At 38.6% G+C, this 72,089-nt stretch overlaps 6 protein-coding genes across 6 annotated transcripts in view; 2 read left to right on the forward strand and 4 right to left on the reverse strand.

Moving 5' to 3' along the window:
- LOC104224909 (uncharacterized) overlaps nucleotides 1-5,532 on the reverse strand; it is a 7,201-nt gene extending 1,669 nt beyond the window's left edge. The window contains exons 1-2 of the mRNA XM_070159669.1: nucleotides 5,508-5,532; nucleotides 4,924-5,396 (exon numbers count right to left, since the gene is read on the reverse strand). Coding sequence (XP_070015770.1) covers nucleotides 4,924-5,396; nucleotides 5,508-5,532 — 498 coding nt within the window. The remainder of the gene's footprint in view (nucleotides 1-4,923; nucleotides 5,397-5,507) is intronic.
- Nucleotides 5,532-7,268, reverse strand: LOC104224908 (uncharacterized). Its single transcript, XM_009776632.1, has one exon. The coding sequence runs from the start codon at nucleotides 7,266-7,268 to the stop codon at nucleotides 5,532-5,534; it is 1,737 nt and encodes a 578-aa protein (XP_009774934.1).
- Nucleotides 7,269-32,972: 25,704 nt separating this feature from the next.
- On the forward strand, nucleotides 32,973-33,937 carry LOC104249874 (uncharacterized). The gene is made up of 2 exons (XM_009806385.2): nucleotides 32,973-33,020; nucleotides 33,137-33,937. Exons 1-2 carry the CDS (start codon nucleotides 32,973-32,975, stop codon nucleotides 33,935-33,937), a joined length of 849 nt encoding a protein of 282 aa, XP_009804687.2.
- A 219-nt stretch (nucleotides 33,938-34,156) lies between these two features.
- On the forward strand, nucleotides 34,157-35,664 carry LOC104249873 (uncharacterized). Its single transcript, XM_009806384.2, has 3 exons — nucleotides 34,157-34,897; nucleotides 35,389-35,543; nucleotides 35,655-35,664. Exons 1-3 carry the CDS (start codon nucleotides 34,157-34,159, stop codon nucleotides 35,662-35,664), a joined length of 906 nt encoding a protein of 301 aa, XP_009804686.2.
- A 1,078-nt stretch (nucleotides 35,665-36,742) lies between these two features.
- Nucleotides 36,743-37,615, reverse strand: LOC138880018 (uncharacterized mitochondrial protein AtMg00810-like). The gene has a single exon (XM_070159670.1). The coding sequence runs from the start codon at nucleotides 37,613-37,615 to the stop codon at nucleotides 36,743-36,745; it is 873 nt and encodes a 290-aa protein (XP_070015771.1).
- A 3,844-nt stretch (nucleotides 37,616-41,459) lies between these two features.
- LOC138880019 (secreted RxLR effector protein 161-like) lies at nucleotides 41,460-42,209 on the reverse strand. The gene has a single exon (XM_070159671.1). It carries the CDS (start codon nucleotides 42,207-42,209, stop codon nucleotides 41,460-41,462), a length of 750 nt encoding a protein of 249 aa, XP_070015772.1.
- Nucleotides 42,210-72,089: the final 29,880 nt, after the last annotated feature.

Genomic DNA, 72,089 nt, shown 5'->3' on the forward strand with positions numbered 1-72,089 from the left:
GACTTTGTTGAAAAGAATTGAAGCACACATGTCGAAACTGTTGCTCTTCTAATATATAGAAACTTACTATTACCACAAGAATAAGAAATAAATGAGCCTTGCATTTTCATATACTTACTTCTATGTTGACAAGAAAAATGGAAATAATGGCTCTTCCTGGGGTGGCAAAGGGGCGGGTCGGATATAAAACGGGTCGAAAACGGGTATTGAAAAAACGGATAAATTGTGCGACCTGACCCATATTTAATACAGATACAAAATGGGTTAATCGGTGGATAATATGGTTATATATCCATATTATTCATGGCTTCTTGAATATGATTACTTTTGGGAGAATTCCTAGTTCTCAAACTTGAGGAAATCCCCAATTTGAAACTTTACAAATGTAAAAATTAAACCCATTAGTTATCCATTTTTTAGGGGGAATAATATGGTTCTTATCCATATTTAACCCGTTTTTAAAAAGTTCATTATCCAACCCATTTTTAATGGGTAATATGGGTGGATAATTGTTCTTTTTTATTTAATAATAATGAAGTGTGAGATTGAGATAAAAAAGATAAGGTAACGACGCGACCACACCAAATCGGTCGTTACATAAAGTGGCACATTTCATCGTTACGTAACGACGAATTTAACGATACGATACAATAAAATCTTAGTAACAATTAAAACTAACATCGTACTTCAAGTAACACTAAGATACAATACAATAGGTAACAACCATCCAAACAAGCTGTTAGTGCTATGCATTGCTTTCTTTTTATTATTTCTTTCTTTACTTTTTATTTCATATTTCTTTTATTTGAATAGAAGAAATTTCAGAAAAATGAAAGTTTTACTATCTAATAGAAAAAGTTGGCTAAAAATGCAATTCATCTGAACTCAAATTCAAACTAAAATACTACAGTAAGTTTTAATTTCACCAAATATGTAGAATTATTTTTCATATGTGTGTATATATATTATATAAGAAATTTTATCTTTTATACATATCTACTAAATTTTGCTAAAGATCATTTTTGAATTCAATGATAATTTTATAACCGTGCTTCGCACGGAAAATTTCTCGAGGGGCTAGTCCTATTTATAGAAGCGCTTAAGTTTTAGGAAAAGAAGTTAAACTACTGTAGAATTCTATGACACTTTTCATTACTAAACATAACATACATTTACATTTTAATACTTTCTTATATGAAGTAAAATTAAAAATTTCACGGAATTCAATTTCTTCCTAACCCTACAAAATGAAAACTTACAGACTTTGACATACGCACGAATTCATGGCCTCCATTGCTTCTGATTCCCTATCCGCATTACCAGATGAAAATCTCCACAAAATCCTTCATTCTCTCAATCTCAAACAGAGAGCAATAGCATCCCTTGTTTCCACAAGTTGTCGTAACATAATAGCATCATTCGATGACCGCAAATTTGTAATAATAGATACATACTGTCGGTACTACACTCGGAATCCCTGTAATATTGGATGTGATGAGAAGAGCTACCGTGTGATCAAACATGCTGCTGCGGACATCAACAATTTATTAGGTAGTGTTCCTATTTTCAAATTGTCCTCGTCAATTTTTGAGTCAAGATTATTAACCGTTCTGCACTTAAAACGTTGCAATATTAAGGAGGAATACATTGTTGAAATTAAGGAGTTGCCTCTATTGAAAGAGATATATTTTGATCACAGTAGTATATATCCCATAACTTTCTCCAAGTTTATTCACAAGTGCCCTTCAATTGTTGAGTTAACTTTGATATATTGTGAAAACCTTTTTTCAATCGTACTGCCTGATCTGAATGAACTTAAAAAGGTTCATGTGAGGGGCGCCATAATTAGGACAATTGAAATAAAAGCTCGAAATTTGCTGGAGTTTCACTTGTTGACTTCAAATCTAGTAGAAGTACAAAATTTTGATTTATGCACTTGCACTAAGCTACAAGTCCTTAAAATAGATTGTGCAGTCATTCCCATCGGATTTCCTCCAGAGATTTTCACAGCATTCTCGTGTCTTAAATCATTGTTTATTTGTTTACGTGAAAGATTGAATAAAATCAATCTTTTGAGTCATGAATTGGAGAATTTGACCTTATGTGGCATGGTTAACCTGGATGATGTTATCATTGTTACTCCCAATTTACGTTTCCTCAAGCTAATACATACACACGAAAAACTCCCAAGCTCGTTTTCAGTGGTTGGTTCAAGGCTAATGGAAGTTGAGATTGAATTTATGCGTGCTTTTACAATTTGCTTGTTTCAGTGCTTAAGAAGTTTTGCTGAAAATTTGGGTGAAAATATCACCCTGTCCATGACAACTGATGCAACCGAATCAAAGGTATGTACATAGCTAAATGATCAATTGAAACATACAATCTCCTTTCAGGTTTGATAACTCGTGTTGACTATGATTTTGCATTGTCTATGGAAGGAGGTAAGATTTCATTCAGGCAGAGGCGGATTTACTGTGAAAAATGTGGTTCACGTGAACCCATGGTCCCTCGGCTAAAATATGTATATGATGTACATAATTTGCAAAAATGTAGTTATATATATTTGCTACACCTATGGTCAAAAAGGGTGAAGTGGTGCATTGGTTTTGCCTTCTTATTCCTAAAAGCCTAAGGGCAAGGGATCGAATCCCTACTTGGCTTTTGGTTATTTTATTTGTTTTTCTTAAATCTTTTTTTTTCTCTTTCTATTTATTTATTCTAACGCAGCCTTTCATATATCCTATTAGATATATCAGTGCCCAACTTCTACACAGAGATGACAATCCACACGGTTCCCCACTTCCCAAATATCAAAATTATTCCCTAATTCCTAATCTCAATTTATCCCAAAAGCCAAAAGGTCACACGTTAAAAAGAAGAAGCAAAACCCTAGTTCCTATTTTGATTTGTTCTTGTTTCTTGTTCTAAAAGCTAAAGCTAATATTCAGAGGCGGATTTACTGTGAAAAATGTGGTTCACGTGAACCCATGGTCCCTCGGCTAAAATACGTATATAATGTACATAATTTGCAAAAAAGTAGTTATATATATTTGCTGGCACCCATGGTCAAAAAGGGTGAAGTGGTGCATTGGTTTGCCTTCTTATTTCTAAAAGCCTAAGGGCAAGGGATCGAATCCCTGCTTGACTTTTGGTTATTTTATTTGTTTTTCTTAAATCTTTTTTTTCTCTTTATATTTATTTATTCTAACGCAGCCTTTCATATATCCTATTAGATATATCAGTGCCCAACTTCTACACAGAGATGACAATCCACACGGTTCCCCACTTCCCAAATATCAAAACTATTCCCTAATTCCTAATCTCAATTTATCCCAAAAGCCAAAAGGTCACACGTTAAAAAGAAGAAGCAAAACCCTAGTTCCTATTTTGATTTGTTCTTGTTTCTTGTTCTAAAAGCTAAAGCTAATATTTAGAGGCGGATTTACTGTGAAAAATGTGGTTCACGTGAACTCATGGTCCCTCGGCTAAAATACGTATATGATGTACATAATTTGCAAAAAAGTAGTTATATATATTTGCTGGCACCCATGGTCAAAAAGGGTGAAGTGGTGCATTGGTTTTTCCTTCTTATTCCTAAAAGCCTAAGGGCAAGGGATCGAATCCCTGCTTGCTTTTGGTTATTTTATTTGTTTTTCTTAAATATTTTTTTTGCTCTTTATATTTATTTATTCTAACGCAGCCTTTCATATATCCTATTAGATATATCAGTGCCCAACTTCTACACAGAGATGACAATCCACACGGTTCCCCACTTCCCAAATATCAAAACTATTCCCTAATTCCTAATCTCAATTTATCCCAAAAGCCAAAAGGTCACACGTTAAAAAGAAGAAGCAAAACCCTAGTTCCTATTTTGATTTGTTCTTGTTTCTTGTTCTAAAAGCTAAAGCTAATATTCAGAGGCGGATTTACTGTGAAAAATGTGGTTCACGTGAACCCATGGTCCCTCGGCTAAAATACGTATATGATGTACATAATTTGCAAAAAAGTAGTTATATATATTTGTTGGCACCCATGGTCAAAAAGGGTGAAGTGGTGCATTGGTTTTGCCTTCTTATTCCTAAAAGCCTAAGGGCAAGGGATCGAATCCCTGCTTGGCTTTTGGTTATTTTATTTGTTTTTCTTAAATCTTTTTTTTTCTCTTTCTATTTATTTATTCTAACGCAGTCTTTCATATATCCTATTAGATATATCAGTGCCCAACTTCTACACAGAGATGACAATCCACACGGTTCCCCAATTCCCAAATATCAAAATTATTCCCTAATTCCTAATCTCAATTTATCCCAAAAGCCAAAAGGTAATACGTTAAAAAGAAGAAGCAAAACCCTAGTTCCTATTTTGATTTGTTCTTGTTTCTTGTTCAAAAAGCTAAAGCTAATATTGATATCTTGTCTCCATTTACTCTCTAACTGCTTGTGCAATGCTATTTTCCAATTCCTCCAAGGTAAGGTCCAATCTTTGTCTAAACTAGTTAATAGGTTTTCTTGTAGGTTTTTCCGATTTTGGGATTTTTTTTCCTGTAACTACTGAATGAAGGAGATTTTTTCTGATTTAGATTTATTTTGATAACTTTTCTTGAGCTAATCCTTTTTGATTGATAATTTGATATTGAATTACCAGCCCACTTCGATTGTAGTAACCGGAAATCAGACAGTTTAGCATTTGTCAAGGTGTTAGTTAACATATTCAGAGGCGAATCTAGAAATTCGGGATGATGGGTGCACCATTACTTTCAAGATTAACATTTAGTTTGATAATATAAAATTTTACAATCTCAACAACTTACCGAGCAAAAAAATAATTAGTTACATTATCACAAAAACAAATATTATCAATTTGCAATTGTACGCGACGAGTTTTCATACTTTGAAAATGATCAATAATAGCATTATTACTTACAGTTGCAAATACCTTACGCTTTATATTGCAAACTAAACAACCATTCAAAAACTCTTCACTAATGCTATTACGTAGATCACTTTTTATGAGCTTCATTGAGGAGAATGCCCTTTCCACGCTTGCAGTAGCAACAAGTAGAATCAAAGTCAACTTCACAAGTAAATAAATATGACACCAAGTTTGATCCAATTTCGTCTCTGCCATCACTATAGCAAGATCCTTCATTCCCTTCAAGTTGATAAATTTGCTATGAGGCATTCGAGCATAGACAATGAAACTATCAAGTTGAAAGCTGAGATCTCGAAGCTTGTTGTCATCAAACTCATTTGGATAATACTCGGCCAACTTCATTATTCTGTCTTTGTCATAATTAGCAAATAAATCAATCGGATTCAAACAAGCCATACCAAGGAGTAAGTCACTAGTCACTACATCAAAATGACTATTTAACTCATGAAGCTGCAAATCAATAGCTGCTTAAAATATTTCCACACTAAAGTAATGTGAATATGAAACTCCCGACCTCTTTCGTTTCGATCTTGGATAGTCTTCATCCATTTTGGGGATCATAATATCATGTTTACCACAGAACGAGTAAACTTCATTCATTAAGAACTCGAATTCACTTTCTCCATAGTCTGCAATCTTATCTTTGCAAGGTCAAGCAACCTCATAACATTGACTATGTCTTGATCTTTCTTTTGTAAAGCTTTGTTCAATTCATTTGTAAAAAGCAACATCTTGAACATCAAGTGCAATAAAAACACAAACTCAAATTCTTGAATATTACCCAAAAGATTTTTTGCTGCAAATCTATCAAGAGAAAGAAGACTATCTTGTTGCATATCATTAAGCATGTTAACAATCGAAGAAAATATAATCAAGAAATTTTCCAAGGTCTTAAAATGCGAACCCCAACGGGTATCACCCGGTCGTTGGAGCCCACGTTCTTGATTCAATCCTTGGCCGGTAAGTATTTCTCCAGACTTAAGTAATTCTTCCAACTTCTCTACTTGGTGTTGTCGAAGTATTTCCCTGCGTTTAAAAGATGCTCCAATAGTATTCAATGTGTTAGTGACAACATCAAAAAAATTAGTCACATCCGGATGCTTTTTAGAAAGAGCTGCAAGTGTTAATTGCAACTGAGGGGCAAAACAATGAACACAATAGGCAGATGGAACATCTTGTAAAATCAAAGACTTTAGACCATTTATTCTTCCTTGCATATTACTAGCTCCATCGTAACCTTGTCCACGTAGCTTGGATGAGCTTAAGGAGTGATCCAAAAGCAAATCATAAATTGTTTTCCGTAATAATAGTGCAGATGTATCATTCACATGGACAATACCCAAAAAGCGCTCAATCACCTCCCCTCTTTTGTTAACATATCGTATAACAAGGGACATTTGCTCTTTATGTGAGATGTCCTTTGATTCATCAACCAATATCCCAAAAAAGTCATCATCCAAATCTTGGATAATAGCTTTAATTGTTTCTTTAGCACAAGCATCCACAATATCCTTTTGAATTGCTGAACAAATCATCATATCATTTTTTGGAGCTTTATGTAATATTACATTTCCCACATCTAAATGCTTATCCCCATGAAATTCCAAAAGTTGAAGAAAAAGACCTTTGTATTCGGAATCTTCACTTTCATTATGACCACGAAATGACAATCCATTTCTCAAGAGAAATCTTACCACATCAACCGAGGCATTTAAACGTATCCGATGATCACTTTTTACTTTCTCACTTTGCTTGTGAAAAGAAGATTGAATCGATTGTTCTTGATTTATCAAATCTTGCATCCTATTAAAACATTTGTGATGGATACTACTTACTTCCCCGACATGTGTTCTAAGTCTTTCCGTACCCTTGTTCCAACCCTTAAAACCATCTTTTGTAAATGCATCTCCCGCATTACCGCGACTTTCAAGTTCATTCTTAAATAAATAACAACACAAACAAAATGCAGCATCACTTTTTATGTTATATTCCAACCATTGAGAATATGGATCCTTAAACCAATCAGGATTAAATTGACGCATTTTGTTCCCAAATTTAGTTTTAGGGAAAGCATGGCCACTCGGTTGACAAACCCCTTTTTGAATATAATGTCTCCTCACTTCATCTCGGATATTAGGGGCATACTGAAGAATCGACATTCTTTCTTTGGGATTAGGATTGGGAGATCCTAGCTCAAGAACACTATCAACATTTGAAGGAGGGGATAAGATTGTCCCTCTTTGGATTTCAGGAGCTATATTCGAACTAATAGAAGGCCGACTACTACTATTGGAACTTGATTGGCCAATGTTTGACCTGATCACAAATTTATCCATTTTGATGTTCCTACAAATTCAAATATCTCCCATCATCAAAATTCAAATTCATAATGTGAGCACGTGATTTTTGTTTTCGCGCGACAATCGCTCCAAAAAGAAATAAAAAAAAATATAATTGGCCCTGCTGTACAATTTTTGGATTTCTGTGCGGCACCTTGTTGATTTATTTGTGACTTTGACCCATTTTTATTTATTTACTTCATTAAAATAAAATTCAAAAATATATGTGTCATGCATAATTCAAACGGTAATCCGGTCGTTAAATAGAAAATCATGAATAGGCATTTTCGTCCGTGATTTTATTTGGTTTGACTTTACCTGTTTTGAAATATTTTAGTATGTGTGCAAATAATTGTATTTCAGTGTGTATTTAATTTTAATTTGATTTTTTGGCTTAGTTTTGTTTTAAAATAAATAAGAAAAAAGGAAATAAAAATAAAATAAAGAAAAGACCCCTTCCCTTCCGGACTTGGGCCAATTTTGTGTTAAAATTGGCCCAAACAAACAGCCCAAGACCCAGGCCTGCCCGGTCCAGGCCACCTGATGCCCAGGACGTCCAAACGACGTCGTTTGAGTCGTGCCTGATCTGGGCCGTTGATCTCAGAGTGATCAACGGCCAAGATCAATTCCCCATAACCCATCAATAAACCCGACCCATCTTACCCGGACCGACCCCAACCCTCAACCCTCAAAACGACACCGTTCCATTTAAGCCTTCAGATCCAGACCGTAGATCTAGATTGATCTAACGGTCGAGGTTCACCCACCCACTAACTATATAAACCATTCACCATACCCTGCCCCCTAGCCAACACCCCCGCCTTCGTCTTCACCAAACCCATCCCCTTCAAACCCTAGCCGCCCCTGCACACCTTCACCAAAAACCCGGCGGCCTGAACGCCGGTGACCTCCACTTGAACACCGTAGAACCCCCTCACCACCCTGAACATAGACCTGTTAACCGTTTGGTTCGAATCACCCTCCAGGTCCTCGAATCTTCATTTGAAGATTCGAGTCAAACTCGATCTAACCCAACCAACCCCAGCTTCATACCAGACACTCCCCGGACCCTCCTCGTGACCAAACCATACTTGGTTTGGTCCGAATCTAACCAGGGAAGCACGAATATTAGATCTGAGTTTTGAAACCACAAGGTCCCTCTTCACTGGTTCAAACCGGTTCAAACCAAAGGGTTTAAGGTCTGATGGACTTTAATCGAAGTGTTTCTCGATTAAAGTCCGTTCAGCCTTAAGAAAAGTTTGTCCGAGTCCGAGTTTGAGGTTTTGATTTTTCAAGATTTAAGGTGAGTTTCTTTCCCTTCTTTATTTGTTTTGGCCCATTTGATTGTGTTAAAGTCTGTTCATGCTTTGATTTTGTGTTTTTGAATTTTGTCAACTGTGCCCCGTCCATTTGCCTGAACTTCTGTTTGTTTGAATGAGTCTTTCCATTTGCTCTGATAATGTGTATATAAATGTTATGCAAGTAGCTGATTTCCAAGTTTGGACTGACTAGTTGACTCCTCGAGTGTATTTCTGTTTAGCCAGTACAATTCAAGTCATGTGCCCTATACTTTGAATGTCTGATTTTTGGCTACGATTGTGTATGTTAATGCTAATATAGTCGAGTCGACATGAGTCGTCAATTAGTTTCAACTGCCTGAACAAAATAAATCGATTTGCTTCTGTTGAACATTTGCCTGAATCAATTAAGAACCAAGTTCAGTTACTTATAGTTGTTAATATGATTTCAGAAACCTAAGGCTTGATCTGTAATTGAAATCTGAGTTGATAGCATGTGCACTTGTGCACAGCATGTGCATTGTGCACAGCCTGTTTTTTCCTGCATAAAAGGGCTTTCAATTTTAAAATGGTTTGACAGCATATGCTGTCAGATATATTCTACTGCCCATGCTTGCTTTTAGTTAATAAAATAGGAAAGGAAAGCCTGCCAGGGAATGTTGATGGGGGTTAATACTTAAATAACTAATTGGAATCTGAAAAATAAAAAGGGCACATGGGAGGGGTACTGCGATATTAAAAAGAGGCTGTTAAAAGGAATAGGAGGGAGGCTTATAAAAGACACAGACACAGAGATATAGGGGGGGGGGAGATTTAGGAGATAGACATAGACAGAATTGGAGGAAGAAAAAGAGGAAAAATAGACAGACTGTGAGGAATTTTTGAAAGAGAGAGCTGAAATACACACTGAGAAGTATACACACACAGACATACATAGAGAGACACAGGGGGAGCCTAAACTGAAATTTTGAGAATTGAAGTTCTGGGGGAAAACAGTAAAAAAAAACTGGAAAAGGTCTCTTTCTGATAACTTAAGTATAAGTTCAAGACTGCAGACTGATATTGGATTCTTGAAAAGAAAGAAGATAGGGAAAGGGATAAACAGAAAATCAGCAATTACTTCTGTCTTGTTTGTCTGATTCCCAGTTTTGTTCAACCTGTTCAATCAACTCTGTTTTCTTCCAAGTATCAGCTGAGTTCATTAGTTGATTCATATTGTTCGTTTCCCCTGGATTGGTCTGTCTTGGAGTATTATTCCTACTGCATTGTTTGCTGCTACCTGTCTACCATTTCTTGTCGGTTCTAACTGTATCTTGCACTGGGAGTTGTTCTATTGGTACCTGCTGTTACTGCTGCTGCTTGGTATCGCTTCTATTGTCCTACTGACCCCTTGCTCCTTCTGTTGTATCCAATATCCAGGTACATACTAAGACTCGCATTTGATGTAACAATGAAAGCATGAATCAAAAGATTTGAAGGAGTTAGAAGCACCTGTTGTATTGCTTATGAATTGCCTTTTAATGTTGTTAAGATATGTAGTTTCTTGGTCTGTTAGCCTAATAGAGACACATTAGTAAGGTTGTACTTAATTAAAGTTTATGCCAATCTGAAACTGTGACATTTTATTCGTTTAGTAGTACATAAGATGTAAATACAATCCATGAAATGTGCAGCCATTTTAATACAATTGTTAACTCATACTCGCTATTTAAGCATGTTTCGAATATGTAAGGGCAAATGATTGTTTAGATCTAGCTAAAGACAATACAGTTTCAAACTCTTGAGTTTCAGTTTGCGTGAAGCAGTTTACAGGATGAGTTTCAAATACCACTAGTCGCATTTCCCAAACAAGCAATTTTAATTAATCTTGTCCGAATAAGTTAAAGTTAGGGAGCTCTTGTAACAGTCGTAGCATTTCATCAATCCCATATACATTTCTTTTATCAAGTTCAAAGCATGTTTTCATGAGGTACAATGTTTCTTCAGTCCGTAAATAATTAATCGGACGATTAGCTAAAATCCGGATTTGGGCCAAACACATAGTTAAAAATAGCACGCATCTTTTCTTCTATTTTTAAGAGATAAACACATCAGAAATGTAACCGTTTTAGGATGTTCCTTCTAAAATAATGAGACGAGCCTCGCCAAATGAGATGTAAATCGCGGGGCCCTCAATAAATAACCTTGATAATTATCTAGAATTCAGGATGGGCCATTTAATAAATTTCATGGCCTTCTACAAATAATAACGCGCTAGACCCCTTAGGCATCCTTAATGAATTACACTCTTAAACTTGGGTGCGCATTGATGTGACCCGAATCCAAATCTCAACGGAGTCGAAATGTGTTAACAACTACGGGTGCATTGATTGTGACGTGGTTCAAGATGCATTTTCACGACGTTGCAATTCTATAAAAATAAATGATAATAATAAAAGCGGTTTAAACTTAATAAAAGCACATAAGTCACAACCTGTATTTAAATCAGATATTTAGCCATTATAACAATTTAAGCGACCGTGCTAGAACCACGGGATTCGAGGGTGCCTAACACCTTCCCTCGGGTCAACAGAATTCCTTACTTAGAATTTCTGGTTCGCAGACTTCATTTGAAAAGTCGAATATTTTCCTCGATTTGGGATTCAAGATAAACCGGTGGCTTGGGACACCAAAAGCCAAACCTTTCCCAAGTGGCGACTCTGAATTAAATAAATAATCCCATTTCGAATATTGTCACTTAAATTGGAAAAACTCCCACCCGCGCATCTTACCCCTCGGGGCGGGGCGCGCAAAAAGGAGGTGTGACAGCTCTGGCGACTCTGCTGGGGATTGTGACCCAGAACCACTGGTTCAGGGTCCAAGAATTCGAGCTTAGAATAATTGTTATATCTGGCTTATTATCTGATCTTTATTACATGTTTTGCATAAAAGTGCTAAATGTTGTCTTTTACCGCTTTTGATATTATCTGAACTGTATATAAACTGTGCCGAAACCCTTCTTTTCTTACCTCCGGGGAGAAGCTCGCTGGTCGAGACTCCCTATTCTGTTAGTGTCAATACTTGAAATAAGAAAGAGGTCGGACAAGTTACAAAGCCGGACGATCTCGCGGGTCCCCGGTACGTAGCCCCCTCCTCGACTCGAGTTGTCCGCTCGGGTACACAGTCTAGGGCAAATACCAAGGTTTAAACCTAGTATAACGAAACTTCATGCCGGATCCCTAGTAGGAACGCTTATTTGCATCATATGGCATTTGACTTAGGGGACTCAACACAGGGGTTGGGTCCGTCTAGGACAGGCAACCTGAAATGGAAAGACCATCATGCTGCATTCCTATCTGTGTTATGCATTTATTTGCTTCGGTTCCGCATGTCGACCGGTTCTTAAAAAAAAAAAGAAGGGAAAATAGCGGCGCAGGGGAGATAATTACTTATTTTTGGAAAATAAAACCAATGTCCAAGTAGTGTCAAAACCTCGCCGGAATTTTTCTAAAAAAAAACTGTTTTGTTTATTGAGAGTTGTTAAAAAAAAATATATACAAAAATTTTTCTTTTATCACTTTCAAAGATCAAAAAAAAAAGAAAAGGTATTTATTTTAAAAGTAAAAAAAAAAATCGAAAATTCATAATTCAAAAAAAAATGAGTTGTTTCTTTCGTAGTACCCCTTTTATGAATTCAGACTAATAGTCCAAATTTTTCTTAAAAAAAATAATAATAATATATAAAAAAAAATATAGTTTCTTTAATCTTTATCTCTTTTCAAAAAAAAAAATGTAAAAAAAATAAGCATTCCTGATTTCTAGGTTTATTCGATTTTTTTTTCCTATGTTACGATACCCCGAACTACGCCGGTTTGATTCTCACCGGATGTGAGATACGTAGGCAACCCTCGTCGGGTTCAACCCCCATTTTGCTAAAATAGCCAAAATCAAAAAAAAAATATGTTTCAAATTTTTAAAGAGTCATAAATAAGTCAGGTGATGCTGTTTTGACATGAATAGCCGAATGTTCCCGAAAGGGACGCCGGAAGGCTGACTTTGCATAAATAGCCACTTTTGGGTTTTGCTTAGCATTTTTAGACCCACACAGCCTTAAAATCTTCTTCCCCGAAGTGCTTAAAGGCCGTGTTCAAAGCTTGGTCCCCTCTGTAAAATATTTTGAGTCAGTCATTTTTGTTAAAATCACCTTAATAAATGTGCAGGATGAGCACGATGCAAAATGAACATTTTTCAATAATGACCAAAATCCCTATCAAGTTACGGCTATGGTGGAATGATCTAGGTGTTGAAGGGCAAAATGAGGTTAAGAAAAATCTGAAAGGTCTTGTGGGTCTGTTGGAAATCCAGCCTCGGGGAGATATCATAAGAGCTTTGGTTACCTATTGGGACCCGGCGCACAATGTTTTCCATTTCTCTGATTTTGAGCTCACCCCAACTTTGGAAGAAATGGCCGGATACATCGGGAATACTGAACTTCCGTTGAGGGAAAAATACTTGGTCGCCCCAAGAGTCGTCACGGTACATCGGTTCCTGGATTCATTGAAAATACCTAGAACAGTCCACAACCCGGATCTAGCAGCCGGATTCTGTACTCCATGCTTCATATATGATAGATACGGTCACGAGGGGGGATTCAATAATCCAATCAACAAACTGTGCAGCAAAGGAGTTCGTCAGAAGTGGGACGAGCACAGACGGGTGGCGTTCATGATAACGTTTCTGGGTCTTCTGGTATTTCCCAGGAAAGATGGAAACATTGATTTGAAGATATCTGGGGTCGTCAGCACTTTACTCACGCAAAGTGACAGTACTCTCGCGCCTATGGTGGTATCCGACATCTTTCGAGCTCTCACAGCTTGTAAAGCTGGGGGAAATTTCTTCGAAGGTTGTAACTTGCTCCTGCAGATATGGATGACCGAGCACCTTTGCCATCATTCCGAGATTTTGAGCCATGGTTCCCCGGAAAAGACCCGCATAGAAGAATCTTACGCGAGAGCCAAAGAGATCAGTTTGCCCGAAGGAGTCCTGGCTTGGACCTCGTTCTTTCAAGCTCTTACTGCCAGCCAAATACAATGGAAGTTGGGATGGTTGCCCGTTGATGAGGTCTTATATATGTCAGCGGCTAAAACTCATTTCTTGCTGATGGGGCTTAAGAGCATTCAACCTTACGCACCCTGCCGAGTTTTAAGACAGTTCGGAAGATGCCAGACAGTACCTCATGAGGAAGATCTAAGCACTCAAGCAATTGAGATAAGTCCTAACGGACAGTTCCCAGAAGCAAAGATTCGCCAAATCTGGAATGAGGGTCAATATTTGAAATCAGATACTTGCGTGCGGGATCAAGCCAAAGGAGAAACGGCGCCAGGTTACCTTGCATGGTACAGAAGGGAACTCGAGCATGAAAGGCCAGCTAAGAGACCCCACATCCGGAATTTTACCGAATCATCACAAAAGCAGTGGGATTGGTTAGCAAAAGAAAGAGGCTATTGCACCGAAATCAGCAGGTTAAAGCAACAAGTGGAAAAATTGAAATATGAACACAACGTGCAAGTTGCTACCGATCTGGGAGAGCGGAACAGGTTGATTCAAGAAAATGAAATGCTCAGAGCCCAGATCAAACAGATAAGGTTGGATGCAGATAGACAACCAAGGCGTCGATCGGACGAGCAGCTGATAAAAGGGCTAAAAGGTGAAATCAGGGAATGGCGAGATGGTTTGGAGAAATCTGAAAACATCATAGCAGAGCTCAAAGCACAGTGGGATACAAGAACGGATAAGCATCGCAGGTACCTGAATCGATTGGAAAGCGACCATGAGAAGACTGTTGCTAAGATAAAGAGAGAGATGGCTGCACTTGAGATCAAAGCAGCTAATCAGGCCAAGGATTTCCAAATTGAGAGCAGATACTGGTATGACTCAATAGCCCAGATGAAGTTGGAAGTACGACGACTGAAGCATCAGCATGTACAAGATGCTCAAGTTTTCAAGATATGCAGCGATCAGACAAAACGCCTGCTCGTAGAGAAGAAGCAAACCAGAGATAGGATCAAGGCCATTGCCCATGCCATCACCAGACGATGCCTACGATGTGAGAACATGTCCAGCGCTACCGTCCTCTCGGCAGTAATGGGTTATGTCAAGCAGACTATGCACGAGCTGGAGCAACTTGAGAGGGATCTCACGCCTAGGACCGCGGCGAGGCCGAACGATGCCCCGCGGAAACCGATTTTTAAAACCATAATGCATTCATAGGTCAAATCTGTATTTTAGCATCTTCTGCCTATTATTTTTTTTTTCATCAAGGTGATTTTCAGTCTATTTTGAGTCTAGGTTCATTTTCCAAGTTTGCTTTTTCTTTTGCAGAATGTAGCTTGTAATAGAACATTTCAACAATGAAGAGGTTGTTTCTTTTACGTCCATTTGTGTTTTTCGAACTACGTAATGATCTGATTCACGTAGGCATCGTGATACGTAGGCAATCCTCATCGGATCCGGTCGCATTTCTTTTACTACAAAAATAAAAAATATATATATATATATAATAAATAAAATAAAAGGGAAAACAAAAGAGAAAAGGAAAGAAAAAAAAAAGGGAAAAACTAATAAGAGAAAAAAAATGCCGGAATGACGCATGCTCTTGTAGCAAACATATAGTAATCCACTTAACTGTATAGGTGCATCATGCCCAACGTGAGATTAACTATCTATTATTTGCTGCAGAATTAACCGTGCGTTTGTCATTGAGCATTTTTTTCCAGGGTTTTTTGAAAAGACGGTTGGTTTGGTGAAAGTCTGGCCTCGCATTCATACTTCACGAGATCAAGGAGAGGTGTTCAACTACCTGCTGTTAGGACCAGAAGCAGTACTCACACTTACTTCACCAGGTCAAAAGGAAGTGTGGAAATGTCTTCGGAAATTCCATTGCAAACAGTCCCCGTCTCTGAGGAGAGCTCAATCTCAGCCGTCCTCACGCCTGAATCCGCAACTGCGGAAGAAAATAGAATCCTACGGCTCCGCATGTTGGAAATGCTGGATGACTGGAACAATGGGAAAGAGCCGCCAAGTGTCGTCCCCGGATTCCCTGAATTATTCTCCAGGTCAGGTGGGACTTCTAATGTCCCCATAAATTACCCTGCTACCCCATTCGGGTACCCAGCCACCTCCGCCTTCTCCGCAGGATCACCTTCTGAGCCTCATCCCCGAATGTCGGCCACTGATGCAAGCATGAACATCTTTACTGCATCGCCTTGCCCAGCTACGGCACAGCCTGCCACATACAAGCCAAGCTTTGACTCATCCTCTTTTACATTCCAAGCACCATCGTTCTCAATGGAACCAACCAGGTTCGCTACCAACAATAATCCTCTACCGCCTCAGTGCGAACTCGCACCGGGACAGGATCAGAACCCCAGGATTGCGGAACAAAATGAGATTGCTAAGAGAATGAGAAGCCTTGAACAAAGTTTGAAGAATATGCAAGGGTTGAGCGGACAAAAGAGCGTCTCTTACGCCGACCTGTGCATGTTCCCTCACGTGCACCTGCCAACGGGTTTCAAGACCCCCAAATTCGAGAAATACGATGGGCACGGTGACCCCATTGCACATCTTAAGAAATACTGCAACCAATTGCGGGGAGCCGGCGGAAAAGAAGAACTGCTCATGGCATATTTTGGGGAAAGCTTAGTAGGGATAGCTTCAGAATGGTATATGGATCAGGAAATGTCCCGATGGCATATATGGGATGATCTCGCCAGAGATTTTGTAAAGCAATTCCAGTATAACATCGACATTGCGCCAGACCGAAACTCTCTGTCGAATTTGAAGAAGAAGCCTTCGGAAAGCTTTAGAGAGTACGCTATTAAGTGGCGTGAACAGGCGTCGAGGGTGAAGCCCCCCATGGATGAAGTGGAAATGGTCACCACCTTTCTCCAAGCTCAAGAGTCTGACTATTTCCAAAACATGATGTCGGCCATGGGTAAGCCATTCGCAGAAGCGATCAAGATAGGAGAGATGGTAGAGAATGGGTTGAAAACGGGAAGGATTTTGAGTCAAGCAGCCATAAGGGCAACCTCTCAGGCCGTCCAAAGCGGGTCGGGAGGAACGACAAGGGGGAAGAAGAAGGAAGAAACGGCTATGGCAGCCTCTGAAGCAAGGGAGTATCGTCATCCCAGGCCCCATTTTCCGGAAAGGGCCCCACAACACTACTACCCCCACTCAAATGTGGCATATGCTCATCAACCTTATATGGTCATGAATGCCCAACCTTATAACCATCCACCACAACAAGCCAACCGAGGCCTAGCTCCACCTCCCAGAAATCAGCCTCCTTACCGCAACCACTATAACCCACAACCCCCGCAGAATAACTACCGCCCCCAGGAGCCACCTCGACGGCGGACTTTCACGCCCATCGGTGAACAATACTCTACATTGTTCCCTAAGCTAGTCCAGTTGGGTTTCTTGCAACCAATTCCCCAAACGAGGCAAAACCCGACATCTCCTTCTTACAAAGCCGGAGTCAGATGCGCCTATCATTCAGGGGCCGAGGGACATGATACAAACGACTGCTGGTCATTGAAAAGAGTGGTCGAAAATTTGATAGAGCAGGGGAAAATAGTGCTAAGGGACGAAGAGATCCCGAATGTGACTAACAATCCATTGCCCGCTCACAATAATGGGCCGCTGATCGGCATGATTTGTGAAGACAAAGAGTTCGACCCTGCTTTGAAAGCCATAATTGCCATTGTCGACACAGGGAAGAGGCCTGAAATAGACCAGAAAATCAGAAAAAGAGGAGGAGGCCAAGATCGCAGAGAGCAAGTCTGAAAAGAAGGTGGAAAAGAAAGTGGTACCAGCAAAGGGCGGAGTTCTTTACGTACCACGAGGTCAAGCTGAGAAGACGCAGAAATCCGGGATCAAAAAGACAAAACCTATGTACGTGCCAAAAGGGGCCTATGTGGTCCGGGGGACGATTCAACCACCTCGGCTGAATGAGCCAGTGGTTATCGGACGCGTGCCACAAAAGCCAATGACCAACCCGACCACAGTGCCGTGGAATTATAAAAAGACTTTGGTGATGTACAAAGGAAAAGAGGTCGTGGGAGAACTTCCAGAAAATACTTTCATTAGAGGGTACTCAAATACCCAAGAACTGAACAACGCCACACAAAGGCGCTTTCCTCCAAAGAAGCCTGTGAGTGTTGAAGAGGCGGAAGTGTTCTTCCAACAAATGAAGATGCCGGATTACGAAGTGATAGATCAGTTGCGCAAGCACCCTGAGCAGGTGTCCATGCTATCATTATTGACAAGGTCGGCCGAGCATCAAAAGATCTTACTGAAGACCCTGAATGAGGCATATGTGCCGGTTGAAACCTCGGTGGAGCAACTAGAGCGGATGACAGAAAGATTCTTCGCCGTCAACCAAATCTCTTTCAGCAAGAATGATTTACCCCCGGAAGGAGCAGCACACAACAAGGCCTTGCACTTAACAGTTAAATGCGAGGACTACTACGTCAAGCGGGTAATGCTGGATGGGGGATCAGGTGTTGACATTTGCCCGCTCTCCACGCTACAAAGAATGGAAATTGGGGCAGGAAGAATCCGACCCAACAACGTCTGTGTAAGAGCTTTCGATGGTATCAAGAGAGACACCATGGGAGAAATAGACCTGCTGCTGGTCATAGGACCAGTCGAATTTCGAGTCACTTTCCAAGTGATCGACATGGACACATCTTACAATTTCCTCCTTGGCAGGCCTTGGATCCATGCGGCAGGAGCCGTGCCTTCTACTCTTCACCAGATGGTGAAGTTCGAGTATGAAGACCAAGAGATCGTGGTCCATGGAGAAGACGAACATGCCATTTATCGGGACCCATCTATCCCGTATCTTGAACCAAGAGAAGGGAGCGAGCATACGGTCTATCAAGCTTTCGAGGTGGTATTGGCAGAGCAGCACGAAGAGGGAGTACCTTGCCCCCAGCCTTTCTTGTCTAACGCTTCGGTTATGGTGGCCAAAGAGATGATCCGACACGGATTTAGGCCAGGGAAGGGGCTTGGACGAACCCTTCAGGGAATGACGGAACCCATTACTTTACCAGTCATCAAGAAACCTTTTGGACTAGGTTTCAAACCTACTCCAACAGACGAAAAATGGGCAAAGAAAAGGAGAAATGAGGGCTGGAAGCTGCCTCAACCGCTGCCGGATTTATATGCGACTTTCGTCAGGCCAAGGTACGCGGAAGAAGAAGATGATGAGGTCTTCACAGCTGAGGAAATCGAGGAAATATGTGGGGCGATGAGAGAAATGCTCTACGAGGTCCACATGGTTCAACCAGGTGAAGGCACAAGCACTGCTGAGATGCTGTACATGGGACCGAACGCCCAACTTCAAAACTGGAAGGCCACGCCATTCCCGACTAGACGGAAGTCCGGGTAGACCTGCCCTGCCACTTTTCCTGTATCACAAGTTATCCCCGGGACCTAACTTGAACGTTTTCTTCTTTTCGATTGTTGTTTTGAATTCCTAGTTGAAAACATTGTTGTATTCCAACTTTCCAAAAGAAATATACAAAAATACAAAAAAGAATCATCATTGCTTTCCTATTCTTTCTCTTGTTCTGATTTTTATTACTTTTCCTCTTATCTTCCTTTTCAGTCCTAATAATGCGGCTTTAAATATGACATGCTTGCGGACTTCACGCCCAGACCACAATGAGCTATTTAACTGCGAATTAATGAACCCAGAACCAGAATATGATGCGGAAGAGGCTTTTAGGGAGATAAACCGAGAGTTGGAATATTTCGAGAATAAACCTAAGCCAAATCTGAATGACACTGAACCGGTAAACTTAGGAACCCCGGAAGAAGTCCGGGAGACCAAGATAAGCATTCACACGGACGAGAAAACGCGAGAGGCGATAATTCAACTTCTTCTTGAATTCAAAGACGTGTTTGCCTGGTCATATGATGACATGCCAGGACTAGGTGTCGATCTAGTGGTTCACAAATTGCCAATTCATCCTGATTATCCTCCGGTTCAACAAAAGCAACGAAAGTTCAAAACCGAGGTCAGTGACAAAATTAAAGAGGAGATCACCAAGCAACTGAAAACAGGAGTGATCCGGGTAGTCCAATACACAACATGGTTGGCGAATGTGGTTCCAGTACCGAAAAAGGACGGGAAAACTCGGGTATGTGTAGATTACCGAGATCTGAACAGAGCAAGTCCTAAAGATAATTTCCCGCTGCCTAACATCCACATCCTCGTTGATAATTGCGCCAAACACGAGATACAGTCTTTCGTAGATTGTTACGCTGGATACCATCAGGTATTGATGGATGAAGAGGATGCCGAGAAAACTGCCTTCACCACGCCTTGGGGCACCTACTGTTATCGGGTCATGCCATTTGGTTTAAAGAATGCTGGGGCTACTTACATGAGGGCCATGACCGCCATTTTCCATGACATGATGCATCAGGAAATAGAGGTGTACGTGGACGATGTGATAGTCAAGTCCAGGACGCAGGATAACCACATCCAAGACTTGAGGAAATTCTTCGAGAGGCTAAGGAAGTATGACTTGAAGCTAAATCCAGCCAAATGCGCTTTCGGAGTTCCGTCGGGCAAACTTTTGGGTTTCATCGTAAGCAGGAGAGGTATCGAGCTGGATCCAACTAAGATAAAATCCATCAGAGATTTGCCTCCTCCAAGAACAAAGAAAGACGTGATGAGTCTGTTGGGCAGGTTGAACTACATCAGTCGGTTTATTGCCCAGCTGACAAGCACGTGTGAACCCATATTCAAGCTGTTAAGGAAAGATGCGGCGATTAAGTGGACAGTAGAGTGTCAAGAAGCCTTTGATAAAGTCAAAGAATACCTTTCGAATCCCCCAGTCTTGGTCCCTCCAGAACCGGGAAGGCCACTTTTCTTGTATCTGACAGTCTTAGAGAACTCTTTCGGCTGTGTCCTCGGGCAACACGACGTAACCGGAAAGAAGGAGCAAGCAATCTACTACCTGAGCAAGAAATTCACCGGTTACGAGGCCAAATACACACTGGTGGAAAGGACATGCTGCGCTCTCACATGGGTTGCACAAAAGCTGAGACATTATCTCCAAGCCCACACTACATTCCTCATCAGCAGGTTGGATCCTTTGAAGTATATATTTCAGAAGTCAATGCCTACTGGGAGACTGGCTAAATGGCAAATCCTGCTTACGGAATTCGACATAGTTTATGTCACCCGCACGGCAATGAAAGCCCAGGCGTTAGCAGATCATTTGGCCGAAAATCCGATCGATGAGGAATACCAGCCATTGGATACCTACTTCCCAGATGAAGAAGTAAACACCGTAGAAATGATCTCGGAGGAAGCTCATGTTTGGAAGATGTTCTTTGACGGAGCCGTGAACGCCAAGGGTGTAGGGATTGGGGCAATTTTGATCTCGCCTTCTGGTCAGCATTATCCCGCCACAGCTAGACTGCGTTTCTTTTGCACAAACAATACAGCTGAGTATGAAGCCTGCATTATGGGCATGCATATGGCAATCGATCAGGATGTCGAAGACTTACTGATTATGGGAGATTCTGACCTGATCATCCGACAAGTTCAAGGCGAATGGGAAACTCGGGATGTCAAACTTATCCCATACCGACAACATGTGGAGGACCTCAGCAAGCGCTTTACCTCAATAGAGTTCAGGTATATTCCAAGGTGTCACAATGAATTGGCAGATGCACTTGCTACTCTGGCTTCTATGCTACCCTACCCGGGCAACGCCCACGTCGATCCTTTGGAAATCCAAATCAAGGAAAGACACGGTTACTGCAGTGTAATCGAGGCGGGATCAAATACGCAGCCTTGGTACCATGACATCAAGAAATTCCTGAAGACACAAGAATACCCCGAGCACGCTACTGGAGATCAAAAGAGGACCATTAGGCGACATGCAAGTGGTTTCTTTTTGAGCGGTGATTTGTTATATAAGAGGACTCCGGACCTCAATCTCCTAAGATGTGTCGATATCGAGGAAGCGAAAAAGATCATGCACGAAGTACACGCAGGTGTGTGCGGACCTCACATGAACGGGTATGTCTTAGCAAAGAAGATCCTTAGAGCAGGTTATTACTGGATGACCATGGAGAAGGATTGCTTTAGCTTTGTTCGGAAGTGTCATCAGTGTCAGGTGCACGGTAATTTGATTCATGCACCTCCCACGGAACTGCATCCCATGTCCGCACCTTGGCCATTTGTCGCTTGGGGCATGGACGTCATTGGACCAATTGAACCAAAGGCTTCGAATGGACACAGGTTTATACTGGTTGCCATCGATTACTTCACAAAATGGGTAGAAGCCGTCACTCTCAAGTCGGTCACCAAGAAAGCTGTGGTGGATTTTGTACACTCAAATCTTATCTGTCGCTTCGGTATTCCTGCGACTATCATTACAGATAATGCAGCAAACTTGAACAGTCACTTGATGGGAGATGTGTGCGAGCAATTCAAGATAACACACAGGAATTCCACTCCTTATCGGCCAAAAGCCAATGGTGCTGTGGAAGCTGCAAATAAAAACATCAAGAAGATTTTGAGGAAAACAATACAAAGTTCCCGACAGTGGCATGAGCAGTTACCTTTTGCATTATTGGGGTACCGCACTACGGTGCGCACATCGGTGGGAGCAACTCCTTATCTTTTGGTTTATGGGACCGAAGCTGTAATACCGGCAGAGGTAGAGATTCCTTCGCTTCGAATCATTGTCGAAGCCGAAATCGAAGACAGCGAGTGGGTCAAGGCTCGACTGGAGCAATTGACGTTGATTGATGAAAAGCGGATGGCTGCAGTTTGTCACGGACAGTTATACCAACGAAGGATGGCCCGTGCTTACAACAAGAAAGTCCGACCCCGGAATTTCGAAGTAGGTCAGTTGGTACTAAGGCGTATTTTGCCGCATCATGAAGAAGCAAAAGGAAAGTTTGCCCCAAATTGGAGAGGCCCATACATCGTAAGGAAGATATTGCCGAGAGGAGCATTGTATTTGGGTGATATCGAAGGAAATGACCCCGACACAGCAGTAAATGCAGATGCAGTCAAGAGGTATTACGTCTAAAGCATACTCCAGTGGTCCTGACACGTTGAAAATGGCGAAGGCGTTTGTTCCCCACTACTCCTCAAACACTACCCAATCCTCTCCACCAACTTTTGAGCCGCTTACAAAACAAAACAAAACAAAAAAAAAGAAAAAAAAAGAAAACAAAAACAAAATTTGATTGAGGCCTGAACTACGTTTGACTTGATTCCGAAAGGATACGTAGGCAGCCTCTCCCTGAGGTTCAGTCACACCAACAATAAAATCCCATCCACCCTGAAATTGAAAACCGGGGCACATCGAGTAGTTGAGAAGTTAGTATCACTACCCCTCTTTACCAAGCACGAGCCTTCAAATCAATTACCAAATATGGTGGGGAATCAATAAGTGTCACAAACGAAGACCATCACACTCTGAATGGAGAGAGATAAAATGAGAGAGTCTCGGCGGTGAAAACCTTCGGGCACCACGAGGCGACGGGAGTAGAGAAACCAAAATGAGAGAGCTTGTTTAGTAAAAACTCGCAAAGAGTGCTATCAAGCGATGACAGGAAGAGAAATGAGAGAGGTCAGCCAGCGAAAACCCGCAAAGGGCGCTGTTGGCCGAAAAGGAATGACGCCACCCCAAGAAGGTCTCGGCAAAGTTCCACCGGTTTTGGAATCACAGATCTGTTCTGGTTCAGGAAAACGCAAGTTCATGGAAGGTCGGACGTCCAGTCCAAAGAGCATGTCATGTCATTTAAAGCCAGCGTTATCTTCCTCAGATAAGTCTTTCTCGTCCCGAAAAGGGTATTCCTTTTCTGATTTGTTTCCCCCTTCTTTGTTTCTTTTCGAATCCCTTTTGCATTTTAACCCCGAGTTCAGGACACACCGGAAAGAGCAGGTGGCAGGTTTGTTTGCACGGAATCCCGTCTCATGAAGGAAAGCACCTCATCTCGTTGATATGATTACCCAAGCATGATGAATCATGACGTCCCGGAGTAGAGGAAAAAGAGAGAAATCTTGAAATCTTCCCCAGCAAGTCCACCTTCGGACAAATCCCCACAGAGTCTCCTCCTGTACAAAACACCACAGAGTCTCTCTTTTTGCACAATCTCCCACAAAGTATCTCAAAAAAAAAAAAAAAAATCCCTGCTGGAATTTCATCAGCACATCCCCAGCGAGTTCTTTTGTAAATATTCCCCAACAAGCTTACCCCAACAAACCCTGGGAAACCCGTTTTGAAACCAAAACCCAGCATACCCCATTGTACAGAATCCGCACAAAGAATCCATTTTGTAAATATTTCCCCCGCATAGCTTCCTCTTGTACAAGTTCCCACAGAACACCTCCAATAAAATCCCCGTTGAGAACCTTCAATCAAAACAGGACCAAAAGAAAAAAAAAGGGGGGGCCTCACGAGGCAAATCATCACATAATCCGGAAATACAAGCCTGAGCAGTCTAAAGGTTTCGCCATTCGAATCAAATCAATGGTGGGATTTCGCAACAGAAGTGAAGACGCAACGGAGCAATTGGGAGCGATCAAGGTCACCGAACCAACCGTCATTTCCGAACTAACAATTGTTCTTTGTCTGAGAAATTGAAACAGGTGTTAATCCAAGACAACCGTGCTAGAAGCAGGTGTCGCCCAAAGAAGAAGGTACACGGGTACAAGAAACATTTTGGCAATAAGGAATTCACTCAAAAGGTAAGTTCCCGCAAAACTCACTTTTTCCTTCTATTAAAACGAGAAAACTCAAAAATAGATCGTGTAGTATTCTCAAGCTTTATCCCCGGCCAATCAGCATTAGGGTTTTTAAACCCTAAACTGAATTTTCCTTTAATCAGCATTAGGGTTTTAAACCCTAAACTGAATTTTCCTTTCAGCCAGCATTAGAGTTTTAAACTCTAAACTGAGCTTTTCCATGCAATCAGCATTAGGGTTTTAAACCCTAAACTGAATTTTCCTTTCAGCCAGCATTAGAGTTTTAAACTCTAAACTGAGCTTTTCCATGCAATCAGCATTAGGGTTTTAAACCCTAAACTGAATTTTCCTTTTAGTCAGCATTAGGGTTTTAAAACCCTAAACTGAACTTTTCCCTTTCAGCCAGCATTAGAGTTTTAAACTCTAAACTGAGCTTTTCCATGAAATCAGCATTAGGGTTTTAAACCCTAAACTGAATTTTCCTTCTAGTCAGCATTAGGGTTTTAAACCCTAAACTGAACTTTTCCCTTTCAGCCAGCATTAGAGTTTTAAACTCTAAACTGAGTTTTTCCATGCAATGAGTATTAGGGTTTTAAACCCTAAACTGAATTTTCCTTTTAGTCAGCATTAGGGTTTTAAACCCTAAACTGAACTTTTTCCTTTCAGCCAGCATTAGAGTTTTAAACTCTAAACTGAGCTTTTTCATGCAATCAACATTAGGGTTTTAAACCCTAAACTGAATTTTCCTTTTAGTCAGCATTAGGGTTTTAAACCCTAAACTGAATTTTCCTTTTAGTCAGCATTAGGGTTTTAAACCCTAAACTGAACTTTTCCCTTTCAGCCAGCATTAGAGTTTTAAACTCTAAACTGAGCTTTTCCATGAAATCAACATTAGGGTTTTAAACCCTAAACTGAATTTTCCTTTTAGTCAGCATTAGGGTTTTAAACCCTAAACTGAACTTTTCCCTTTCAGCCAGCATTAGAGTTTTAAACTCTAAACTGAGCTTTTCCATGAAATCAACATTAGGGTTTTAAACCCTAAACTGAATTTTCCTTCTAGTCAGCATTAGGGTTTTAAACCATAAACTGAACTTTTTCCTTTCAGCCAGCATTAGAGTTTTAAACTCTAAACTGAGCTTTTCCATGCAATCAGCATTAGGGTTTTAAACCCTAAACTGAATTTTCCTTTTAGTCAGCATCAGGGTTTTAAACCCTAAACTGAACTTTTTCCTTTCAGCCAGCATTAGAGTTTTAAACTCTAAACTGAGCTTTTTCATGCAATCAGCATTAGGGTTTTAAACCCTAAACTGAATTTTCCTTTTAGTCAGCATTAAGGTTTTAAACCCTAAACTGAATTTTCTTTTTAGTCAGCATTAGGGTTTTAAACCCTAAAGTGAACTTTTTCTTTTAGTCAACATTAGGGTTTTAAACCCTAAACTGAACTTTTTCTTCTAGCCAGCATTAGGGTTTTAAACCCTAAACTGAGTTTTTCCATGCAATCGACATTAGGGTTTTAAACCCTAAACTGAATTCTTCCTTTGTTCGGCATTAGGGTTTTAAACCCCAAACCGAACCTCTCCCCAGCTAGCCGGTGTTAGGGCTCCAACCCTGAACTGAGCATGCATATCCTCTTTCATCAATTTTATGAACTTCCTGGTGAATAATTAACGAAATTTTCCTAGTGAAACTGGGGCAGAAAATTTCGTTCGTTTGTTTGTTTTTTCTCGCAGGTCTAACCTCGAGCCACACGGATCGAAATGACCTACGAGATGAGTCTCAACTCAGAATCAAAGAAGAAAAGACAAAAAAAAGACATTCCGAGATATCAGAGTGAATGGAAAGCGGATTGACTCCGACGTTTAATTAAGGTCTTGAACCTTGCCAATCGCGTCTCACTCAGTATCCCAGAGGTTACACAAGTCGCCGCAACTCGCAAGCATCAAGATTCAGATCGGAGTCTACAAGCAGAATCAGCTAAGACCCAAGATCAAGTCGTAAAAGAATCATAGATAGGAATCTTGTAACTAGCAGTTGACATACATATAAGTAGTTAGTTCAGTTTCTAATTTTCGTTTGGTTGTAATAAGGCGGTCAGTGACGTAGCAGTGACAACAGCAGCAGCAGTAGCAGCAAGCATTGCAATCCCATGGTAGTCCCAGCTACCAAAACTTCCCGAACTACATTGACCTGATTCCTGTTTAGCCCAGGATATGTAGGAAATCTTTGAAGCAAGATTCGGTCAAATCTTTCAGAAACATGCTTCATACGGAGTAGTCCATAGGCAAAAATCGCTCATACACGCTCACTTTATTTTTGCACGAAAACTCTTCGTGTTTCCGAACAAAGAGGGGCAGCTGTGAGCACGTGATTTTTGTTTTCGCGCGACAATCGCTCCAAAAAGAAATAAAAAAAATATAATTGGCCCTGCTGTACAATTTTCGGATTTCTGTGCGGCACCTTGTTGATTTATTTGTGACTTTGACCCATTTTTATTTATTTACTTCATTAAAATAAAATTCAAAAATATATGTGTCCTGCATAATTCAAACCGTAATCCGGTCGTTAAATAGAAAATCATGAATAGGCATTTTCGTCCGTGATTTTATTTGGTTTGACTTTACCTGTTTTGAAATATTTTAGTATGTGTGCAAATAATTGTATTTGAGTGTGTATTTAATTTTAATTTGATTTTTTGGCTTAGTTTTGTTTTAAAATAAATAAGAAAAAAGGAAATAAAAAAAATAAAGAAAAGACCCCTTCCCTTCCGGACTTGGGCCAATTTTAACAAAATTGGCCCAAACAAACAGCCCAAGACCCAGGCCTGCCCGGTCCAGGCCACCTGATGCCCAGGACGTCCAAACGACGTCGTTTGAGTCGTGCCTGATCTGGGCCGTTGATCTCAGAGTGATCAACGGCCAAGATCAATTCCCCATAACCCATCAATAAACCCGACCCATCTTACCCGGACCGACCCCAACCCTCAACCCTCAAAACGACACCGTTCCATTTAAGCCTTCAGATCCAGACCGTAGATCTAGATTGATCTAACGGTCGAGGTTCACCCACCCACTAACTATATAAACCATTCACCATACCCTGCCCCCCTAGCCAACACCCCCGCCTTCGTCTTCACCAAACCCATCCCCTTCAAACCCTAGCCGCCCCTGCACACCTTCACCAAAAACCCGGCGGCCTGAACGCCGGTGACCTCCACTTGAACACCGTAGAACCCCCTCACCACCCTGAACATAGACCTGTTAACCGTTTGGTTCGAATCACCCTCCAGGTCCTCGAATCTTCATTTGAAGATTCGAGTCAAACTCGATCTAACCCAACCAACCCCAGCTTCATACCAGACACTCCCCGGACCCTCCTCGTGACCAAACCATACTTGGTTTGGTCCGAATCTAACCAGGGAAGCACGAATATTAGATCTGAGTTTTGAAACCACAAGGTCCCTCTTCACTGGTTCAAACCGGTTCAAACCAAAGGGTTTAAGGTCTGATGGACTTTAATCGAAGTGTTTCTCATTTGAGAAACACTTCGATTAAAGTCCGTTCAGCCTTAAGAAAAGTTTGTCCGAGTCCGAGTTTGAGGTTTTGATTTTTCAAGATTTAAGGTGAGTTTCTTTCCCTTCTTTATTTGTTTTGGCCCATTTGATTGTGTTAAAGTCTGTTCATGCTTTGATTTTGTGTTTTTGAATTTTGTCAACTGTGCCCCGTCCATTTGCCTGAACTTCTGTTTGTTTGAATGAGTCTTTCCATTTGCTCTGATAATGTGTATATAAATGTTATGCAAGTAGCTGATTTCCAAGTTTGGACTGACTAGTTGACTCCTCGAGTGTATTTCTGTTTAGCCAGTACAATTCAAGTCATGTGCCCTATACTTTGAATGTCTGATTTTTGGCTACGATTGTGTATGTTAATGCTAATATAGTCGAGTCGACATGAGTCGTCAATTAGTTTCAACTGCCTGAACAAAATAAATCGATTTGCTTCTGTTGAACATTTGCCTGAATCAATTAAGAACCAAGTTCAGTTACTTATAGTTGTTAATATGATTTCAGAAACCTAAGGCTTGATCTGTAATTGAAATCTGAGTTGATAGCATGTGCACTTGTGCACAGCATGTGCATTGTGCACAGCCTGTTTTTCCTGCATAAAGGGCTTTCAATTTTAAAATGGTTTGACAGCATATGCTGTCAGATATATTCTACTGCCCATGCTTGCTTTTAGTTAATAAAATAGGAAAGGAAAGCCTGCCAGGGAATGTTGATGGGGGTTAATACTTAAATAACTAATTGGAATCTGAAAAATAAAAAGGGCACATGGGAGGGGTACTGCGATATTAAAAAGAGGTTGTTAAAAGGAATAGGAGGGAGGCTTATAAAAGACACAGACACAGAGATATAGGGGGGGGGGAGATTTAGGAGATAGACATAGACAGAATTGGAGGAAGAAAAAGAGGAAAAATAGACAGACTGTGAGGAATTTTTGAAAGAGAGAGCTGAAATACACACTGAGAAGTATACACACACAGACATACATAGAGAGACACAGGGGGAGCCTAAACTGAAATTTTGAGAATTGAAGTTCTGGGGGAAAACAGTAAAAAAAAAAACTGGAAAAGGTCTCTTTCTGATAACTTAAGTATAAGTTCAAGACTGCAGACTGATATTGGATTCTTGAAAAGAAAGAAGATAGGGAAAGGGATAAACAGAAAATCAGCAATTACTTCTGTCTTGTTTGTCTGATTCCCAGTTTTGTTCAACCTGTTCAATCAACTCTGTTTTCTTCCAAGTATCAGCTGAGTTCATTAGTTGATTCATATTGTTCGTTTCCCCTGGATTGGTCTGTCTTGGAGTATTATTCCTACTGCATTGTTTGCTGCTACCTGTCTACCATTTCTTGTCGGTTCTAACTGTATCTTGCACTGGGAGTTGTTCTATTGGTACCTGCTGTTACTGCTGCTGCTTGGTATCGCTTCTATTGTCCTACTGACCCCTTGCTCCTTCTGTTGTATCCAATATCCAGGTACATACTAAGACTCGCATTTGATGTAACAATGAAAGCATGAATCAAAAGATTTGAAGGAGTTAGAAGCACCTGTTGTATTGCTTATGAATTGCCTTTTAATGTTGTTAAGATATGTAGTTTCTTGGTCTGTTAGCCTAATAGAGACACATTAGTAAGGTTGTACTTAATTAAAGTTTATGCCAATCTGAAACTGTGACATTTTATTCGTTTAGTAGTACATAAGATGTAAATACAATCCATGAAATGTGCAGCCATTTTAATACAATTGTTAACTCATACTCGCTATTTAAGCATGTTTCGAATATGTAAGGGCAAATGATTGTTTAGATCTAGCTAAAGACAATACAGTTTCAAACTCTTGAGTTTCAGTTTGCGTGAAGCAGTTTACAGGATGAGTTTCAAATACCACTAGTCGCATTTCCCAAACAAGCAATTTTAATTAATCTTGTCCGAATAAGTTAAAGTTAGGGAGCTCTTGTAACAGTCGTAGCATTTCATCAATCCCATATACATTTCTTTTATCAAGTTCAAAGCATGTTTTCATGAAGTACAATGTTTCTTCAGTCCGTAAATAATTAATCGGACGATTAGCTAAAATCCGGATTTGGGCCAAACACATAGTTAAAAATAGCACGCATCTTTTCTTCTATTTTTAAGAGATAAACACATCAGAAATGTAACCGTTTTAGGATGTTCCTTCTAAAATAATGAGACGAGCCTCGCCAAATGAGATGTAAATCGCGGGGCCCTCAATAAATAACCTTGATAATTATCTAGAATTCAGGATGGGCCATTTAATAAATTTCATGGCCTTCTACAAATAATAACGCGCTAGACCCCTTAGGCATCCTTAATGAATTACACTCTTAAACTTGGGTGCGCATTGATGTGACCCGAATCCAAATCTCAACGGAGTCGAAATGTGTTAACAACTACGGGTGCATTGATTGTGACGTGGTTCAAGATGCATTTTCACGACGTTGCAATTCTATAAAAATAAATGATAATAATAAAAGCGGTTTAAACTTAATAAAAGCACATAAGTCACAACCTGTATTTAAATCAGATATTTAGCCATTATAACAATTTAAGCGACCGTGCTAGAACCACGGGATTCGAGGGTGCCTAACACCTTCCCTCGGGTCAACAGAATTCCTTACTTAGAATTTCTGGTTCGCAGACTTCATTTGAAAAGTCGAATATTTTCCTCGATTTGGGATTCAAGATAAACCGGTGGCTTGGGACACCAAAAGCCAAACCTTTCCCAAGTGGCGACTCTGAATTAAATAAATAATTCCATTTCGAATATTGTCACTTAAATTGGAAAAAACTCCCACCCGCGCATCTTACCCCTCGGGGCGGGGCGCGCAAAAAGGAGGTGTGACACATAATAAAACTAAGGGAATCACACTTTTAAATTCATAATAAACAAGAGGAATCACACCCCTTCTGTATTCAAGAAAATAAGGGAATCACACCCTTTCAAACATAATAAAATAGAGGAATCACACCCCTTTCAAGTTCAATTAAAATAAAATGAAAACTTACCAGTTCTTCTGCAACTTTTGATAATTTTATCTTTGAGATCAAATGGAAATGCTTGCCCACTGCTGCGTTAAGTTCCTACAGAGAAGGCTTCCATCAGTTAATTCTTGGTGACAATGAGTACATCATGCAAATCAAGCAGTCCAATCTACTGAGTCGACTATTTTAAACTACAATTCTAAGGCATTTGTTCTTTGTCCTTAGTTTATTCATGCGATGCATGTTATTCTGAACCAGCAGCGGGAAATGTTTTGGTTCCTACTCTGCTCGATGGACAAATCTTTGAATCTACATTTACTTCTTTTTGTTCGAATATGTTAACCAACACCTTGGCAAATGCTAAACTGTCTGATTTCCGGTTACTACAATCGAAGTGGGCTGGTAATTCAATATCAAATTATCAATCAAAAAGGATTAGCTCAAGAAAAGTTATCAAAATAAATCTAAATCAGAAAAAATCTCCTTCATTCAGTAGTTACAAGAAAAAAAAATCCCAAAATCGGAATAAACCTACAAGAAAACTTATTAACTAGTTTAGAAAAAGATTGGACCTTACCTTGGAGGAATTGGAAAATAGCATTGCACAAGAAGTTAGAGAGTAAATGGAGACAAGATGTCAAGATTAGCTTTAGCTTTTAGAACAAGAAACAAGAACAAATCAAAATAGGAACTAGGGTTTTGCTTATTCTTTTTAACGTATTACCTTTTGGCTTTTGGGATAAATTGAGATTAGGAATTAGGGAATAATTTTGATATTTGGGAATTGGGGAACCGTGTGGATTGTCATCTTTGTGTAGAAGTTGGGCACTGATATATCTAATAGGATATATGAAAGGTTGCGTTAGAATAAATAAATAGAAAGAGAAAAAAAAAAGATTTAAGAAAAACAAATAAAATAACCAAAAGCCAAGCAGGGATTCGATCCCTTGCCCTTAGGCTTTTAGGAATAAGAAGGCAAAACCAATGCACCACTTCACCCTTTTTAACCATGGGTGCCAGCAAATATATATAACTACTTTTTTGCAAATTATGTACATCATATACGTATTTTAACCGAGGGACCATGGGTTCACGTGAACCACATTTTTCACAGTAAATCTGCCTCTGAACATATTCGAATAAAAAGAAGTAAATGTAGATTCAAAAATTTGCCCATCGAGCAGAGTAGGAACCAAAACCTTTCCCGCTGCTTGTTCAGAATAACATGCATCGCATGAATAAACTAAGGACAAAGAACAAATGCCTTAGAATTGTAGTTTAAAATAGTCGACTCAGTAGATTGGACTGCTTGATTTGCATGATGTACTCACTGTCACCAAGAATTAACTGATGGAAGCCTTCTCTGTAGGAACTTAACGCAGCTGTGAGCAAGCATTTCTATTTGATCTCAAAGATAAAATTATCAAAAGTTGCAGAAGAACTGGTAAGTTTTCATTTTATTTTAATTGAACTTGAAAGGGGTGTGATTCCTCTATTTTATTATGTTTGAAAGGGTGTGATTCCCTTATTTTCTTGAATACAGAAGGGGTGTGATTCCTCTTGTTTATTATGAATTTAAAAGTGTGATTCCCTTAGTTTTATTATGAATTTGAATTTTGATGATGGTAGATATTTGAATTTGTAGGAACATCAAAATGGATAAATTTGTGATCAGGTCAAACATTGGCCAATCAAGTTCCAATAGTAGTAGTCGACCTTCTGTTAGTTCGAATAGCTCCTGAAATCCAAAGAGGGACAATCTTATCCCCTCCTTCAAATGTTGATAGTGTTCTTGAGCTAGGATCTCCCAATCATGATCTCAAAGAAAGAATACTAATTCTTCAGTATGCCCCTAATATCCGAGATGAAGTGAGGAGACATTATATTCAAAAAGGGGCTTGTCAACCGAGTGGCCATGCTTTCCCTAAAACTAAATTTGGGAACAAAATGCGTCAATTTAATCCCGATTGGTTTAAGGGTCCATATTCTCAATGGTTGGAATATAGCATAAAAAGTGATGCTGCATTTTGTTTGTGTTGTTATTTATTTAAGAATGAACTTGAAAGTCGCGGTAATGCGGGAGATGCATTTACAAATGATGGTTTTAAAGGTTGAAACAAGGGTACGGAAAGACTTAGAACACATGTCGGGGAAGTAAGTAGTATCCATCACAAATGTTTTAATAGGATGCAAGATTTGATAAATCAATAACAATCGATTCAATCTTCTTTTCACAAGCAAAGTGAGAAAGTAAAAAGTGATCATCGGATACGTTTAAATGCCTTGGTTGATGTGGTAAGATTTCTCTTGAGAAATGGATTGTCATTTCGTGGTCATAATGAAAGTGAAGATTTCGAATACAAAGGTCTTTTTCTTGAACTTTTGGAATTTCATGGGGATAAGCATTTAGATGTGGGAAAGGTAATATTACATAAAGCTCCAAAAAATGATATGATGATTTGTCCAGCAATTCAAAAGGATATTGTGGATGCTTGTGCTAAAGAAATAATTAAAGCTATTATCCAAGATTTGAATGATGACTTTTTTGGGATATTGGTTGATGAATCAAAGGACATCTCACATAAAGAGCAAATGGCCCTTGTTAAACGATATGTTAACAAAAGAGAGGAGGTGATTGAGCGCTTTTTGGGTATTGTCCATGTGAATGATACATCTGCACTATCATCACAGAAAACAATTTATGATTTGCTTTTGGATCACTCTTTAAGCTCATCCAAGCTACGTGGACAAGGTTACGATGGAGCTAGTAATATGCAAGGAAGAATAAATGGCCTAAAGTCATTGATTTTACAAGATGTTCCATCTGCCTATTTTGTTCATTGTTTTGCCCATCAGTTGCAATTAACACTTGTAGCTCTTTCTAAAAAGCATCCAGATGTGAATATTTTTTTTGATGTTGTCACTAACACATTGAATACTATTGGAGCATCTTTTAAATGCAGGGAAATACTTCGACAACACCAAGTAGAGAAGTTGGAAGAATTACTTAAGTCTGGAGAAATACTTACCGGCCAATGATTGAATCAAGAACGTGGGCTCCAACGACTGGGTGATACTCGTTGGGGTTCGCATTTTAAGACCTTGGAAAATTTCTTGATTATATTTTCTTCAATTGTTAACGTGCTTAATGATATGCAACAAGATAGTCTTCTTTCTCTTGATTGATTTGCAGTAAAAAATCTTTTGGGTAATATTCAAAAATTTGAGTTTGTGTTTTTATTGCACTTGATGTTCAAGATGTTGCTTTTTACAAATGAATTGAACAAAGCTTTACAAAAGAAATATCAAGACATAGTCAATACTATGAGGTTGCTTGACCTTGCAAAGATAAGATTGCAGACTATGAGAGAAAGTGAATTCGAGTTCTTAATGAATGAAGTTTACTCGTTCTGTGGTAAACATGATATTATGATCCCCAAAATGGATGAAGACTATCCAAGATCGAAACGAAAAAGGTTGGGATTTTCATATTCACATCACTTTAGTGTGGAAATATTTTATGCAGCTATTGATTTGCAGCTTCATGAGTTAAATAGTCGTTTTGATGTAGTGACTAGTGACTTACTCCTTGGTATGGCTTGTTTGAATCCGATTGATTCATTTGTTAATTATGACAAAGACAGAATAATGAAGTTGGCCGAGTATTATCCAAATGAGTTTGATGACAACAAGCTTCGAGATCTCAGCTTTCAGCTTGATAGTTTCATTGTCTATGCTCGAATGCCTCATAGCAAATTTATCAACTTGAAGGGAATGAAGGATCTTGCTATAGTGATGGCAGAGACGAAATTGGATCAAACTTGGTGTCATATTTATTTACTTGTGAAGTTGACTTTGATTCTACCTGTTGCTACTGCAAGCGTGAAAAGGGCATTCTCCTCAATGAAGCTCATAAAAAGTGATCTACGTAATAGCATTAATGAAGAGTTTTTGAATGGTTGTTTAGTTTGCAATATAGAGCGTAAGGTATTTGCAACTGTAAGTAATGATGCTATTATTGATCGTTTTCAAAGTATGAAAACTCGTCGCGTACAATTGTAAATTGATAATATTGTTTTTGTGATAATGTAACTAATTATTTTTTTGCTCGGTAAGTTGTTGTGATTGTAAACTTTTATATTATCAAACTAAATGTTAATCTTGAATGTAATGGTGCACCCATCATCCCGAATTTCTAGATCCGCCTCTGCATTCAGGCAATCTTGGAAGCAATACTCAACCACTTTGTATCAAACACATAAATTTGGCGATATTCTTTTCACGGGTACCAAGATATGAATCTCTAATCGATGAATTGTTTAGTTACTACCATCCACAAACCTTGCTAGTGCGAGTGATGAGTACAGAGGCCCAAATTAAAAACTTTACACAGGTATTTTGAATCGTTATGACTTCATTAATCTTCACCCTAATATTTTTTAACCTTCACTTCTCTTTTTTCATGTTGCACTGTACTTATGAATTTGTAGGTCCTATTGGACGAACTAAAAAGCCGGGAAAAGAAATGCACCAAGTGTCGTAAATGTAGTAATTACATGTGGTGGCGCCATTTATTGGAAGGTTTTAAGATCCTCGAACCAACTAAAAGAGAATGGGCTGATCAGATTAGCTTGGAGTTCCAATGGTAATAGACTCAGAACACATATCTTTTTTTTTTCTTTCTTCTATTTAGCAACAATGATATCGAAATTAAAATTTTCAATGTACAACTCAGTAAGTTGTAAATGCAATGCAGGTCTGAATGAATCAAGAGTACTTCTATCTATATACATATGTCGGCGGAACACAGCATGATCTAGGTCTGCAAGTTGTAAGCCAAATCAGTTTTAGTATCCCTTATTATTAGTAATAGATATATCCTTACAATATGAGTTTGAAATGAACATTAATTATTACTCCTATGTTTTTTCAGTCAACTTTTGTGTTTCCTGTGATCGGGATGATTTAGTCCTTCTGAAATCTGGAATTAGTAATTTCTTCTTAATTTGTTATCTGTCTCTATCATAATATATCTGAAATTTTGCCATGTATAATCCAATACACCAGCAAAGTTCATTAACCATTAAACAAAACCTCATTCCAAAAAGTATTAAATCAAGTTTTCAGTAAACAACTGATGCATTCTTAAAAGTCCATAGATAGCCTCCAATGGCAACTGCTCATTCTTTAAGTTAATAAAGCAGTTGAATCGTCTGTTATAAACCAGAAACATCCGAGCAGTGTACCACCTCAACTGAATATTCAAATCGATTTTCCTAATGAAACATATAATAGCCAGAACGCACATGAATCTGCTATTGAAGATGTCTCAAGATGGGAGTAATGTTGGGATAAAATAAATAATCCCGACCAGGAATAATATCCATAGCAAATAATAATAACACAAGAGAGTAACAATGACACCAAATATTTTAGCGGGATAAAATACAATAACCGAGTGTAGCAATATTACCACTATAATATTACAACTCAGTAGTGTCAAGAGACTACTACAACTTTGAAAGAAATAACACTCTTTATATAAAACACCTCACTACAGTATTACTACCACTCACTAGTTATCTCACAGACAACAATCTATAGATTACTCTCTCTAACTTCTATTGTTTCTCTCTTATTTTTGGTGTGTCTTAACTGAGAGGGAATCATCTTTATTTATAGGCAAATTTGACAACCACTTAGCAACACAAATTTGACTTATTGCATTGCAAATTGCAAATTGAAATCTTCAGCCGCCCATATGCATTCAAGCAGCCTATTTTGACCAATTTTTTTTATCTTCTTCTTTTGGTTGATGAGGTGTGGACCTCACAAATCTCTCCCTTAATTTTGATTTTTCTTCTTCAGTCCAAGTCTTGTTCTCAATCTCTGAAAATCTTCAAACTTGAGAGGCTTTGTGAAGATATCTGCAACTTGATCACGAGACTTCACATATTTGAGCTCGACTTCTTTCTTCGCAATGCATTCTCTGATGAAGTGATACCTTGTATCTATATGCTTGCTTCGATCATGATACACTGGATTCTTTGCGAGTGCCTGCGCTGATTTGTTATCAATACAAATCTCTGTAGCTTCCATTTGTGGCAAATTGAGCTCCTTCAATAATCTCCTTAGCCAAATAGCATGACAGGTACATGATGTTGCTGCTATATATTCGACTTCACAAGTCGAGAGAGTAACAATGGACTGTTTCTTTGAACTCCAAGAAATAACAGAAACACCCAAGAAAAATACAAAATCAGTTGTACTTTTTCTATCATCAACATCTCCCGCATAATCACTATCACAAACTCCCATAAGACTGAAATCACTAGAAGAAGAATAAAATAGCCCAAAGTCAATCGTACCTTTTAGGTAGCGAAGAATTCTTCTAGTGACCTTCAAGTGAGTAGAGGTAGGAGCCTCCATGAACCGGCTAACTACTCCAACTGCAAAGAGTATATCTGGCCTGGTACAAGTCAAGTACCTCAAACTTCCCACAAGACTTTTGAAGAATGTGGGATCCACTTTTTCTCCTTCATCAAACTTGGACAATTTTGTCCCACTTTCCATCGGTGTGTTCACGGGGTTGCAATCGAGCATGTTGAACTTCTTCAATATCTCCTTTGTATAGCTTTCTTGAGAGATAAAAATTCCATCATCCATCTGTTTCACTTCTAGGCCCAAGTAGTATGACATGAGCCCTACATCTGTCATCTCGAACTAACGGGACATATCTTTCTTGAAAGCTTCAAACAAACTTGGGTTATTACCCGTGAAAATAAAATCATCAACATAAAGACAAACAAGTAAGATATCTCCATTAGTATGAACTTTAAGGTAAAGAGCATATTCATGGAGACAACGAGTAAACCCATTGTCTTAAAAATACTTGTCGATGCAACTATTCCATGCTCGTGGGGCTTGCTTTAATCCATATAAAGCTTTCTTCAACCGCAACACTTTATCTTCATGGTTTTTGACCACGAAGCCCAATGGTTGTTCAACATAGACTTCTTCTTCAAGATAGTCATTCAAGAAGGCTGACTTGACATCTAGTTGATGTATCATCCATTTCATTTGTGCCGCCAAAGAGATCAGCAAACGAATCGTCTCCATGCGGGTAACAGGTGCATAGACTTCTTCATAGTCAATGCCTTGCCTTTGCTTGTAGCCTTTAGCCACAAGTCGTGCCTTGTATTTCTCCACATCTCCATCAGCATTCTTCTTTATTTTGCATACCCATTTCACTCCAATTGCTCGATGACCCTTGGGAAGAGTTGTTAACTCCCAAGTGTTGTTCTTCTCTATTGACTTGATCTCCTCCTCCATGACTTGTCTCCACCTTTTGTCTGTAACAGCTTCATCAAAGTTCATTGGTTCACTGTCAGCAAAGAGACAATATAAAAAATCAAAATTAGTAACTTCTTCAGTATCATCATAGATCTCTTGAATGCTCCTTGTCCTTTGCGGCTGTTCATTTGAACTTTCTTGAGAAGAGGGAGATGCAACATTTGTTGGAGAAGAAGGTGGACTTGTGTCCTGCATAGGTTCCACGGTCTCCGGTTCTTCTTCATCACCAAAGTATAGAAGAAAATCGTATGAAGTTTCTTCCTCAGCTTCCCAATTCCATGCCAGTTCTTCATCAAATTCAACATCACGACTTACCACCACCTTACCGTTGCTTTGGTTGTATAGCTTGTAGCCTTTTGAACTCGTATCATAGCCAACAAACACATGCTTGACACTTCGATCGTCAAGCTTTGCTCTCCCTTGATGTGGCACATGAGCATAGGCAATGCTCCCAAAGATTCTTACGTGCTTGACACTTGGATTTCTTCCAATCCATGCTTCTTGAGGGGTTTGATCTCTAATATTTCTTGTTGGAGACCTGTTATTCAAATAAACTGCACAAGAAACAGCTTCGGCCCAAAATTCCTTAGGCATACTTTTAGCTTTCAACATACATCTAGCCATATTAAGAATCGTTCGATTCTTTCTCTCTGCAACACCATTTTGTTGAGGTGAATAAGGTACCGTTAGAGGGCGACGAATTCCATGAAGTTGACAGAAGTCATTAAATTCGTTTGAGGTAAATTCCCCTCCTCTATCGGACCTTAGAGCTTTAATTTCATAGCCACTTTCTTTCTCTACAAGTACTTTGAAATTTTTAAAAGCAGCAAAAGCTTCAGATTTTTGGTTCAAGAAATAAACACAAGTCTTTCTACTAAAGTCATCAATGAAAAGCAGAAAGTATTTTCTTTTACCAAAAGAAGGTGGATTGATTGGTCCACACACATCAGTGTGGACAAGCTGGAGCGGCTTGGTTGATCTTGACATGGCCTCCTTTGGAAAACTCCTCCTTGCATGTTTTCCAAGAAGACAAGCTTCACACAATTGATTGGGATGGTTAATTGATGGTATCCCATGCACCATGTTCTTTTCTCCCATTGATTTGAGCGCTTCAAAATTTAAGTGCCCAAATCGCATGTGCCAACACCATGATTCATCTTGCACATTAGCCTTCAAACACTTTGCATCAATTGTTTTAAGATTCAGAGAAAACAATCTATTCTTTGCCATATGCACTTTAGCAATTAGAATTCCACTTGAATCTCTAAGCCAAAGATGCATATTTTTCATGTGGATGTCATATTCCTTTTCAAGAAGTTGGCCCAAACTTAAAATATTACTTTTTAATTTTGGCACATAATAAACATCTTGAATTAACTTGTGACTACCATCTTTACAGGAGATCAGAATCGTACCTATCCCTTCGATTTGAACCTTTGAGGTATCTCCAAAGGACACATTACCTCTCACTGTTTTATTGATCTCCACAAACTTCTCTTTGCATCCACACATATGATTGCTTGCTCCATTGTCCAAATACCACGAGCTGCAATCATCTCTGTCTTCTTCCTTGAGTGCCATCAACAACGTTGACTTATTTTCTTCTTTCTTGTCATCAACAGGGTTAGCCTTTTCTTCAACATTGCTACGACATTCCCAAGAGTAATGGCCAAATTTATGACAATTATAACATTCAATTTTTGATTTGTCATACCTTTGTCCATTATTTTCTTGGTAGTATCCACGTCCTCTTCCTCCTCTTTGTCCACGACCACGACCTCTGAATGTTTGGTGGATTTTAACTTTATTGTTGAAGTTGTTACCATTACTTCTTCCTCTTCCATGACCTCCTCTACCTCGGCCTCGGCCTCGTCCATTTCCTTGATAGCTTGTTTCACCTCCATAATCCTTGAAGGATGCCTGAGTTTTAAGAAATTGCTCCAATGGCACTTCTTGTCTCCTTTTGATCTTTTCTTCGTGGGCCTGTAAAGAACCTTCCAATTACTCCACCATCATAGAGTCTAAATCTTTAGACTCCTCAATAGCACACACCACAAAATCAAATTTAGGTATTAAAGTGCGAAGGATCTTTTCTACCACACAGACATCTTCTATGTCCTCCCCGTATCTTCTTAGTTGATTTACAACAGCTTTCACTTTTCAAAATAATCCGAGATGCATTCGAATTCTTTAATTTTTAAAACTTCAAAATCAGCCCTTAGAGTTTGAAGTTTAACCTTTTTCACCTTGTCAACTCCTTGAAGAGAATTTTGTAAAATCTCTCAAGCTTCCTTTGAGGTGGTAGCATCTGCCACCTTCTCAAACATGGCATCATCCAAACATTGGTGGATGAGCGTGAGGGCTTGTTGATCCTTCTTCCTTGTCTTTGCCAAGACCTCTTTTTCATTTTGGGGCAAAGCTTCCTCATTATCGGGTTTTACATACCCTCTGTCTACGATTTCCCATACATCTTGAGAGCCAAGGATGGCTTTCATACGTAGACACCATTTCTCATAATTATCTTTTGTCAGACGGGGGTACTAAAAAGATAGCGGACCATTATTTTCCATGGCTCTAATATCATATTGTTGGGATAAAATAAATAATCCCGCCCAGGAATAATATCCACAGCAAATAATAATAACACATGAGAGTAACAATGACACCAAATATTTTAGCGGGATAAAATACAATATCCGAGTGTAGCAATATTACCACTATAATATTACAACTCAGTAGTGTCAAGAGACTACTACAAATTTGAAAGAAATAACACTCTTTATATAAAACACCTCACTACAATATTACTACCACTCACTAGTTATCTCACAGACAACAATCTGTGGATTACTCTCTCTAACTTCTATTGTTTCTCTCTTATTTTTGGTGTGTCTTAACTGAGAGGGAATCATCTTTATTTATAGTCAAATTTGACAACCACTTAGCAACACAAATTTGACTTATTGCATTGCAAATTGCAAATTGAAATCTTCAGCCGCGCATATGCATTTAAGCAGCCTATTTTGTCCAATTTTTTTAATCTTCTTCTTTTGGTTGATGAGGTGTGGACCTCACAAATCTCTCCCTTAATTTTGATTTTTCTTCTTCAGTCCAAGTCTTGTTCTCAATCTCTGAAAATCTTCAAACTTGAGAGGCTTTTGAAGATATCTGCAACTTGATCATGAGACTTCACATATTTGAGCTCGACTTATTTCTTCGCAATGCATTCTCTGATGAAGTGATACCTTGTATCTATATGCTTGCTTCGATCATGATACACTGGATTCTTTGCGAGTGCCTGCGCTGATTTGTTATCAATACAAATCTCTGTAGCTTCCATTTGTGGCAAATTGAGCTCCTTCAATAATCTCCTTAGCCAAATAGCATGACAGGTACATGATGTTGCTGCTATATATTCGGCTTCACAAGTCGAGAGAGTAACAATGGACTGTTTCTTTGAACTCCAAGAAATAACAGAATCACGCAAGAAAAATACAAAACCAGTTGTACTTTTTCTATCATCAATATCTCCCGCATAATCACTATCACAAACTCCCATAAGACTGAAATCACTTGAAGAAGAATAAAATAGCCCAAAGTCAATCGTACCTTTTAGGTAGCGAAGAATTCTTCTAGTGACCTTCAAGTGAGTAGAGGTAGAAGCCTCCATGAACCGGCTAACTACTCCAACTGCAAAGAGTATATCTGGCCTGGTACAAGTCAAGTACCTCAAACTTCCCACAAGACTTTTGAAGAATGTGGGATCCACTTTTTCTCCTTTATCAAACTTGGACAATTTTGTCCCACTTTCCATCGGTGTGTTCACGGGGTTGCAATCGAGCATGTTGAACTTCTTCAATATCTCCTTTGTATAGCTTTCTTGAGAGATAAAAATTCCATCCTCCATCTGTTTCACTTCTAGGCCCAAGTAGTATGACATGAGCCCTACATCTGTCATCTCAAACTAACGGGACATATCTTTCTTGAAAGCTTCAAACAAACTTGGGTTATTACCCGTGAAAATAAGATCATCAACATAAAGACAAACAAGTAAGATATCTCCATTAGTATGAACTTTAAGGTAAAGAGCATATTCATGGAGACAACGAGTAAACCCATTGTCTTAAAAATACTTGTCGATGCAACTATTCCATGCTCGTGGGGCTTGCTTTAATCCATATAAATATTTCTTCAACCGCAACACTTTATCTTCATGGTTTTTGACCACGAAGCCCAATGGTTGTTCAACATAGACTTCTTCTTCAAGATAGTCATTCAAGAAGGATGATTTGACATCTAGTTGATGTATCTTCCACTTCATTTGTGCCGCCAAAGAGATCAGCAAACGAATCGTCTCCATGCGGGCAACAGGTGCATAGACTTCTTCATAGTCAATGCCTTGCCTTTGCTTGTAGCCTTTAGCCACAAGTCGTGCCTTGTATTTCTCCACATCTCCATCAGCATTCTTCCTTATTTTGTATACCCATTTCACTCCAATTGCTCGATGACCCTTGGGAAGAGTTGTTAACTCCCAAGTGTTGTTCTTCTCTATTGATTTGATCTCCTCCTCCATGGCTTGTCTCCACCTTTTGTCTGTAACAGCTTCATCAAAGTTCATTGGTTCACTGTTAGCAAAGAGACAATATAAAAAATCAAAATTAGTAACTTCTTCAGTATCATCATAGATCTCTTGAATGCTCCTTGTCCTTTGCGGCTGTTCATTTGAACTTTCTTGAGAAGAGGGAGATGCAACATTTGTTGGAGAAGAAGGTGGACTTGTGTCCTGCACAGGTTCCACGGTCTCCAGTTCTTCTTCATCACCAAAGTATGGAAGAAAATCATATGAAGTTTCTTCCTCAGCTTCCCAATTCCATGCCAGTTCTTCATCAAATTCAACATCACGACTTACCACCACCTTACCGCTGCTTGGGTTGTATAGCTTGTAGCCTTTTGAACTCGTATCATAGCCAACAAACACATGCTTGACACTTCGATCGTCAAGCTTTGCTCTCCCTTGATGTGGCACATGAGCATAGGCTATGCTCCCAAAGATTCTTAAGTGTTTGACACTTGGCTTTCTTCCACTCCATGATTCTTGAGGGGTTTGATCTCTAATATTTCTTGTTGGAGACCTGTTATTCAAATAAACTGCACAAGAAACAGCTTCGGCCCAAAATTCTTTAGGCATACTTTTAGCTTTCAACATACATCTAGCCATATTTAGAATCGTTCGATTCTTTCTCTCTGCAATACCATTTTGTTGAGGTGAATAAGGTACCATTAGAGGGCGACGAATTCCATGAAGTTGGCAGAAGTTATTAAATTCGTTTGAGGTAAATTACCCTCCTCTATCGGACCTTAGAGCTTTAATTTCATAGCCACTTTCTTTCTCTACAAGTACTTTGAAATTTTTAAAAGCAGCAAAAGCTTCAGATTTTTGGTTCAATAAATAAACACAAGTCTTTCTACTAAAGTCATCAATGAAAAGCAGAAAGTATTTTCTTTTACCAAAAGAAGGTGGATTGATTGGTCCACACACATCAGTGTGGACAAGCTGGAGAGGCTTGGTTGATCTTGACATGGCCTCCTTTGGAAAACTCCTCCTTGCATGTTTTCGAAGAAGACAAGCTTCACACAATTGATTTGGATGGTTGATTGATGGTATCCCATGCACCATGTTCTTTTCTCCCATTGATTTGAGCGCTTCAAAATTTAAGTGCCCAAATCGCATGTGCCAACACCATGATCATCTTGCACATTAGCCTTCAAACACTTTGCATCAATTGTTTTAAGATTCAGAGAAAATAATCTATTTTTTGCCATATGCACTTTAGCAATTAGAATTCCATTTGAATCTCTAAGCCAAAGATGCATATTTTTCATGTGGATGTCATATTCCTTTTCAAGAAGTTGGCCCAAACTTAAAATATTACTTTTTAATTTTGGCACATAATAAACATCTTGAATTAACTTGTGACTACCATCTTTACAGGAGATCAGAATCGTACCTATCCCTTCGATTTGAACCTTTGAGGTATCTCCAAAGGACACATTACCTCTCACTGTTTTATTGATCTCCACAAACTTCTCTTTGCATCCACACATATGATTGCTTGCTCCATTGTCCAAATACCACGAGCTGCAATCATCTCTGTCTTCTTCCTTGAGTGTCATCAACAACGTTGACTCATTTTCTTCTTTCTTGTCGTCAACAAGGTTAGCCTTTTCTTCAACATTGCTACGACATTCCCAAGAGTAATGGCCAAATTTATGACAATTATAACATTCAATTTTTGATTTGTCATACCTTTGTCCATTATTTTCTTGGTAGTATCCACGTCCTCTTCCTCCTCTTTGTCCACGACCATGACCTCTGAATGTTTGGTGGATTTTAACTTAATTGTTGAAGTTGTTACCATTACTTCTTCCTCTTCCATGACCTCCTCAACCTCGGCCTCGTCCTCGTACGTTTCCTCGATAGCTTGTTTCACCTCCATAATCCTTGAAGGATGACTGAGTTTTAAGAAGTTGCTCCAATGGCACTTCTTGTCTCCTTTTGATCTTTTCTTCGTGGGCCTGTAAAGAACCTTCCAATTGCTCCACCATCATAGAGTCTAAATCTTTAGACTCCTCAATAACACACACCACAAAATCAAATTTAGGTGTTAAAGTGCGAAGGATCTTTTTTCTACCACACGGACATCTTCTATGTCCTCCCCGTATCTTCTTAGTTGATTTACAACAGCTTTCACTTTTGAAAAATAATCCGAGATGCATTCGAATTCTTTCATTTTTAAAACTTCAAAATCAGCCCTTAGAGTTTGAAGTTTTACCTTTTTCACGTTGTCAACTCCTTGAAGAGAATTTTGTAAAATCTCTCAAGCTTCCTTTGAGGTGGTAGCATCTGCCACCTTCTCAAACATGGCATCATCCAAACATTGGTGGATGAGAGTGAGGGCTTGTTGATCCTTCTTCCTTGTCTTTGCCAAGACCTCTTTTTCATTTTGGGGCAGAGCTTCCTCATTATCGGGTTTTGCATACCCTCTGTCTACGATTTCCCATACATCCTGAGAGCCAAGGATGGCTTTCATACGTAGACACCATTTCTCATAATTATCTTTTGTCAGACGGGGGTACTAAAAAGATAGCGGACCATTATTTGTCATAGCTCTGATACCACGTTGTTGGGATAAAATAAATAATCCCGCCCAGGAATAATATCCACAGCAAATAATAATAACACATGAGAGTAACAATGACACCAAATATTTTAGCGGGATAAAATACAATATCCGAGTGTAGCAATATTACCACTATAATATTACAACTCAGTAGTGTCAAGAGATTACTACAACTTTGAAAGAAATAACACTCTTTATATAAAACACCTCACTACAATATTACTACCACTCACTAGTTATCTCACAGACAACAATCTGTGGATTACTCTCTCTAACTTCTATTGTTTCTCTCTTATTTTTGGTGTGTCTTAACTGAGAGGGAATCATCTTTATTTATAGGCAAATTTGCCAACCACTTAGCAACACAAATTTGACTTATTGCATTGCAAATTACAAATTGAAATCTTTAGCCACCCATATGCATTCAAGCAGCCTATTTTGTCCATTTTTTTTAATCTTCTTCTTTTGGTTGATGAGGTGTGGACCTCACAAGTAATGCAAATACATTAAACACAAAAAAACTACTGAAGATTTCACTTGGATGGAGGGTAATTCTTTACCATGAGTAAATATTTTCCATGACCAAGTGTCAGTGGAGAAGAGTAGAGGGCAGGTGCGGATTCTGAATTTAAACTCTATGGATTCAACTTTTAAGTTTTCATCTTGAACCTATTATAGTATTAAAGTTATGGGTTCAATCTGCTATTTATTGTAATTCTAATAAATTTTTACACATAAATTTGTGTTCCGCGTTGAAAGTTATTGGTTCAATTTAGATCGTATCTATAAAGGTACATCCGCCTTTGGTAGAGGGGACGGGTCCATTATATTATCCACCAAGTTTTCAAACCGTACTCCACTGGCCCTCGAAGATTTCTCAGTTATTAAAAAAAAAGAACTAGGATCAGCTAGCTGACGAGGTGGTGCTCCCGAAGTTCGATTGCATAGATCTAAACAAAGTATAACACATGGTATATAGCGAAAATATGTTACCAAAAGTTGGTTAATTTTAATGAAAATCGTTGATATCCAGATTCTGAAATTTAAGGAATTGATTAAGTTTAACCTATTCCATATTATGTTCGCGATTGGCTCGCCAGATATACACCTATAGTAAATTAATAATTTCCAGTGACAAGATATACACCTATAGTAATTTCCAGGATTTCTAGCAAAGTTGGAGACACCTTTGAGAAAACTAACAAGGCTTGTTGTGCATTACCTTAGGTGTTTCTGATGTCTTATTACTTTTGTTTATTCCTTGTTATCCATCCAATGAATAAATAAATCTTGTAAACCTAGGTGCATGCCGAAGATAGACATGCAAAAGGCTTACGATTCCGTTGGATGGCCTTTCCATGAATAGGTGTTAGTGAGCCTTAACTTTCCTTCTACTTTTGCGGGTTGGATTATGTCGTGTATTAAGACAGTATCCTACTCAATAGTGATAAATGGGAATCCAACAAAGCCTTTTAAAGCAAAGAATGGGTTAATACAAGGAGATCCATTATCTCCCTTCTTGGTTATACTAGTAATGGAGTACCTCAATAGATTGTTAAAAGAACTAGGAAAGAATCCAAACTTTAATTTCCATCCAAAATGTGCTAAGTTACAACTAGGGGTGTACAAACCGAACCGGAAAATTGCACCAAATCGAAAAGGCAAATTAAACTGATTAAAAAACCCAACTAGGTTTGGTTTGATTTGGTTTGGTATTGAGTAAAAAAACCTGAACCAAACTGACATATAAATATATAATTTTATATATTCTTTTAAGACTTTTTATAAATTTTTCTTTAAGAAATGTCAAAAAATATTTACGATTCTCTTATGGGATGTAATATTTAGTCAAATATGAAGTGTTCCATATTTATTAACTTTAAATAATGGGTTGTATGATCATTTTCTTATCAAGAGTTAGTGAAATGCGTTAATCTTTTTGTTCTTTCATACTCATATGGCAAGATCTATTAAATTCTTATATCGTTTTCCAATTTGAAATGGTATTTCGATAATTTAAAATTAAATAGAACATATCATTATATAGGTTCATATTTATTTTTAATTATTAAATTCGGTTAACCTTAAAATTATTGTCAGGCTATTAAAGAATAACTATCATGTGTTACTAAGAAAATTCTTCCATAAGAATATTTTAATAGAACATATATTTATTAATTTTTTTAATTTTTACTAAACATATAACAAAAACCCGAAAAAATCCGACAAAATCGAACCAATCCAAACTGATATAGATGGTTTGGTTTGGTTTTGATTATAGCTGAACCAACTCGGTCTATATATATCCCTAGTTACAACTAATTCAGTTGGGGTACGCGGGCGACTTACTTCTCTTTTGCAGGGGAGATATCATCTCGAGTCCAAAACACTTTTGATGTTTTTTTTGGACAAAAACCACTTTTATACTGCTTAAAAAAAGTTACATAAATGAGTAAAACACAGTACTATACTACGAACTATGTTAACGGAAATTAGTCCGTTAAAGTAAAACGCAGTATGGTACTGCGTTTTACTTTAATTTTTTTTTATAATTTGCAGTATAATACTGCGTTTTATAAAGTTGTTCGCAGTATTATACTGCGTTTTACTTAATGTCCACATGTGAAGCCCATGCCCCATCAACCAAGTATAGGCTCGTGGTTCTAATTGCCGGATCGCTTCCATGCGCCTCGTGAATTTGCACTGCTGGTGCTCAGTTGCAGCCATCCACATTAAGTCATGTAATGCCTTGTTAGGATATTTCTTCTGGAAATTGGCCTTCAGGTGACGCACACAGTAACAGTAGTATGCATATGGTTCCTGCCATTCAGGCAAGTGACGTACAAAACTTAAAATACCACCATGCCGATCTGATATTAGACAAATACCTGAACGCTGTTTGACAACGTGATGCTTCAAGTGGTTCAAAAAAGCGTCCATGTCTCTTCACTTTCATTGGCACATATGGCAAAAGCTAGTGGAAATATTTTTCCGTTGGCATCTACTGCAACTGCAATCAAAAGCTTAATATCATACTTTCCATAGACATGAGTACCGTCTATGGAAATAACGGGGACGAGAATGCACAAAACCATAAATTGCTGATTTAAATGACCAGAACACATAGTTGAAAATATATTCGAGTCTGTCCGGACTCCGCTCACGCCTCCATTCAACAACAGTCCCGGGGTTAAAGTGTTGCAGTGCGGCCATGTACCTGGGCAGATTTGAAAAAGACTTATCCCAGTTGCCATAAATAAGTTCAAAGGCACGTTTGCGATCGAGATATGCCTTTCTTTTGGTTATAGTACAACCATACTCCTGGTGGACGGCTGTAATACACTCTTTAATCTTGAACCTAATGGACCCTTCCAAATATGGAATCAAGACAAGAGAAATCAAGTCCACATCCAAGTTGAAGTGATTCTCATTGTATGTGTTCATTTCACATCTGTGCTCGCTAATAAATTTACCCACTTTCTACAAACCTGATTTCTTCTTGGTGGCACGCAACATCCAGTGACAACCCATAAAGTCTCTACGGCATACAACCTTGTATTTCTCCATAGTTGACTCACTTACCGTCATCTCACGACACTCTCTTATACTGTAGATTTTTACAGCCCTAATTAAGCGAGCTTTATCAGGGAAATACATGCCCTTTGTCAGAACAGCTGGTCTAGACTCATCCCACATCGCTGACCGAAATTCATCATCATCCCTTGTGAGGGCATCCACGTTCGGCATGCTTGGCAAATTATCAAGGTAGGGAATATTCCGCTCATGAAATGGCACGTGGGACTCGTACACTCTTGGTCTAGCGGGAGGTGGAGGAACATGCTCCCTCGTCAGCTCAGGTTCAACATTCACTTCCTCCTCATCATCACCTTCATCATGGAAGGGTATGTCATCCCTAGACTCATCCACATTGTTGTCATAATCACTATCATCTTCCTGACTCTGCGCATCTGCCAAATCACGAGTAAATACGTCGTCTATGGGCAACTGTGTGAGGTTAGGAGCTTCAAGAATCTCGTTTTCACTGCACAAAAATAACAAAATGATAATATACCCAACTAGATAAATACTTTAGATATAGCTATATCACTTTACTTACAAGTCGTACTGTTTTGACGTTTCATGATGGATATTTGCTTGTTGGTGATGACTCCAGGATGGACCACCGTGGTCCAATACTCCAGAACTACACATATTCCAACTAGGGGCGGGGTCATAACTTGTAAAATTCGTATACGGACGGTACCCTCTATGAAAAATATGAGTGTTAATACAAATCCAATTAAAACATAAAATAAATATCGCTAAAGCACCCACGGAATTGAAGTTTACCAGTCGTCTTGTTGATTATATAAAGTCGAAAAATTATTTTGCGGCTGCTCATTCGCTGGTGGTGACAAGTTTAAATCAAGGCAAGCTCTTTCATCAGCAATCTGTCCGGCAAAAACTGCTCCAGAATAACCACCCGATGACTGGGGGTTATCCCTTCTATGCACGCCCTCATTATTTTGAACGTCTTCCACCTTGACGTACATTTCCAATAATTTTATTACAATAAATTCTCTGTATTCATCCGGAATCCGCAAAAAATCTCTAAGAGTTTCATCATCCTCGATGTTAAACTCAAAATAATAAGCAAACCCCTGCGGAGTCACTGAATACGGAAATCTACCGGTTATTTTAAGGTTAACCGAACGCCACCTCTCATTCATTTTTTACGTAACAACGATACCAATTTATCGTACTCCATAGTAAGCGGCAATTTAACATGACATTATGGAGGTGAGCTATACCTCACAGAGTTATTCTCCAACACAACCTCACCCCCCCCCCCCCCAAATATAGTGAAATCCTTATTTTTGACACTTCAGACATTGTAAAAAAATGATTGATAAGAAGAAGAGAGAAGTATGAACGTAAGTTTGAAGATTGAATGAATTTTCATAAAATTGAAACGCCTTTAAATAAGGCAAGTCCGAATGTAAAACGCAGTACAATACTACGTTTTATGTATTGAATTATTGTTATGTCAGTTCATTATTGGTGGGCCAAAAACCAGAGTAAAACGCAGTATAATACTGCGAACAGCTTTATAAAATGCAGTATTATACTGCGAATTAAAAAAAAATTAAAGTAAAACGCAGTATGGTACTGCGAATTACAAAAAAAAATTAAAGTAAAACGCAGTACCATACTGCGTTTTACTTTAACGGACTAATTTCCGTTAACGTAGTTCGCAGTATAGTACTGCGTTTTACTCATTTATGTAACTTTTTTTAAGCAGTATAAAAGTGATTTTTGTCCAAAAAAACATCAAAAGCGTTTTGGACTCATATCATCTCCGTTACTATGTTATATGACTGTTTTCTAAGCTTATCTCAAGCGTCAGGGCTGATAGCTAATCAAAGCAAAAGTTTTGTCTATCTGGGAGGGGTCACTCGGGAGGTGAAACATGAGATACTGAAGATGTTAGGCTTCTCATATGGTGAATTCCCCATCAGATACCTGGGAGTTCCTCTGAGCACTAAAAGGGTATCAGTGATCTAGTGTCAACCTATTATAGAGAAGATGTTGGGAAGAATCTGATGATGTCCATCTCATTGAAGAAGTATTAGGCATGTGCCTAATAAGAGTTTTCTTTGGTTTGGTAGCCAACCTTGTTGACTTGGTTTGGTTGGTAGCCAACCTTGTTGAATTTCTTTGGTTTGGTAGCCAACTTTGTTGAATTGTGAAAAATGTGTGTAAATTGTCAAATATTGTAGGCTTTAGAGGGTGAAGCTTTGGCTATAAAAGGAGAGCTTCAACTCTCATTTCTTCACACCAACAAAGAGAGAAAGAAAGAGTGAGGTTTCACAGACAAGGTATAAGAAAATAGTCTGTGAGGAAAATAGAGAGTGAGCGATATTGTAGTGAGGTGGGAATATCAAAAGAGGGTTATTTCTTTTGAGTGTTGTAGTGGTCTTTGGAGTATTTACCTCCGACCTACAAAGTGTAAAATTCCTTACTATAGTGATATCAGTTGCTCCTCTCGGGGTCGTGGTTTTTTCCCTTATTCAGAAGGGTTTTCCACGTAAAAATCTTGGTGTCATTGTTACTCTTTTATTCTTGTTAATTACCGTATCTCGGTGCTACATTATTATTCCGCTTTATTACCGTGAATATTATTTTGGTAAGGGGTTTATTCCCAACAACTGGTATCAGAGCACAGGTTCTGCTCGTTCACTGAAATACTATTCACTGTCGGTAGTACTATACTTGGTGAAAAATAAAAATGTCCGGAGTAAAGTACGAGGTAGCAAAATTCAATGGAGATAACGGTTTCTCAACATGGCAAAGAAGGATGAGAGATCTGCTCATCCAACAAGGATTACACAAGGTTCTAGATGTTGATTCCAAAAAGCCTGATACCATGAAAGCTGAGGATTGGGCTGACTTGGATGAAAGAGCTGCTAGTGCAATCAGGTTGCACTTATCAGATGATGTGGTAAATAACATCATTGATGAAGACACTGCACGTGGAATTTGGACAAGGTTGGAAAGCCTATACATGTCCAAAACGCTGACAAATAAATTGTACCTGAAGAAGCAGTTATACGCCCTACACATGAGTGAAGGTACGAATTTTTTGTCACATTTAAATGTGTTTAACGGACTAATCACACAGCTTGCCAACCTCGGAGTGAAAATCGAGGAAGAAGATAAAGCCATCTTGCTATTGAACTCGTTGCCATCTTCGTACGATAATTTGGCAACAACCATCCTGCACGGTAAGACTACTATTGAGTTGAAAGATGTCACATCGGCTCTTCTACTCAATGAGAAGATGAGAAAGAAGCCTGAAAATCAAGGACAGGCTCTCATCACAGAAGGTAGAGGCAGGAGTTATCAAAGGAGTTCGAACAACTATGGTAGATCCGGAGCTCGTGGGAAGTCAAAGAACCGATCCAAATCAAGAGTCAGAAATTGCTACAACTGTAATCAACCAGGTCACTTCAAAAGAGATTGCCCAAATCCAAGGAAGGGCAAAGGTGAAACCAGTGGCCAGAAGAATGACGACAACACAGCCGCCATGGTGCAAAATAATGATAATGTTGTCCTCTTTATAAATGAGGAAGAGGAATGCATGCACCTGTCAGGTCCAGAGTCGGAATGGGTGGTTGACACAGCGGCATCTCACCATGCCACACCGGTAAGAGATCTTTTTTGCAGATATGTAGCAGGTGATTTCGGCACAGTGAAAATGGGTAACACAAGTTACTCAAAGATTGCGGGGATTGGTGACATTTGTATCAAGACAAATGTCGGATGCACATTGGTTCTAAAGGATGTGCGGCATGTACCTGATTTGCGGATGAACTTGATCTCGGGAATTGCTTTAGACCGAGATGGATACGAGAGTTATTTTGCAAATCAAAAGTGGAGACTCACTAAGGGATCATTGGTGATTGCAAAGGGAGTTGCTCGTGGCACGTTGTACAGGACAAATGCAGAAATATGCCAAGGTGAATTGAACGCGGCACAAGATGAGATTTCTGTAGATTTATGGCACAAAAGAATGGGTCATATGAGCGAGAAGGGATTGCAGATTCTTGCCAAGAAATCACTCATTTCTTATGCCAAAGGTACAACTGTAAAACCTTGTGACTACTGTTTATTTGGTAAGCAGCATAGAGTCTCATTTCAGACATCGTCTGAAAGAAAATTGAATATACTTGATTTAGTATATTCTGATGTTTGCGGCCCAATGGAAATTGAATCAATGGGCGGTAACAAATATTTTGTTACTTTTATTGATGATGCTTCACGAAAATTATGGGTTTATATTTTGAAAACCAAAGATCAGGTGTTTCAAGTTTTCCAGAAGTTTCATGCTCTAGTAGAAAGGGAGACGGGTCGAAAGCTAAAGCGTCTCCGAAGTGACAATGGAGGTGAGTACACTTCAAGGGAATTTGAAGAGTATTGTTCAAGTCATGGGATCAGACATGAAAAGACAGTTCCTGGAACCCCACAGCACAATGGCGTAGCCGAGAGGATGAACCGCACCATTGTGGAGAAGGTGAGAAGCATGCTCAGAATGGCTAAACTGCCTAAGTCATTCTGGGGTGAAGCAGTTCAGACAGCCTGTTACCTGATCAATAGGAGTCCATCAGTTCCGTTGGCGTTTGAAATCCCAGAGAGAGTCTGGACCAACAAGGAGGTGTCCTACTCGCATCTGAAGGTGTTCGGTTGCAGAGCTTTTGCACATGTACCAAAAGAGCAGAGAACAAAGCTGGATGATAAATCTATTCCCTGCATATTTATCGGATATGGAGATGAAGAGTTCGGGTACAGACTGTGGGATCCTGTAAAGAAGAAGGTCATCAGAAGTAGAGATGTAGTCTTCCGAGAAAGTGAAGTTAGAACTGCTGCTGATATGTCAGAAAAGGCGAAGAATGGTATAATTCCTAACTTTGTTACTATTCCTTCTACTTCTAACAATCCCACAAGTGCAGAAAGTACGACCGACGAGGTTGCCGAGCAGGGGGAGCAACCTGGTGAGGTTATTGAGCAGGGGGAGCAACTTGATGAAGGTGTCGAGGAAGTGGAGCACCCCACTCAGGGAGAAGAACAACATCAACCTCTGAGGAGATCAGAGAGGCCAAGGGTAGAGTCACGCAGGTACCCTTCCACAGAGTATGTCCTCATCAGTGATGAGGGGGAGCCAGAAAGTCTTAAGGAGGTGTTGTCCCATCCAGAAAAGAACCAGTGGATGAAAGCTATGCAAGAAGAGATGGAATCTCTCCAGAAAAATGGCACATACAAGCTGGTTGAACTTCCAAAGGGTAAAAGACCACTCAAATGCAAATGGGTCTTTAAACTCAAGAAAGATGGAGATGGCAAGCTGGTCAGATACAAAGCTCGATTGGTGGTTAAAGGCTTCGAACAGAAGAAAGGTATTGATTTTGACGAAATTTTCTCCCCCGTTGTTAAAATGACTTCTATTCGAACAATTTTGAGCTTAGCAGCTAGCCTAGATCTTGAAGTGGAGCAGTTGGATGTGAAAACTGCATTTCTTCATGGAGATTTGGAAGAGGAGATTTATATGGAGCAACCAGAAGGATTTGAAGTAGCTGGAAAGAAACACATGGTGTGCAAATTGAATAAGAGTCTTTATGGATTGAAGCAGGCACCAAGGCAGTGGTACATGAAGTTTGATTCATTCATGAAAAGTCAAACATACCTAAAGACCTATTCTGATCCATGTGTATACTTCAAAAGATTTTCTGAGAATAACTTTATTATATTGTTGTTGTATGTGGATGACATGCTAATTGTAGGAAAAGACAAGGGGTTGATAGCAAAGTTGAAAGGAGATCTGTCCAAGTCATTTGATATGAAGGACTTGGGCCCAGCACAACAAATTCTAGGGATGAAGATAGTTCGAGAGAGAACAAGTAGAAAGTTGTGGCTATCTCAGGAGAAGTACATTGAACGTGTACTAGAACGCTTCAACATGAAGAATGCTAAGCCAGTCAGCACACCTCTTGCTGGTCATCTAAAGTTGAGTAAAAAGATGTGTCCTACAACAGTGGAAGAGAAAGGGAACATGGCTAAAGTTCCTTATTCTTCAGCAGTCGGAAGCTTGATGTATGCAATGGTATGTACTAGACCTGATATTGCTCACGCAGTTGGTGTTGTCAGCAGGTTTCTTGAAAATCCTGGAAAGGAACATTGGGAAGCAGTCAAGTGGATACTCAGGTACCTGAGAGGTACCACGGGAGATTGTTTGTGCTTTGGAGGATCTGATCCAATCTTGAAGGGCTATACAGATGCTGATATGGCAGGTGACATTGACAACAGAAAATCCAGTACTGGATATTTGTTTACATTTTCAGGGGGAGCTATATCATGGCAGTCTAAGTTGCAAAAGTGCGTTGCACTTTCAACAACTGAAGCAGAGTACATTGCTGCTACAGAAACTGGCAAGGAGATGATATGGCTCAAGCGATTCCTTCAAGAGCTTGGATTGCATCAGAAGGAGTATGTCGTCTATTGTGACAGTCAAAGTGCAATAGACCTTAGCAAGAACTCTATGTACCATGCAAGGACCAAACACATTGATGTGAGATATCATTGGATTCGAGAAATGGTAGATGATGAATCTCTAAAAGTCTTGAAGATTTCTACAAATGAGAATCCCGCAGATATGCTGACCAAGGTGGTACCAAGGAACAAGTTCGAGCTATGCAAAGAACTTGTCGGCATGCATTCAAACTAGAAGACAGTGCTACCTCCTCTGGATGAATGAGACTGGAGGGGGAGATTGATGATGTCCATCTCATTGAAGAAGTATTAGGCATGTGCCTAATAAGAGTTTTCTTTGGTTTGGTAGCCAACCTTGTTGACTTGGTTTGGTTGGTAGCCAACCTTGTTGAATTTCTTTGGTTTGGTAGCCAACTTTGTTGAATTGTGAAAAATGTGTGTAAATTGTCAAATATTGTAGGCTTTAGAGGGTGAAGCTTTGGCTATAAAAGGAGAGCTTCAACTCTCATTTCTTCACACCAACAAAGAGAGAAAGAAAGAGTGAGGTTTCACAGACAAGGTATAAGAAAATAGTCTGTGAGGAAAATAGAGAGTGAGCGATATTGTAGTGAGGTGGGAATATCAAAAGAGGGTTATTTCTTTTGAGTGTTGTAGTGGTCTTTGGAGTATTTACCTCCGACCTACAAAGTGTAAAATTCCTTACTATAGTGATATCAGTTGCTCCTCTCGGGGTCGTGGTTTTTTCCCTTATTCAGAAGGGTTTTCCACGTAAAAATCTTGGTGTCATTGTTACTCTTTTATTCTTGTTAATTACCGTATCTCGGTGCTACATTATTATTCCGCTTTATTACCGTGAATATTATTTTGGTAAGGGGTTTATTCCCAACAGAATCAACTCACGGGGACAACAAAATTCTTATCATATGCTGGGAGAGTTCAATTGATCAAATCGGTGCTATTTTCCATCTAAATATTTTGGTCTCAAATTTTCGTGCTGCCTAAGAAAGATATTAAATTCATTGAAGCTTCCTGTAGAAGATTTCCTTGGAGAGTGGAGGGGGAGGGGGAGGGGGAGGACTTGGGGAAACAAGCATTGTTAGCATGGGACAAAGTATACTACCCTAGATCTACTGGGGGACTTAACATCCTGGACATACCTACTTGGAATAAAGCAACAGTTAGCAAATTGTTGTGGAACTTATGTGTCAAAAAAGATAAACTATGGGTGAAATGGATTCATGTTTATTATGGAAAAGGGGGGATTTCATGGAAGAACACCAAAACAGGCTTCATGGGTTGTGCAGAAGGTTCTGAATGCTAAGAAATACTTCAATGAGGTTGGTTATCATATAGAAGATATCATAAGGATGCAGAGTTTCTCCATAAAATATGTTTATCAAAAGCTAAGGGGAGAATTCCCTTAGGTTACTTGGAGGAAGCTGGTATACAACAATCAAGGCATGTTCAAATGGGTTTTTATTCTAAGATTGGGTATATTGGGAAAGTTATATACTCCTTCCGTCTTATATTAACAGTCGTGGTTACTTAATAGTTCTCTCAAATTATATGCCATTTTAGAAGTTGAAGACAAAATTGATTATTTTTTTTCCTTGTTTACACTTGGTAATATTTGTTCTTGACATGAAGATAACACATACGGAGTAAATAGAATAAATATTTAATGAAGAGAAAAAATAATTTAAGACAGAAATAAGGGTAAAATAGTCCAATCCCTTTCCTAATTAATATTTCTTAAGGGGCGTGTAAAAGAGAAACATCATACCTAACATGAGATGGAGGTAGCACAAAGGATAGATTAGTGAAGTGGGGGATGTATATTAATCCACTATGTCCTTTGTGCGAGGCTGAAGAAGAAAGTGGATAACACTTATTTTTTGATTGTAAAGTCTCAAAGCACGTATGGAAGAAGTTTCTAGGGCGGCAAGTCATTAGTAGAGATCCTATGACTTGGGAAGCCGAAGTATTTTGGGCAGAGAGACATGGTAGGGGAAAATCTTCTGATGCAAAAGTTTATAAGATGACACTAGCAGTTGCGCTGTATTATATATGGCGAGATAGGAATCAGCAGGTGTTTCAAGCAACAAAGCAGAGCACCACATCTATTGTCAAGCATATTGTTCAAGAAGTGAACTGTTGAGGGGCTATGAAGAGGAAGCTTAGTGCATAGCTGGAGGAAATTCAACTTCTATCCTATATAAATGGGTGCACATCTGAATAGCTTATAGGTTATTTTGTTTCTGAAGTTTGCGAGATTGCTGCAGGGGCTTGTTGTCTAGCAGTAGTCTCTTTTTCAGTACATACACTTCAAATTTGGTAATAGAATTTTATTTACCAAAAAAAAAAAAAAAACTTGTAAACCATTCTTCATCAGCACCAAATTGTGAAGTCTAAATAGATCAGATCCAGCTACTCTCCAATTAGAGGCAGAACCAGGATTTGAAGCTTATAAATACGGAGTTCTAGTTCTTTTAAGTTATTGGATTCTAAATTAATAGTTTGTACATATTCAATGAATTTTTTAAGACAAATACATAGGTTGGACCAAAGCGACTATAGATTCGGCCGAACCCATACTCGATTGACTAGCTTCGCCCCTGTTCCAGTGTCTCACGTAATATAATACACTTGATTTTTGATGTGTGGCATCTATTCAATCAAATGAATTTTCTTTCAGCTAGTCACTGTCACAACTAACAAACCATATATCAAAGTGTAGGGGTGGCAAACGAGCGGATCATATCGAATATGGGTGGGTCGAACACGGCTAATATAAAAATGGATAAGTTATTTGACCCAATTCATAGTTAATATGAATAAAAATAGGTTACCCGGAGGATAATATGGATATTCCATATTATCCATGACATTTTGAATATGATCACTTTTGAGAAAATTATTAATTTTCCAAACTTGAGAAACCCCCAATTTGAATTTTTGTAAATATAAAAATTAAACCTATTGGTTATCTATTTTTCAAGTTATCCATATTATCTCTCTTACTAGAAGAAGGAAAGGGTGCGACACTGCGACTCCACTCACCTTGGTGACGTAGCTTTTTCAACTAATCCATATTTTGCCGTTCCTCCTCCCCAGTGACAAAATATTCAATTTCCTTTTTTGTTTTTTTACGTTGACGCAGATGATTTCGCTAAGGCATGGACCAATGCTATGTATATCACACATATATCTTTTACTTACACCAACACCTACATTAGAAGGTATATCAACATATGATATGTCGGTATGTTCAAAACTTCAAATACATTGTAAACTAATAGACAGAGGAAATTTGTAATTGTAGAGCAAATCAAATTTGTGTTCCTCGTTTTGTGTCCTCAGCTTTCTATTTCAATTTGCAATTGTAGACCAAATCAAATTTGGTTCCTTGCTTTGTGTGTCCTCAATTTTCTGTTCTCTCTCTCTCTCTCGAGATTCAGAGAGATTTTAGCGTAAAAATTTTCTCTAGTGTTTTCTGTCCTTTAAAAACTACTACTTACTTTCCGTGTTCTTAGAATGTGATGCAATTGAGGTAAGAGTGTAGAAAATCTTGTTCTCCAAGAAAAGATACTTACTAGTAGTATTAAGGAAAGAAATCGTAGAATTTATTTTCTTTCTTGAAAACTTTTCTTTGCTAAATCTCACCATATAAGGACTGGATATTCACTTTTAATTTTTTTTTTTAAATAAAAAAAGCTATAGTACGCGAGCCTTATATACTACTAACCCTAAAAAATCAAAGAAAACTCGCACAGGAGTTTGTCAAAATTCATGGCCTCCCCTCTGATGGATTAGAGGGGTTTTATGTATTATTCTTTATTATCAGATACACTAGTTTTTAGTGCACGTGTCTATCGTGTTAATCAATAAAAATATATACAAAAGAACAAATTTATTCTGCATGTACCCATACACTCCTATAATCTAGGTAAACCGATATGTATTTCAGTAATCTTCGTATGTCGTTAGCCAGACACTCCCAATTTAATCCCCTTTTTTGAGTCTTATGTTTCTTCTCATATCAAAGATTTTCAGTTAACTCTAACTTATGCGCCACATGAGAAAATAGGAGCACTCTAAAAGAACTCATTCCACCTAATCACTTCCTAAATAATTATATTTATGGATTACATAATCTATCTATATATACTATATTAAAAGTACGAAGGCCCTTAGCGAAATGTCGTTCACCTTTTTTACCCTTTAAAAGTAAATTTTATGTTGGACAAAATAGAAATTTAAATTTTATTCCTAATTTTTAGGAATTCTATATCAACCAAAATTTTAGTTTTGAAATCTATTCCTTATTTGCAGATATATATAGAAGGTCCCACATTTTAAAAATCATTAAAACTTTACTTTATATAAGCACTTTCCTAACCGGCATAACCTTCCATGTTTATTTTTTCTAATATTAGTTTTCAGAATTAAGAAATAAAGAAAAGAAAATGAAAAGGGAAAGAAGTACATAAAGAAAATGATTTGCGTTTTATATTCTTCGGGATTGAGTTCTTAACTCTTTTTTATTTTATTTTTTATTTTTACATCAGTATTGATAGTTAAAATACTTTTTTTAAAAACGAAAACTGATAAAAGAAGTATATAAAAGAAGCAAATAACGAGTACATTAGTATGGGCAACTTAGTCAAATTGTAACTTTCTTATATTATAATAAATAGATTGAATGTATTGTTATTAAAAAATTAGAATAAACGAGGTAAAAGTAACATCGTAAATGTAATCACAAAGAATATTAGTCTTACCTATCTATCTATATTTATTATCTATTATATATTATCTATTACTATATTAAAAGCATGAAGACCATTAGCGAAATGTCGTTCGCCTTTTTTACCCTTTTAAAATAGAGTGCACACTAGACAAAATAGTCATCTGATTAATCTTCTAGCTAATATTTAGGAGTTTGAATTAAATAAGATTTATTACTTATATTATACATTTCCTTATTTGAATTAAGTAAGAGGTCCTTATATTTAGGACTTTGAAATTATTAACGTTTTATTTTATATGAATTTAAAATCAAAGTATAACTAAAAAACACCAAATATTTATATGTATTACCTTATATATAAATTTTATAATTTTTAGACCCCCACCCCCCAAAAAAATGTATAATCATGCTAAATTTAGGTGAACAATTATGATGTAAACAAAATAAAATAAAATAAAAATTAAAGAAAGAGAAGTAGTTTGCTTTATTCTTTATTCAAATCAGTATTTAACCTATAAATGTTATGAGAGTTCTATGTGAGATTGGCCCATTGGCTATTAATTTTATTCTCTGATCAATGATTTTCATAGATATAAATATTAATATATATTTTAAAATATTATTGGAAAAAATAATTATGAAAATATTTAATAATAGAAAGAGAGAGAGAGAAATGATTGAGAAAAGTCATTTACTAATGCTACGACAATTATAAAGTGCAAAAGTTTGATCTTTTAATCATTTGAAAAAAGAATTTTTTTGGAAAAAAATATAGTTATAATTAAATATTTATTTTATGCTATGAGCTAATATTAATAATTTAAATCCTCAAAAAATAAATTATTGATATTAGTGATTAAAAAGTATAAGTAAGTATTTGAATTGACATTTTTTTCGGATTTGAATTAACTAATTATAAAAATAATCCAATTTTATTCCTTTCCAAATTCATCATACAGGTAAAATTATTTTTCAAATTAACATAAATCTTAGAGTACATAAATTATTTTTCAGAAAAAGACCATCGGCGATAAAAGAAATCAGAATGTAAAAAAAATTGATTATAGTATTAAGAATTAAATTGGTAAAATGCAAACTTTAAGAAATAAGGATAAAATAGTATAAGTCAAAATATATTCATAAAAAGATGTCAGGTGAGATACAATTTAACATATTTGTAAATCATATTATAAGATATGTATAACTACGAAATAATGTACAACTAATTTAACTAAATTCATCATCTATGCATATCCAGAATATATTTAATACAATTACTATGAGAAATATTATTTTTATCATTTAAACAAATATTGTATTTAATTTTAACGTCAATGTATATATTTTTAATTGATAGATATTATACACACGTGCAACGCATGCATACAAAACTAGTTATATATGAGAGAGAGAGAGATCAAAGTAAAAATATAACATTTTAAAATTTAACATGTAAATAGAAAAGAAAATAAAGATTCTACGTTTTTGTTTGACAAAGTTGCCGAAAAATTTGTCACGACCCAAAATCAACCATCGTGATGGCGCCTATCGTGGAACTAGGTCAGCCTCAACTCAACAAACCCAACACAACAACAATAAGTTTGAAAACATTAACGGAAGCATTTAACATTTAAAGAAAACTGTTTGAAGCATAAGAAATCCCGATATACGATACAATCCTGCCCAAAATCGGGGTGTCACTGAGTACATGAACGTCTTGATCAGAATACAGTCCACTACACTGTTTAGAGAAATAAACTGAAAATACGACAAAAGATAAAGAAGGAGAGTCAAGGCTCGCGAACGCCATGTAGCTAACTCGATATTCTCCAAACTCTGGAACCTCAATCAGCAACCGCCACTACGGCCGGTATCGCCTGGATCTGCACACGATGCGCAGGGAGTAACATGAGTAAACTAACTCAGTAAGTAACAAGTCCAAACTTTGGACTCAAAGGTAGTGATGAACTCAACCGCAACAGATATAACATAAATAAATGTGCAGAAATGTAGGCATGCTTCAAGTTAAATAGATAGCTTAAGGCAATAAAGTAAATACAGATCTGAATAGTGTAAGGTCTACAGCTCAGCTATCTCTACATGCCAATGCACAGACTGTATGAAATGCACCATGTGCTTCTGCTCTCAACTGCTTAACCACTCGGTACTGTATATGGCCATCCGGCCCAGGGAAATCCATCCCGGAACATATACAACATTGACTGTAAGTAAGGGTGGAAAACAGGCGGGTCGGATCGGATATGAGCAGGTCAAAATGGATAATTTAAAAAATAAATAAATTATCCGACCCGATCCGAATTTGAGACGGATAAAAATGGATTTATCCGGCAGATAATATGGATATCCATATTATCCATGGCTTCTTAAGTATGATCACTTATAAGAGAATTCCTTATTTTTCAAATTTGAGGAACTTCAATTTGATGTTTTACAAATGTAAAAGTTAAACACATTAGTTATCCATTTGGTTAACCATTTTCTTGGTGGATAATATGGTTCTTTGTCAATATTCGATCGGTTTTTAAATGATTCATTATCCAACCCATTTTTATGGATAATATGGGTGGATAACTGTTTTCTTTTAACCATTTTGCCACCTCTAACTGTAAGTCATCCAGTACAGAGGGAAAAGGGCAATCCAACCATGTGGAGAAATTCATCTCCAAGTATCAAGTACTTTCGACCAATCTATGTCCAGGGAAATCCATCCGTCAATAATATCATCCGCGCTCACTAGGGGTGTGTTACAGACTCCGGAGGGGCTCTTACAGCCCAAGCTCTATCATACTCATCAATATAACCGTTGCGGCGTGCAGATCGATCCCATAACTATCACCCACAACCAGGCTCTCAGCCTCACTCATTCATCAATCTCTCTAGTCTTACCCACGGGCTCACAGTGTCATGAAAACAACCCCGGAACAATGATATGATGAATCAATAACTAACTGAGATAGAGATATGATATTAAAATGCATAAACATGACAGAGCACAAAATATTAATGAAAATAATGAGATGACAGCAAGAAACGACAACTAAGGGTCCCAACAGCATAAAGCTTAAACAAGATATCTAGCATGATTTATAGCTCAATTACTTTATCACATGATAAAGGCATGTATATCAACAGGATAGAGTCACTAAACGGTGCCATGGAATCACCCAGGTTACATCTCTCACGGTGCATACCCGGACGCCCATCACTTGGCATGTGCGTCACCTCAATACCAATCATATAACATATAATTTGGGATTTTGAACCCTCAGAATCAAGTTTGGGAGCATCACTTACCTCAAACCAAGCAAAATCCTACTCCGCAATGTTTTTACCTCTCAAATCGGCCTCCAAACATCCCGAATCTATCTACAAGCATTATAATACGAGCAATATAGGCTAAAGGAATCAATTCCATAAGAAAAATACCAAATTACAGTCAAAAATTCGAAATTGGCTCAAATCCAGCCCCCGGACCCACGTCTCGAAATCCGACAAATGTCACAAAACCCGTAATCCAATTCACTCACAAGTATAACCATACCAAATTTACTAAAATCCGACAACAAAATCCCATTCAAAACCTCAAAATTCCATCTCAAGGACACTTTCACTTTTTCTCCAATTTTTCACACCAAATCACAAATTGGATGCTAAAATTAAAGATATAATCATGGATTTAACCAAAACCAAGTGAGAAACACTTACCCCAATCAACTCCGCGAAAAGCCCTTTAAGAATCGCCCAAATCCGTGATCTCGAGCTCAAAATATGAAAAATGAGCTTAAACCCTCGATTTGGAATTTAACACTGTCTGCCCAGATTTCTTTCTTCACGAACGCGACCGTCCTCTCACGTTCGCATAGACCAACATGGTTGTCTCTCTACTTTTGTAACACCCCAGACTTTAGACACAGTCCCACATCAGCAAAAAACACAAGAGAGATGCTGGGTATATAAGTTAACAAGCCTTAGACCCTAGTGACGCATTTTAAAGCCGTGCAAGCCTAGGTCAAAAGCGGACAATATCACTAGCAGGCTGGGATATTACAGATGGTATCAAAGCCACTCTTATGTCAACCTTGCCGATGGTGGGTCAGAGTTCAACTGAGTTTAGGCAAATCTCGGTTAGGCGGGGCAAACCTCAGTGTTGAGTCTAGGCGAATCTCATGCGGTAGGGAACCTCAGCTAGGACGCTGAGTCCATAAGAGGGAGTGTATGTAACACCCCATACTTAAGACACAGTCTTACATCAGCAAAACACAAGAGGGGTGCTGGGTATATAAGTTAACAAGCCTTAGACCCTAGTAACGCGTTTTAAACCCGTGAGGGCCTAGGCCTAGAGCGGACAATATCACTAGCGGGCTGGGCTGTTACAACTTTACACTTCGCGAACGCAAAAACTGCTTCACGAATGCGATGATTTACCAGCTCAACCCTTCGCGAACATCACCTTCCGAATGCGTAGAACAAAAAGCTCGGGTCCCCAGCTATCTCTCTCCTCTTTGCGAACGCGGCCCTACTCTCATGTTCGCAATGCACACGTAGACCACACCTTCGCGTTCGCGTCTTTCCCTTCGCGAATGCGAAGAACAAACCCTCATCATCTCAAAAACACTCTTCGCGAACGTGAGGCCCCTCTCGTGAATTCGTAAGAGGAAACCAGAAAAATGCTGCAGCAGATAACAGCAATCTCACCAAGGCCAAAAATGATTCGTTAACCACCCGAAACTCACCCGAGCCCCTCGGGACCTCAACCAAACATGACAACACGTACCATAACATCATATGAACTTAGTCGAATCTTTAAATCACCTTCAATAACATCAAAAATACGAGTTACACCCGGATGTAGCCTAATGAACTTCTAAACTTCCGAATTCCACAAATGATGTCGAAACCTACCAAATCACGTTCGAATAACCTCAAATTTTGCACACAAGTCAGAAATTACACCATGAACCTACTTCAACTTCCAAAAATCCAATCCGACCCCGATATCAAAATGTCCACTGTAGGCCAAAATCGCCAAAATTCTAACTTTCGCCAATTCAAGCCTAATTCTACCATGGACCTCCAAATCACATTCCGGATGCTCTCCTAAGTACAAAATCACCTAAGGGAGCTAACATAACCATCAAAATTCAAATCCGAGGTCATTTACACATAGATCAATATCCGATCAACTTTTCTAACTTAGTCTTTCAATTAAGAGACTATGTGCCTCAATTCCCTCCGAAACCACTCCGGAAGCGAACCAACTAACCCGGTATATCATAATACAGCTGTAGAACACAAAAGAAGCAACAAATGGGGGAACATGCCTATAACTCTGGAAACGACCGATCGGGTCGTTACAAAATTACTCATCACAAAGTAGTTAAGAGTTTCCTTTTAATGTATTGTCTTTTTCTATTTATGTATAGGACAAATTAGAATTTAAAATAATTTGATTCTTTCTAGTCATGAATAGTTAATTAAATTCTCTTTTATTTATTTTGAAATCATGATGTTTTCTTCAATTCCACTAGTAACATATGAACTTTATAAAATAAATAATAATATTTTCCGATTTCAACACTGAATATCCCATAATCACCCGAGAACCCGGTGTCACAAGTGCATGAGAAACCACCAGGAAATAAAATGAAATACAGTAACTGTCCGAGATATAAATTTGGACAGGAAAGAGAATACAATACTCTAAGGGAGACTTTGCTGGCTACGAGTCGTCTCGAGAGATGCAACTCACCTAAATCTTCGTATCGACCATGCCGATACGCCCACTAGGCCACTAGACGTACATGCATATGCAACAAAAATACACAGCAAGTGTAGATGAGTATGAAAATAATGCGTACCTAGTAAGTATCCAGTCTAACCTCGAAGAGGTAGTAACGAGAGGTCGACTTCGACACTTACTAGTGGTCCAACGATATCAGATACAGTAAAGAAGTGAACAAGTATGAAGCAAAGTAAATATATGAAATAAACATGTATAAAATATGTGGTACAATTCCCCTATTTACAATTTTACTCAAGCTCTCAACTAGCAAGTTCCCTCCGTAACCGGAGCATATATATATACAAGTATGGTGGATATCATCAATAGGTTGTCATAATTCAAATCAGAGGAAAAACCCTCGGATACACTGGCATCTAGCCAAATGTTACACACGATTCTATGAGAATAATATATATATATATAGGAAATGCCGAGGCGTACGGCGAAATGCCCCGCTCACGAATCATACGTGCGACGCGGTCAAATATAAATTTCACATTAAATCCATATCTCTTTCTTGATTCTTTTCGAAATAAGGGAAATTCAGCTTGTAGCTTTTTAAGGAAATTAGCCCGCTCGCGAAAAATACATGCGACGCGGTTACACATAGATTTCTTAAGTTATTAAAGTATTCCTCAATTCTCTTTAAAATAAGAATTTCAAACGAAAACTTTTAAGTACCTAACTTTTCCTAAATTTCAACTCCTTTCAAAATATTTAATAAGTTAACTGAATCACTTTTCTTCTCAAGACAAACAATAAGCATAAATTAACAACAATATCAACAAGGCATGATGTAAACAAAAAACTACCCGGACGTAGCCCCGACAAATAGAAGCACATAATAATTTAGTTCACCTATGGGGTTAATTCCCTCTTACAAGGTTAGAAAGGAGACTTATCTCGTTCTGAAGTTCCATAACCGGCTCCCAAGCCCTTCTAACAGCTCAAACCGATGCCCAATGCTCCAAAATGAGTCAATAATTATGCAAACACATTAATACATACTCAAATACTCATTATGATCCTATTTACAACAATTTCCAACTCCGTTTAAAAAGTCGATAAAATCACACTCGCGGCCCACGTGCTCGGATTCAAAAAAATTTCGAAAATAAAATTTACCCATAACCCTATGAACTCAAATATATAACTTATTCTCAATTGCATGTCCAAAATCATGGTCAAAATCCAAGAATACCTCTAGGTTTTTCTTCAAAATCCCAAATTTCTACCAATTTTCATGCTTGAATCCAAAGTAAAACCATGTATTTAATTTATAATGAGGTGAAAATAACTTACCTTTACTTGAATGATGAAAATCCCCACTTGAAGCTCTCCAAAAATTGTCCAACCAAGAGAGAATGGAAGAAAAATGGCCAAACCCCCGTTTCAAAGAAACCTCACTGCTTCTAGTGTTCTCGCACCTGCGGTGCATAGGCCGCTTCTGCGGCGCTTGTACCGCTTCTGCGATGGCTTCCTTCGCACCTGCGCCTTCGCAGGTGTGGTCTCTGGTCCTCTTCTACGGTCATTGGAATCCCCTTTCTAGTCCGCTTCTGCGACCCTTATGGCGGCTTCTGCGGCCCCGCACCTCACAGGTGCGGTTACGCTAGAAGGCACCTGCTTTAACCTTTCTTCCAAGTGCAAACTCGATCCGTTCACCGTCCGGATCCCACCCGAGGCCCTAGGGACCTTGACCAATTATACCAATACATCCAAAAATACATTACGGACTTAGTCGAGCCTTCAAATCACATCAAACAACACCGAAATAACAGATTGCAACTCAATTCAAGCTTTATAAACTTTAGAACTTCAAACTTCTATATTCAATGCCGAAACCTACCAAATCACGTCTGATTGACCTCAAATTTTGCACACAAGTCATATTAACATTACATACCTACTCTAACTTCCATAATCAGAATTCGACCTCGATATCAAAAAGTCCACTCTCAGTCAAACTTCTCAAAAAACCTTCAAATTTTTAACTTTAGACAAACGACTCCAAAATGACTTACGAACCTCCAAATCCACATCCAGACGCGCTCCCTATACCAGAATCACCATACAGAGCTATTTCCAGTCTCGAAATCCCAAAAGGACATTGAGAACAATGAAATTCACTACAACCCAAAGTTATGAAATGCTTTCCAAATGCTAACTTCCACAATAGGCGCTGAGATGCTTCCGGGTCATCCAAAACCCAATCCAAACATACGCCCAATTTCAAAATCATCATACGAATCCATTGGAATCTTCAAATCCCGATTCCGAGGTCGTTTATGCAAAATCAACCATTAGTCAGATTCTTCTAACTTAAGCTTTCAAAATGAGAATTCTTTTTCCGAATCAACTCCGAACTCCCTGAATCTAAATTACGACTACGTGTACCAGTCATAATACCTGAAGTGAAGCTGTTCATGGCCTCAAATCTCCGAACGACGTGCTAGAGCTAAAAATGATCGGTCGGGTCGTTACAAAGAAGTAGCGACGAGGGGTTGATATAGACACTTACTAGTGGTTTAATAATAAAATACAATAAAGGTAGACAGGTATGAAGCATAGCCAATAAAAGCAATGAAATCGGATATATGTGCATAACACGATCTTCAATAGAAGAGTAGATATACAATTCTCAAATACCGAAATCTACGTCGAATAGGCATGTATATGATCAATAACAAATAAAATGCCAAACCTTAAGTTAGGAAGACTCATAGGTACATTGACTCTCGATCGAATATAACACATGATTCTGCTGAGGTCGTTCGGCTCGATTCATAAAATAGTGTACACTACCGAAGTCATACGGCCCGATCCGTGGATGCATCTCATAATTTTGTCGAGGTTATATGGCCCGATCCATAATAGTACTACTGAGGAGTTCAACCCGATCCTATAAAAATAGTGAGACTTTGACGGGTCACTGGCCCAACTCACGAATACATTTATGAATTATGAAATTTAAGAAACTTTCAATCAAATATACACAATGTGGGAGAAATCCCTAACGAAAGGTATAATTTTCGCGGCTAATCAAGTAGCGCGTCAAGTATCTGGAATAGCAAAGTTCAGTACCTTACGCAAGTCTAGTATCTGGCTAAAGTATAAATTAAAACATTTGAATAGGCAAGAATAACTCAAGTAGTACAATTAAAATATGCTGTGAGTCTACATCTACCCGAATATAATCAAGAATCTAGCATACGCACGGACACTCGTCATCTCAAACATGCGTATCTCCCACAAAATGTTGCACATAGCAAATATAGAACCTACAAAATAAATTCTCTCTTACAAGGTTAAACAAGAGACTTACCTCGCTCAAGAATCCGACAACTGGCTCCAACGCCTCTCTAACACCTCAAACCAATAACAAATGCTCAACAACTAGTCAAAGAACGTGCAAACCAATCAAAATATATTCAAAGACTCATAATTTAACAATTAGAAATAAATTCTCAACTCCACACAAAAAGTCAACAAAGTCAACCCCATGCTCACGCAACCAGATTCTACAAATTATCAAAATAGATACTACCCATAACTTATAGTCTATATCCAGAAAATCTCCAATTTCCTCCATGAATTGACCCTAAAATCAAGGATTTACCATTCCTCAACTTTTGTCACGACCCAGATTTCTCACCCTAGGGAGTCGTGATGGCGCCTACTCATGAAAGCTAGGCAAGCTGCGTATTATAGATTCACTAACTCTTTTATTTAGCCCTTTTTAACAATTTAAGTAAACATGCGATCAACAGTGAAATATTAGCAATAATTAAAGATATGCGGAAGGCACAATTCTGATAACTTAGCCAAAGACAAGTACGACAATACCAAGATACACCTCTGTCCGGAACCGGTGTCACAATACCACGAACCTTCTACGAATACTACATACAAATGTCTGGAAAGAAAGGTACAATCTGTCTCTGAAGTAAATAAAAATAGAATATAAAGATAGAAGAGAACGCCGGGCGTGCGGACGCCTGTAGGACTACCTCGGGATCTCTGACTGGACTGAAGGCAGCCACCCAAAACTATGGTCCAAAAGCTGCAGTTTCGGGATCTGCACATAGTGCAGAGTGTAGTATCAGCACAACCGACCCCATGTGCTAGTAAGTGTCTGGCCTAACCCCGGTGAAGTAGTGACGAGGCTAGGACCAGACTACCAAATAAACCTGTGCAGTTATATAATATGCAGCAGAAAATAAAACAGGAATAAACAAGTAAAGATGGGAGGGAGTACATGCTGTGGGGGAATATCAATACCAACAGTAAATTTAGAGAAAGGCAAAAGGAATCTATAATTTACAGCAAAACAATAAGGAACTCGTAACCAATCTATAAACACTTTGTATTATCAATTGTTGCAGCGCGCAACCCTTTCCCAAAATATAATAACACTGTTGCGGCGTGTAACCCGATCCATATCATTTATCACTGTTGCGGCATGCAACCCGATCCAATTATATCATTGTTGTGGCGCGCAACCCGATCCACATATATAGTTCAACACCACACACAAAGAGAGTCCCGACAAGGGATCAATAATGAAACAACACTATCCCGGCAAGGGAATCGACAATAAAAGTAAAAACGTCCCGGCAAGGGAAAACCAACTATAACCAAACTTGTTCCAACATCTAACTACCTCAACTAGCACCAATACTCAATCATAAGTAATTTCCATGAGCGTAATTATAGTCCTTGCTCAACACAGAGAATCAACAACTTAGGTATTCGTAGTATTTATTAAGAACACAACAATTTCAATTTAAGACTCACAGTCATGCTTGATACCAACATATAGATACTCGTCACCATGCCTATACGTCGTACTCAACAAGTAACATGTAGCAAATATGACACAACTCCTAATCCCTCAAGCTAAGGTTAGACCAAACACTTACCTCGAACCTCCACGGCCAACTCAAGCCTCAAACACCGCTTTTCCTTTTGAATTTGGCTCCAAATCAATTGTATCTAGACATAATCGACTGAATAACGTCAATAAATGCTAAATAATCCAATTCCAATGCTTAATTATAGATTTCCTAACATTCTTCCCAAAAAGTCAAAAATCGACCCCATGCCCGCATGGTCAAAACACGAGGTTCGGACCAAAACCCGATCACCCATTCACCTACGAGCCCGAATATGTAATTAGTTCCAAAATCCGACCCCAAAACGAGGTCTAAATCCCAGTTATGCAAAAAACCCTAACTCTAGCCAAATCCCTAATTTTCTATCCTTAAGAACATGATTTAGGCCTAGAAATCTAATGGGTGTTAATGAAAATTGAAGAGAATGATTCTAAGATTACATACCTATGAATTTGTGGTGAAGTTCTCTTTCAAAAATTGCCCAATTTAGAGTTTGGAAGAAGAAATTATAAATTTTTGGTTTAATCTCGAGTGTTCTGTTACTGTTTAAAAATCGCTGGACAGACCTTTATCGCGTTCGCGATGGGTCTGCCGCGTTTGCGAAGAGCAACCTTCCTCAGGCTTACGCGATCGCGAGTCCTCTTACGCGTTCGCGAAGGGTTGGCCCCCCTGACCTGTACCGGGCTCCGGAACCAAAATACAGACCTGATACCATCAAGTTTTAAACACATTTCATTTCCAAAAACTCATAAATATTCTAGAAAATAATTGTCTTTAAAAATTTATTTCTTAGGCTTGGGACCTCGGAATTCGATTCCGGGCATACGCCCAAGTCCCATATTTTTTCATAGACCCTCCGGGACCGTCATATCACAGGTCCGTGTCCGTTTACCCAAAATGTTGACCGAAGTCAACTTAAACGCATTTTAAGGTCAAAATTCATCATTTTTCACAGATTTCACATAATGACTTCCCGGCTACGCGCTCGAACTGCGCACACAAATCGAGGTGATGCTGAAAGAGGTTTTTAAGGTCTCGGAACACAAAATTATCTTTAAAACAAGTGAAGGTCATCATAACTTTGGTTATCGATTTTACAATCCAAACACGGATAAAAATGATAACCAATAGAAATAATCATGGAAAATATCAAAATAAAGGTTAGATATTT

The sequence above is a fragment of the Nicotiana sylvestris genome, chromosome 10 (assembly GCF_000393655.2).
Source record: "Nicotiana sylvestris chromosome 10, ASM39365v2, whole genome shotgun sequence".
NCBI lineage: Eukaryota > Viridiplantae > Streptophyta > Magnoliopsida > Solanales > Solanaceae > Nicotiana > Nicotiana sylvestris.

What these genes read in the sequence shown, in the direction of transcription:
- LOC138880018 (XM_070159670.1), bottom strand. Translation starts at nt 37,615, where the DNA reads ATGACAGATGTAGGGCTCATGTCATACTACTTGGGCCTAGAAGTGAAA.
- LOC104249873 (XM_009806384.2), top strand. Translation starts at nt 34,157, where the DNA reads ATGTTGCTTTTTACAAATGAATTGAACAAAGCTTTACAAAAGAAATAT. An exon ending in AGCGTAAGGTATTTGCAACT is followed by an intron (nt 34,898 to 35,388) that starts GTAAGTAATGAT and finishes ATGAATTTGTAG; the next exon opens with GTCCTATTGGACGAACTAAA.
- LOC104249874 (XM_009806385.2), top strand. Translation starts at nt 32,973, where the DNA reads ATGCGGGAGATGCATTTACAAATGATGGTTTTAAAGGTTGAAACAAGG. An exon ending in TTTTAAAGGTTGAAACAAGG is followed by an intron (nt 33,021 to 33,136) that starts GTACGGAAAGAC and finishes TCTTTTCACAAG; the next exon opens with CAAAGTGAGAAAGTAAAAAG.
- LOC138880019 (XM_070159671.1), bottom strand. Translation starts at nt 42,209, where the DNA reads ATGACAGATGTAGGGCTCATGTCATACTACTTGGGCCTAGAAGTGAAA.
- LOC104224908 (XM_009776632.1), bottom strand. Translation starts at nt 7,268, where the DNA reads ATGGATAAATTTGTGATCAGGTCAAACATTGGCCAATCAAGTTCCAAT.